Below are 71,625 nucleotides of genomic sequence, written 5' to 3'. Positions count from 1 at the left end.
TGTAATTGTAATAATAAGTAGTCCACAGGGCTCTCTGGTGGGGTGAGGGCCACTATATTAAATGGCTTTTTAAAAGGATTAGGCTGGGGTAGCCAAACGGTGGCTCAGGAGCCACATGTGGCTCTTTCACACAGATCGTGGCTCTCAAAGCCCCTATCAGTCAGCTTCGAGAAGGCATTTCTCTCTTTAAATCACTTCTCCAAGCCAAGACAGCTGGTGGCCTGGAGAATGCATTTAAAGTTAAAGTTGCTTTCTTTCCTCCTCTCCCTTCCTCCCATTTGCCTGCCTGCCTTCCTTCTCTCCTTCCTTCCTTCCTGCTCTCAAACATCTAACGTTCATGTCTTGCCAGTTTGGTGTAGTTTGGAGAGCCAGTTTGGTGTAGTGGTTAAGTGTGCGGACTCTTATCTGGGAGAACCGGGTTTGATTCCCCACTCCTCCACTTGCAGCTGCTGAGATGGCCTTGGGTCAGCCATAGCTCTGGCAGAGGTTGTCCTTGAAAGGGCAGCTGCTGTGAGAGCCCTCTCCAGCCCCACCCACCTCACAGGGTGTCTGTTGTGGGGGAGGAAGGTAAAGGAGATTGTAAGCCGCTCTGAGACTCTTCGGAGTGGAGGGCGGGATAGAAATCCAATATCTTCTTCTTGTAGCTCTCAAACATTTGGCTTTATTCTATGTGGCTCTTATGTTAAGCAAGTTTGGCCACCCCTGGATTAGGCCGACAGAGAGGAAAGGAAAGGTCCCCTGTGCAAGCACCAGTCGTTTCCGACTCTGGGGTGACATTGCTTTCACAACATTTTCATGGAAGACTTTTTACGGGGTGGTTTGCCATTGCCTTCCCCAGTCATCTACACTTTCCCCCCATTTTACCGACCTCGGAAGGATGGAAGGCTGAGTCAACCTCGAGCCGGCTACCTGAAAACCTAGCTTCCATGGGGGATCGAACTCAGGTTGTGAGCAGAGCTTAGGACTGCGATACTGCAGCTTTAACACTCTGCGCCATGGGGCTCTTATGGAGAGGCCTATTATGGTTCCTACATGGAGCCTCCCTATTCAGAGACTGTATACCTTTGAATAATAGGGACTGGGGACTCCCAGAGGCACTTGCACGGCTGCTGATGGAGACAAGATGCCAGGCAAGATGGCGCCTTGCTCTGACACAGCAGGGCAGTCCTTTCACTCTGCACAACAAGAAACTCGGCTGCATCGAAGGAAAATGGAATCCTTCCAGGGCTCTTGTGGGGGTTTTTTGGAAGGGCCAGCCTGCCTGACACCCAGCAAAGCATCTGCCTAGAAGCAGCTCCAGGCTGTGAAGATTAGTGTGACGTTTACAAGGTTAGCCGGCCGCTCCTGCCACGGGGAAAAGCTCATCAGAGTCCATTCCGTTGCCACAGTAGGGCACGGTGCCATTTTCCCTCCAATCACCTAAGGACCTCACTCTACAAAATGGACCTCCTTGCTCTCAAAGTGCTATATTTTTTTTAATGGAGCAGCCCCACCTCGATGATTCACCCAAATCAAATCCAGCTGGGCGAGTGTTTGTGACTCTCTGATTTCTCTCCCAACACACCCCTCCCAGGGAGTCAGGATTAGCTGCCGGACAAGCCTGGGGGGGGAAGGGAGGGTCCTCCCTCTTCCTCTCTCTTTCCCGTTCCCTCCCCCCAACACTCCTCACCAAGTCCCCACCCCTCCACCATCTCTTCCTTTGTCCTCCTTGCATCTTGGCATGCAAGAGAGACTCGAGGGCTCCCTTTGTTGTTGCACAGAGGCAGGCGGGTGTCCCCCCATGGGAACATTACACATTACACCACCCGGGTTTCCCCATGAGCCACGTCTAGACAATAATTGCACGCACCTTTCCTGCTTGGAGAATGGGAGGGAGAGGGGACATGGGCCAGGGAGGGGGCCGGCCAAGCCCTCTCCTTCCTTTTTCATCCAGGGTGTGGGTGTGCGCACGCACACCTTTGTTGCACAAGACCTTCCAAACACCTGTCTGTAACATATTGACCCTCTTAGCAGCTGGGCCTGAAAGGCTGGGGGTAGGGGGAGTTGGATTTATGCTAAGGAGGTAGGAGTTAATTGTTTCCCCTCGGCTCAGCCAGAATGCAGCAATGTTCCCTGCATTGTCAACCTCTTTGCCACTCCTTGCAAAGCCCCCCACCCCACCCCAAATTGTGCATCATATTATAAAACAAAACTTCAACCAGCATTTACAGGCATGATGACTTAATACACAAATGGGGGTAAGCTAAGTCTGTGACCGTTTCTGCAGTAGTGAAATTCCCCGCATTGACGTTTATAAAAACTGCGTGTTATGTGAAATTTTCCACTGAAGACATTTCCTCACCAAGCGCAGACACTTGGATTTTTCTCTTTCTTAACCCGCATTTTTCGAAACTCGCTAAAACTGGGAATTCCGAAAACGCAGGATAAGAAGGCAAAAACTTTGCGTTCACGCCTGATGAAGAAATATGTACTGCAGAAAATTTCACATAACTATCAGTGTGGGGCAGACAGAAACGGACTGTCTGTCAACTTAACATCATAGAATCATAGAGCTGGAAAGAACCTTCAGGGTCAACTAGTCCAACCCCCTGCACAATGCAGGAACTTCACAAATACCTCCCACACACACATACATCCCCAGTGACCCCTGCTCCATGCCCAAAAGATGGCAAAAACCTCCAGGATCCCTTGGCAAACTGGCCTGGAGAAAATTTGCTGCCTGACCTCAAAGTGGCAATCAGCATTTCCCTGGGTGCGTAAGAAAGGGCCACGAGAACTAAGCACTGATGCAACCCTTCCTGCCCTCCTTCTCATGATCTGCCCAAATGACAGAATCACCATCGCTGTCCGTCATGATCTGAGGCTTAGGCCTAGAGGGCAGGGAGAAGCCAGCCTAGGCATAGATACAGAGGCCTACATCTCCCAGGATTCCATCTGTCCCTCTGCTTGGGTAGCAGAGTTTTGGAGGGAAAAAACTAGCCCAGAGAGGGATGGGCCTGGGAGGAAAACATAAAATAGGCCTGGCTGGAAAGGGGTTCTCTCTGTTGAGGCTGCAGTCAGAAAGATGGTTCTATCCTCAGACTGTAGCAGGAAGGTGCCCTCACCCAAGGGTGATGTGTTTATTGAGTTAGAAGAAGGTTTAGTTAGATGCATCAGGGCTTTTATTTTAGGGTTGCCAAGTCCAATTCAAGAAATATCTGGGGACTTTGGGGGTGGAGCCAGGAGACATTAGGGGTGGAGCCAAGATCAAGGCTGTGACAAGTATAATTAAACTCCAAAGGAAGTTCTGGCCATCACATTTAAAGGGACAGCACACCTTTTCAAGTCCTTCCTTCCATAGGAAATAATGAAGGATAGGGGCACCTTCTTTTGGGGCTCATAGAATTGGACCCCCTGGTCCAATCTTTTTGAAATTTGGGGGGTATTTTGCGGGGGAGGCACTAGATGCTATACTGAAAATTTGGTGCCTCTACCTCAAAAAACGGGGGCCCCAGAGCCCCAGATACCCGCGGATCAATTCTCCATGATTTTCTATAAGAATAAATCTCCATAGGGAATAATAGTTCCCAGCAGACATTTCCCTCCCCTCCCCCCGCTTTCTGACGCCCCTGAAGCGGGGGGAGGGCCTCCAAACCGGGGGATCCCCTGCCCCCACCTGGGGATTGGCAACCCTATTTTATTTATTTACACCAACCTTTACTATTTCTTATTTCACTGTTGAACTAAATATTTTACTACCCACTTGATGTTCTAGAGCACTTATATTAAACTTCTTGTTAACTGCCTGGGTCCTCATGTCTCTTTGGTCAAGGTTAAAAGGTGCTTGCTAATAAGACATAGGGGTTGGGTGGGTGCTCTGGGCCCTCCCAGACAGACCCTTACCAGAGTGGTGGCAGCCAGTAAAAGGCCCTTCCTGGTCCCCTGCTGTGTGACACTGTCATATGGCCATCTAGCCTCTGCTTAAAAACCTCCAAGGAAGGAGAGCCTACCACCTCCCAAGGAAGCCTGTTCCACCAAGGAACTGCTCTAACTGTCAGGAAATTATTCCTAATGTTGAGCCAGAAACTCTTCTGATTTAATTTCAACCCATTGGTTCTCGTCTGAATTTCTGGGGCAACAGAACAATTCTGCATCATCCTCTATATGAGGATGTAGGTATTAGCCCTCAGCTATTTGTCCCGGATCCCCATACACCCAACAGCCTTTCAGTGAGAGCCCTGCCAACCCATCTTCCAGAAAGGACAGATATTTTGCCTAGAAAGACATAGTGTCAAACTAGTTTCAAATAACTTTGGTGTCAGTGTTGTATTTGTGTGCAAATGCTCTGCAATGAAGGAGAAAGGGGTGCAGACAAAAGTTTTAAAATCGCTAGCAACTGCCTTCATTTTAGGCCCAGTTCAGATAATTCTGGGTCATCAGCTTTGTTGACTCTATGGGTGCTAGATAATGGGTGGACTACACTGCCACAAAATGCCTGCCATGGGGTGCAGCCAATAGGGTCGCCAGGTTCCCCCCCACCCCAGCCACCAGTGGAGAATGGGGGAGTAGAGTTGCCAGATCCAGGTTGGGAAACACCTGGAGATTTGGGGGGGGTGCCTGAGGGATGACAGGGATCTCAGTGGTGTACAATGACATAGAGTCCAGTTTCCAAAGCATCCATTTTCTCCAGGGGAGCTGATCTCTGAGGTCTAGAGATGAGCAGTAATTCTGGGGAATCCTCAAGTCTCACCTGAAGGCTGACATCCCTAGTAGCCAATCAAAAAATTACTGGGGGCTACCAAGCCAAGCATCATCCTATTCCGGAGGCAGGTGCTTCTGAACAGGACGATCCTCTTGGCATCTTCAGAAGTGCCTCCTGCACCAGCAAAGCAGGGAAAGGGCAATATCAAATCGTTCTTTAAAGAAGACATGCTATTGGTTTCAATCTCCAAAGGAACCAGAAGGTTTTGCTCTCTATGTGGCCACAGGGAGAGACTGTCGAGGCCAGAGAAAGAAAAAAAACAGCTGTGACTCTGATTGAGAGGAGGGTGCATTGCACATGACACACCTGCCTGGGATGAGCTCAGCATTTCGTTCATTAGGACCAAACGACACAATATGTTTTTTTAACCAGACAGGTCAGCAAATAACACACACATACACACCCTGTGAGACAACTTCAGCTCAGGGAAATGGAAAGAGGGGGAAAGGAAAAGGCCCCTAGCTCTGCAGTCCTTACCTGAACTGTACCTAGTGCGTAGGGGCACAGCTGCCAACATCCAGGTGGGGCCTGGAGATCTCCTGAAATTCCAACTGATCCCCAGGTGACAGGTCAGTTCCCCTGGAGAAAATGGCTGCTTTGGAGGGCCAGCTCTGTAGTATTATATCCTACTGAGGTCCCTTTCCTCCTCTAACACCACAATCCCCCAAATCTTCAGGGATTTTCCAAACCAGAGTTGGCAATCCGGCGGGGGAGGTGTTCCATCCTTGCCACAGGGCTGTAGGGAATGCAAGTCCCCCAACCCAACTTATTTTTCAAAAAGCAATCCCGTAGCCATGTAGGAGGGAGCAACATGTATGTTTTCCTCTCTGTTCCATTCCGAGATATAAGGGGAAAGATCCAGGTGGGCCAGCTGTGTTAGTCTGAAGGAATAGAACAAAGTGTGAGTCCAGTGGTACCTTTAGGACCAATAAAGTTTTATTCAGTATGTAAGCTTTTGTGTGCATGCACACTTCATCAGACAATGAAATGAAATAGTACTGCTCACTTAAAGGTGCCACTGAACTTTCAGATTGTTCTATAAGGGGAGAAGTTAAGGTAGTCTAGTCTTTGTTATAATTGTCTAGAAACAAATGGGGAGGGGGAGTTATGCTTCCAGAGGGATGGAGGGATTTATTTTATTTTATTCTTAGCCCTTCCTTCCTGTAGAACAGGCTCAGGGCAGGTTACATCATACAAAGACAGTTAAAACCAATTAAAATATATAAGATCTAAAATTACAAAGTAACAGTGAAGACTAAAATGACAAATTCTGCCTCACAAACATGGCCTGTTGTCCAGGTCCAGCAGGTCCTACAGCATTGGGATGGAATGAAAAGGGGGAGGCCAGTAACAAGTTACTTCCGCTGCCTCAACTGAAAGCCTGGTGAAAGAACTCAGTCAGACGTCTCTGGAGCCAGGTATCACCAAAAGGTGTTGAGTCGCTGATTGTAATTGGGACTTATACAGGGAGAGGCGGTCCCGAAGATATGCTGGTCCCTGGTTGTATAGGGCTTTGAAGGTAAGTACCAGTATGTCAGTATCGTGCTGTAGCAATATAATGATGTATTGCCACTTATGTATTTAAAATTTTAATAGAACCATTATAGTACTTCAGCACATACATGAAATAAGGAACAACAACAAAGGAACTGGAAATGGCCATGGCAGCTGTGATGGCCATGCCCTCAAGAATCAATATGGAATCACTTTCCTGTGGGCACCTTTGAGAGTGCGGTAACTTGGACTCAGGACTCTTTTTTTTTTTAGATAAATCCCAGCAGAAAGTCATTTGCATATTAGGCCACACCTCCAGACATCACCATTGTTTCACACAGGGCTTTTTTGTGGGAAAAGCCCAGCAGGGGACTCATTTGCATATTAGGCCACACCCCCTGAAACCAAAGCAGCCGGAACTGCATTCCTGCTCAAAAAAAGCCCTGCTTGGACTCCTTGAATTCAATCCTCACCAAACGTGGGGGGCAGGTAGAGGAGAATCAGCTGGAGATCTCCTGCAAGTTTGGTGTCTCTAGCGTGCGGGGCGTGGGGGGCCGGATTCTACCACATCATGAACCAAACTGGTTTGTTTGGTGGTTAAACATTTGGGACAGATTCTGGTTCGCGAACCAGGCATGCAAACCACGAACCGAACCGAACCAAATTTTCCTGGTTCATGCCCATCCCTAGTTTCACACCCCTCACCCAAGTTCTTCATGTTTAATTTCAAAAACAGAGCTCCACACTTTCAGCTTTACATATGAATCGGAGGTCAGGTGGGCACTTGCTGCGCCCCCCCCCCCATGCTTCTCATGAAGAGTTAAGATCTTGGCCTACTAGAAAACTTCCAGTGAGCTCCTGATTTTTTCATAACTCCTCAGCACTGTGTCCTCATAAGTCCTCAGCACTGTGGAAGCAATTCAGATAGAAGATCAGAAAAAGTGGAGTCTACACCAGGATGTGGAGAAGACGAAAGGAAAAAGAGGAAGGTGCAGAGTAGAAAATTCATTTGGCTCTTGCAGATGCCAATGCATTCTGCAATTTCATCAGGGGATCTTCTACAGAAGTTTTCCTGTTCCCACCTTGAACAGTAGAAAGGTAGAAACTGGAAAACTTCAGTAGAAGATTCTCTGATGGAGCTTACTGTGAAACGCGTTGGGATCCACATGAGCCAAATAAATTTTCTACTCTACACCTTGCTCTCCATCTTCTTCAGACAGAAGATGACAGCCAATGATATAATTCATATTCCAGGGCTTTTTTTGTAGCAGGAACTCCTTTGCATATTAGGCCACACACACCCTTATGTAGCCAATCCTCCTGGAGCTTCCAGTAGGCCCTGTAAGAAGAGCCCTGTAAGCTCTTGGAGGATTTCCTACATCAGGGGTGTGTGGCCTAATATGCAAAGGAGTTCCTGCTACAAAAAAAGCCTTGCATATTACTCAAAATATCTTTTCAAAATGCTTGAATATATTTCCATTACACCAAGTGGGTTTTTTTCCAGGTCATCTTGTATAGAATTACTTCCGATATGCAATCTGCATGGTACTGTATTTGAAAAGTTCTGGGAGAGGGAGGGTTTTTAAAGCCTTAAACACCTGAGGAGTTGTTCCCACTTACATGAGCCTGCCCAAGAACACATACCCATGATCACACATAGCTGTCTCATACTGAGTCAGACAGCTGATCTACCAAGATCTATATTGTCTCCTCTGACTGGCAGTGGCCCTCCAGGGACTCAAGTAGAGATCTTGCACAGCATCTCCGATCTGAGCTGTTTAAAGAGTTGCCAGGTAAAGTGAAAGCCCACCATCGAAAGCCAGCACAGTGTAGTGGTTAAGAGTGGCGGACTCTACTCTGCAGTGCTGAGTTTGATTCCTCACTCCTCCACACAAAGCCTGCTGGGTGACCTTGAACCAGTCCCAGTGCTCTCAGAATTCCCTCAGCCCCACCTACCTCACAAACTGCCTGTGGTGGAGAGAGGAAGGGAAGGCGATTGGAAGCCACTCTGAGACTCCTTAGGGCAGAGAAAAGCAGAGTATAAAAACCAACCTCAAGGGAACCCTATGAACTGCGGCTTTCAGTTGAACTTCTGCTGCGTGTCCACTTTGATGGAGCTGAAATGGGGGAGGCACATGGGACACAGCCGCATAAACTTTAAGACCCTTATCTCCAAGAAGCCTGTTAATTTGGTCTCCTAAAGCAAGAGTCCTTTTTCCTATAGTTTCTTATCACCCCAGTGGGTATGCTGCTGTCAGGAGGAAGGCACAAGCTCCAAGGTGTTAATGATACGAATTAAGTGGGTTATTTGAAGGCACTACTGCACAATACACTACTGATACAGAATAACAAGGCCCACTTTGCCCCTAGGACTTTGTGAAGGCCTTTCTTCCTCATTTCAAAAGGCATCGAGGAGTGGGAAAAGCTGGATGCTTTAATTTTATTATGGTAGCTTTACTGCCTGACATGATATTCATACAATGATATCTTGCCTTACATATTGTAATTGTTGCATTGAGTGTGGTAAGGCAGAAAGGCGGATTATAAAACTGAAATAGTAAAATGCTAGTATGAATGTTTGCAGGCCTGCAGTAGCAAAAGAAAAGTATCTCAAGATTTTACTTTTTCTATTTTGTTGCCTGCCTGGGGGTTTTAAACCCAGGCAAAAATAGGGTTGCCACCCTCCAAGTGGGGTCCTGGAATTACAACTGACCTCCAGACTACAGAGCTCTGTTCCCCTGGAAAAAATGGCTGCTTTGGTGTTATGCTGAGGTCCATCCCCAAAGCCTGCCCTCTTTAGGTTCAACCATGAAATGTCCAGGAATTTGCCTGCCCAAAGATGGCAACCCTATGGGGTGACAATCACCTGACAGATCACCTACCATGGCGGGTGGGCCACATTCATCTTGGTGGGTCACATAGGCCCAGCCAGGAAGGTGGTAAGAACATAAGAAAAGCCATGATGGATCAGGCCAATAGCCAATCCAGTCCAACATTTTGTCACACAGTGCCCCCCCACACAAAAAAAATGTGCCATCAGGAGGTCCACCAGTGGGACCAGAGCACTAGAAGTCCTCCCACTGTTGTCCCCCCGCCCCCAGCATCAAGAATACAGAGCATCACTTGCTCCAGACACAGATGGACCTCTGCATACATTTATCCAATCCCTTCCTGAAGCCATCTATGCTTGCAGCTGCTACCACCTCCTGTGGCAGTGAATCCCATGTGTTAATCACTCTTTGGGTGAAAAAGTACTTCCTTTTATCCATTCTAACCTGACTGCTCACCAATTTCATTGAATGCCCATGAGTTCTTGTATTGTGAGAAAGGGAGAAAAGTACTTTTTTCTCTGCCTTCTCCATCCCATGCATAATCTTGTAAATCTCTATCATGTCACCCCGCAGTCAACGTTTCTCCAAGCTAAAGAGCCCCAAGTGCTTTAACCTTTCTTCATAGGGAAAGTGTTCCAACCCTTTAATCATTCTAGTTGCCCTTTTCTGGACTTTTTCCAATGCTGTAATATCTTCTTGGAGGTGTGGTGACCAGAATTGTGGTAGTTGGGAATTCTATGCTGCCCCCCTCCCATTTTTCTATTTCTATTTAAATCACATTTGACACTTCATAACATCCACAAATCATGCCTTTGGGGAATGTTTGCTCATATGCATGACTTCTTTTGAAGGTCCTTTTCTTTTCTATAAGAATCTAAAATTTGGTGTGAATTTCTTTTCCTTTGTGAGCAGTAGGGAAAACCAGTATGTAACGGGAAGAGAGCAGGTACACAGACAGGTAAATGGAGCCTGTGGTTCAGAGGGAATGGATGGCTTGCAGGCTTACTCATGCAACTCTTCTTTTCCAAAATCAGTAGCCCCAATTCTGTTAAAGCTAGTCACATTTATAGGTTGGGGGAGAGACTTATCTTGGCAGTAGTTTGTGTGAAAAGGATCTAGGGGTCTTAGTGAACCATTCACTGAACATGAGTCAGCAGTGGGATGCACTAGCTAAAAAGGCCAATGTGATTTTCGGCTGTATCAACAGAAGTATAGTGTCCAGATCACATAAAGTGATGGTATCACTTTACTCTGGTTAGAGGTCCTCAACTAGAGTATTTTGTTCAGTATTGGGCATCAGAGCCCCGTGGCGCAGAATGGTAAAGCTGCAGTACTGCAATCTGAGCTCTCTACTAATAACCTGAATTCGATCCCGGCGGAAGCTGGGTTCAGATAGCCGGCTCAAGGTTGACTCAGCCTTCCATCCTTACGAGGTCAGTAAAATGAGTACCCAGCTTGCTGGGGGGGAAGTGTAGATGACTGGGGCAAACCAGCCCGTAAAAAGTCTGCCGTGAAAACGTCATGATGCGATGTCACTCCAGAGTCAGAAACGATTGGTGCTTGCACAGGGGACTACCTTGACCTTTATTAGGCACCACAATTTAAGAGGGATATACACAAGCTGGAACATGTCCAGAAGAGGGCAACGAAGATGGTAAGGGATCTGGAGACCAAGACCTATGAGGAAAGGCTGAAGGAGCTGGGTATGTTTAGCCTGAAGAGGAGATAACTGAGGTGATATGATCACCATCAAGTACTTGAAGGGCTGTCATTCAGAGAGGATGGTGCGGAGTTCTCTGTTGCCCAAAAGGTCAGACCAGAACTAGTGGGTTGAACTTAATTCAAAAAAGTTCTCAAAAACATTAGGAAGAATTTCCTCACCACCTCAGGAGGTGGTCGGCTGTCCTTCTTTGGAGGTTTTTAAAGAGAGGCTAGATGGCCATTTGACAGCAATGCTGATTCTGTGAACTTATGCAGATCATGATAGGGAGGGCAGGAAGGGTTGCATCAGTGCTTAGTTCTTCTTGTGGTCCTTTCTTACACACCCAGGGAAATGCTGGTTACCACTTTGGGGTAAGGAAGCAATTTTTCTCCAGGCCAAGGATCCTGGAAGGTTTTTGTCATCTTCTGGGCATAGAGTGGGGGTCACTGGGGATGTATGTGTGTGGGGGAGGTATTTGTGAGTTTCCTACATTATGCAGGGGGTTGGACTAGATGACCCCGGAGGTCCCTTCCAGCTCTATGATTCTATAATTCTACGACTAAATCCCATTAAAACCAACAGAACATGAGACTCATAACTAATTCAAATTCAATTATACCTAACTCAAGCTGGACTAGAATCCAAGATTTAGTAGAACCTGGGCACAGAACTACATAACTGTTCTAGGAAGCCTCTCCGTAATGTGTGTGCCCATTCTTATCTCTGTGCCGCCCAGTTTGCAAAATTTTGAATTTAGCAGACATCAGTGACGTCTCCACTGCTCAGGTCCCCTTTGCAATACCAAAAGAAAAAGGTAAAGGTAGTCCCCTATGAAGCACCAGTCGTTTCTGACTCTGGGGTGACGTTGCTTTCACAACGTTTTCACAGCAGACTTTTTACGGGGTGGTTTGCCATTGCCTTCCCCAGTCATTTACACTTTCCCCCCACCCCCAAGCAAGCTGGGTACTCATTTTACCGACCATGGAAGGCTGAGTCAACCTGGAGCTGGCTACCTGAACCCAGCTTCTGCTGGGATCGAACTCCGGTCATGAGCAGAGAGCTCAGACTGCAGTACTGCAGCATTACCACTCTACGCCAGGGGGCTCTTTTTGCAATACTACTGAAAAGTAAACAGGCTACATGTTATAAGCAAGAACCAAGCCCCTCTGCTTCCAGAAAGCTGGTGCCTGCCATTTGTTTTCTCTGTTCCGATTCCACCTCGGCACCATCCAGCCCCCTAGGGCTCCTCTGGTGTCGTTCTCTTAATAAGCTGTCTCTAATCCAGACTCCCAGAAGGGCAAGCTCTGTCTGCGAACCCGTCAAGATGCTCCTGAGAAGCTCTGGCCTTCTGAGGCCGATTGGGAGTCTGCATGAAGTGCTCTGTATTCGATAAGTAGTCATTACCCACATCAACTTGTACAAAGAGCTCTACTATGAAAAGGAACTAGAGTTCCCATAGTCAAGGAACTATTTATTCCAAGGCTGCATCTAACTCAGAGAGGTATGAAAACGCATACCAGTTTGGTAATAGCAGCAAGGAGGGAAGAAGAAGACTGCAGATTTATACCCCGCCCTTCTCTCTGAATCAGAGCGGCTTACAATCTCTTATATCTTCTCCCCCCACAACAGACACCCTGTGAGGTGCGTGGGGCTGAGAGGGCTCTCACAGCAGCTGCCCTTTCAAGGACAACTCCTGCGAGAGCTATGGCTAACCCAAAGCCATTCCAGCAGCTGCAAGAAGGAAAGGGTGTTGCACATGCCCGTTCTCACTTCGCCTGCTGCTACTGTTGCTGCCATCGCCCCTGCTCCCCTCCATTCCTTTGCTGCACAAAACCACCCCACTACCTGAAACCCCTCCCCTGTTTCCCTTCAGAGCCAGTTTGGTGTAGTGGTTAAGTGTGCGGATTCTTATCTGGGAGAACCGGGTTTGATTGCCCACTCCTCCACTTGCAGCTGCTGGAATGGCCTTGGGCTAGCCATAGCTTTCATAGGAGTTGTCCTTGAAACGGCAGCTGCTGCTAGAGCTCTCTCAGCCCCACCTACCTCACAGGGTGTCTGTTGTAGGGGGAGAAGATATAAGAGATTGTAAGCCGTGTCTGTTGTGGAGGAGGAGGGAGGTAAAGGAGATTGTGATCACTCTGAGATTCAGAGTATAGGGCAGGATATAAATCCAATATCTTCTTCACTTTCCCTTTCACAGCCCAGTCGCAACATAAAGGCATAGCCAGTGCTAGAGTGCCAGTGCTAGGCTGACGGCCCAGGTAAGGGCACCCCACCCCACCCCCGACTTCCCACCCACCCTGTGCCCTTCCTCCGCCCCCCCCCCCCGAACATGGTGGCAGTGGGCCCCAGAAAGGCCAGGTGGCTTCTCTTGCTGCCAGGCTCCCTCAGTGGTGACAGTGGTGAAAAGAGGCTCCTCCGGCTGCCGATGCAGCCAAGGCAGACAGGAAGAGGTGGAGCAGCAGCAGGGAGAAGCTGAGAGCAATGAGGCCAGGCAGGTGAGGTGCTTCCTTCCCACCGTGCTGCCTCTTGCTGCCATCTGATTTTATTTACGAGCTTCCCTGGCACAGCTGGGGAAGCCACACTGGCAACTTGGCCTACCCTGAAGGCTGCATGGGCTGCCTGTGGGGAGAGGGGGGCACAAGGGGGCCTCCGGCACTCTTGTAGGCTGGGCAGCCACCCTAAGTGGCGGCCTACCTGGCCTACTTGGATGCACCAAGCCTAGGCATGGTTTAGCCAGCTGGGGGAAGCAACAGTGCCCTTTGAAAGGCTGGAAAAGGGCAAGAAGTGGCCCACACCATTTTGAAATTAGCTCCGCTTTCCCTTTAGTGGCAGCAAGGGACTGGTGTTCCCACTGCACCCACTCCAGAGTTCCTCCTTTGAACTGGATCACAGGAAATTTTACTTTAAGAACATAAGAGAAGCCATGTTGGATCATGCCAGTGGCCCATCAAGTCCAACACTCTCTCACACAGTGACTGGTTTGAAAGGGAAAGCACCCAGAAAGCCAACATTCATGTTCATGGCGTTGTGTGGATGTTCCTTTTAAAAGTGGAGGCTTCCTACTCTCCATTCAGGGAGGAAATTCCAACTTGGAAGCAGGAATTAGATAGCCAAATACCAGCCTTCCTAAGGTTACCACTCTTCAGGTGGTGGCTGGAGATCAACAGAGATCAACAGGCAACAGAGATCAATTCCCCTGGAGAAAATGGCTGCTTTGGAAGGTAGACTCTATGGAACTGTGCCCTGCTGAGGTCCCTCCCCTTCCCTTCCCAAACCCCACCCTCCTCAGGCTCCACCCACAAAATCTCCAGGTCTGTCCCAACACAGCTGCCAACCCCATTCATGCCTCTGGCTTCCTCTCTCTCTTCCCTCTTTTTGCCTGATTTTATTCTTCATTCCTCTGACCTCAGAGTGGCCATTGGGCCTAGACACAGGAAACTTCAGATCTGTGTTTTGCATCCTCATTTGACAAGCCACTCCCATTCTGTCAGGGGCCTTTGGGGTTAAAGCCAGGAACCTTCATCTTTGCGCTCTGGATGCTGTGCCAGACTGAGGACTCCCAAGCTCCAGACTGTGAGGCTCCCAAGCTCCTGTGCCCTACTAAAACTCTGTTCACAAAGCATCTTTTAGGATCAGATGTTACACAGCTATTATTTTCATCCAGGGGAATCGCATTCTGAGGTATGTGCACTGAAAGCAAAACTGCTAAGTTTGCATATCGACATTTCTGGAGAAGCCATTGTGCATGAGATGGAGAAAGTAGAGAAAAAAGTACTTTTCTCCCTTTCTCACAATACAAGAACTCATGGGCATTCAATGAAATTGCTGAGCAGTCAGGTTAAAACGGATAAAAGGAAGTACTTCTTCACCCAAAGGGTGATTAACATGTGGAATTCACTGCCACAGGAGGTGGTGGCAGCTACAAGCATAGCCAGCTTCAAGCCAGAGTTAGATAAAAATATGGAGCAGAGGTCCATCAGTGGCTATTAGCCACAGAGTGTGTGTGTGTATATATAATTTATTTTGGCCACTGTGTGACACAGAGTGTTAGACTGGATGAGCCATTGGCCTGTTCCAACATGGCTTCTCTTATGTTCTTAAGCCTCCGTTTAGACTCTTACTGCTGTGCAAAAATAAGGAACCAGGCCTAGCAAGTGCAGTCTTTCTCTCTCTCCCCCTTTCCTCCTCCCTTTTGTTTGCTCACACCAACATCATCGTAGGTATATGTTACATTGATGATGATTATGATGATATTGGATTTATATCTCGCCTTCCACTCTGAATCTCAGAGCAACTCACAATCTCCTGTATCTTCCTCCCCCATGACAGACATCCTGTGAAGTAGGTGGTGCTGAGACAGCTCTTTCAAGGACAACCTCTGTCAGAGCTATGGCTGACCCAAAGCCATTCCAGCAAGTGCAAGTGGAGGAGTGGGGAATCAAACCCGGTTCTCTCAGATAAGAGTCCGCACACTTAACCACTACACCAAACTGGTTGTAGTTTTTTTCAGCCAAAAAAGTTGCCTTCCTCTGGGTTAGTCTGTGCTGGGTGCTCCAAAGGCTACTGGGACAAAAATACAATACGACCTTCTACTACCCATTGGTGAGAGGGAAGACATGTTCCCTTTATCTAGTGCACCACCTCAAATTAATCTCCAGACCGCTAATATAAACACTGATGTGTTTTTCTTTTTTTGTGACTTATAAAAGAGCTGTAAGTACCAATTAATACAGATCTAAACAACTGCTAGCTTTTAGATTTACATAGAGAGAGCTGTAGTTTTTGCACCTTTGTTTCAGTATCCTTTGGTGCAACTTGAGAGAGGCAGACAGACAGAGATATTTTGCACCCCAAACAGTTTCACCTAATTAAGAAAGCAATCCCAGGCAGGTCAACTCAGACTCCTGCTCAAGTCTATTCAATGGGGCTTACTCACAGGAAAGTGTTTTTAGGACTGCAAGTTGCATCACACCAACTCTGATCCCTTAAGGCTGACAACCTGCAGATTTGGGTTGCCCTAAACCAGGGGTGTCGAACTCATTTGTTATGAGGGATGGATATTACATAAATGAAATTTTGTCAGGCTGGACCAGGCTGTGTTGGGTCAGGCCATGTGTGTAACTATTTAAGATTAGGCAGCAGAGATATAAACTTTTTCAGGACACAAACACAACAAAAGATTTAAAAAAACAAAAACAAAATAAAGCATGCTTAAAACATAAGCACTTGTTGGTCTTAAAGGTGCTTTCTTCATATTTCTCCCATGGGATCCAGGAAACTGGGCAAAGGAAGCTCTGGCTCTTTCCGTCCCTCCCCAGGGGACCAGGAGGGGGAGGAGCCTCAACTGATGAAGAAAATTGAGGTTTTGCTCTGTAGCTCCTGTGCGATTGAGCAAGCCTTGCAAAGTAAGCTGAGATGCAGAAGGAAGCAAGAGAGAGGGAGAAGGCAGAAGACAAGAGCCAGTTGCTCTGGGGCCTGATAGAAGCCATCTGGGGGCCTGATCCAGCCCCTGGGCCACATGTTTGACACCCCTGCCCTAACATATTTTCTCCTCTCCATTTTGTTTTGTTTCACCTTCACTTTGAAGGGAACTCAAAAAGCTTGGTTGCCACTTTTGATGTTCAAGTCAGTTCTAAGAAAACACATTTCTCCTATGAAGATAGATTCAGGTGGGGGAGGCGTGTTGGTCTGAGGCAGCAGAACCAAGTTTGAGTCCAGTGGTACCTTTAAGAGCAACAAAATTCTGTTTAAGGTATTTAAAGAAGTGTGCTTATACCCTGAATAAAACTTTGTTGGTCTTAAAGGTGCTGCTGGACTCAAACTTGGTTCTTATATTTCCCCTATATTGCTTTTGGATCGCTTCTATAGATCTGTGCAACTCTCTGCAATTGTGGTCTCCTTTGAAGAACCTACACAAGATATCTGGAATCTCCTGCTTTTCACAGGTGTGTCTTTGCCAACAGCTGCTCTTGCTTTCTACTGAAGATGCCCTCCCCCAAGATCTTTTTGTTTTGAGCCTTGAAATATGAGCTTACCTGAAAAACAAAGAGGATGGCATCTCCTGGGATCACCAAGTTGGCACTGCCTTGCCCGCCAACTTTGTTGTCTCGACACAGACTCTTCTCTCTTGTGGTCTGAGCAGCTGCTGGGTGTCTGGCTAACCCGTGGAGTGCCATCTCAACAAAGGTAAAAGGAGCATGAGCCATCAGGTAGCTGGGAGGAGACTGCGCCAGGCTTGCCCAGCTTGATGGCTGTTTGGTAACTTTCCTTCTCCTTCCCTCGGCTCCAGAGAGGTTCATATTCAGTGCTTCAAATCACAAGCCCAACAAAACTCTTGAGACAGACCGTGCATCCAGATCGTGCCTGGCCAGACAAAAAAATAAAAAAGGTGTATGTTTCTCACCTGCATATTAGGAGGCTTTGGAGGTGGGTAGGTTTTTTTAAATATGCAAGGATTAAAAGGAAAGCCAGTTTGACACAGCAGCTAGAATACTGGCCTTAAGCAGGGCTTTTTTGAAGCAGGAACTCCTTTGCCAATGTTCCCTCTAAGCTGTAGAGTCTTGTGAGCAAAAATTCTACTTTGTGAGCTACTGCATAAATTAGTGTGCTCTGGGGTCATCCTTCCTAAGACAAAAATGTGCGAGCTGGAGGCTAAAAATCTGTGAGCTAGCTCACACTAACTCAGCTTAGAGGGAGCACTGCATATTGAGCCACACACCCCTGATGTAGCCAATCCTCCAAGAGCTTACAGTAGGCCCTGTGACAAGAGCCCTGTAAGCTCTTGAAGGATTGGCTACATAAGAGGGGTGTGGCCTAATATGCAAAGGAGTTTCTGCTACAAAAAAAGCCCTGGCCTTAAGCATAGCCTATGGCAGAATGACACTTTAGATGAAGGAATCTCATTTTTGGATGCTTCTCTGTGCCAAAAACTCCCAATGCTATTCTCTGTAATGTGAAACAAGAGCATACCGCAATGTAGAATAGTATAAAAAGCAGCAAGACTGGGAAAAGCCCAGTAGGAATCATTTGCATATTAGGCCACACCCCCTGATGCCAAGCCAGCTGGAACTGCATTCCTGCTCAAAAAAAACCCCTGAGCAAGACAAAGACAATCCCTACAAATACGGCAGCAATAAAAAGCTCTGTTAAAAAGCCATTTAAAAGCAAGAAAACATACTTGTTATACAAGAGGGAGGAGGGGGGGGAAATTAAATGCTTGGTTAAATGACTGAACTTATGTAGATCAAGCACCAAGTGAATAGTCAAGGAGAGAACATTCCACAAATGGTAGCCCCCACCCCATCCCAAAAGGCATGCTCTTTGGTGGCTACCCAATTAGAGTTGCCAGTTGCAGGCAGGGGATCTCTTGGTTTGAAGGCCTTACCAGAAAGCTGGGGCGGGGCAGAATGTTTGCTGAGCACATCATTATACCTTATGGAGACTGGTCCCCTCAAGGTATAATAGAGAATCGATCCATGGGTATCTGGAGCTGGGGGGGCGGGGTTTGAGGTAAATTTTCAACTTAGCATCTGGTGCCTCTCCTAAACCCCCTTCCCCCCAAGTTTCAAAAATATTGGACCAGGGAGTCCAATTCTATGGGCCCCCAAAGATGGTGCCCCCATCATGTCCATGTATATACCATGTCATGTTAGCCGCCCTGAGCCTGCTTCGGCAGGGAGGGCAGGATATAAATAAAACTTATTATTATTATCCTCCGTTATTTCCAATGGAAGAAAGACATTTAAAAGAAATGCAGTCCCTTTAAATGTGATGGCGCGAACTCCCTTCAGAGTTCAATCGTGCTTGTCACAAGCTTGCTCCTGGCTCCACCCCCAAAGTCCCCAGATATTTCCTGAGTCAGACCTGGCAACCCTCTTCCCCACCAGAAAGCAGGAGCAAGACAAGATAGGCCTCAGCAAATGATCTGTGTTGACAAGCAGGCAAACAGGGGAGTATTTGGTCTCTTGGATACCTGGTCCCAAATAGTTTTAGGGGCTTTAAAAGTGCTAACCAGCACTCTGAATTGTGCTCAGAAGGATCCCCACCCAGCAACCAACCATGTAGACCAGAGTCCCCAACTTTTTTGATCCTGAGGTTAATTTAGGAATTCTGACACAGAGTGGTGGGAGCAATCACAAAATGGCTGCTACAATAGGTGGAGCCAGTCACAAATGGCTTCTACAGGCTGTGGAGCCAACCTCAAAATGTCAGGGATCATGGTTATATATAACTCTAACAGTAACTCTTCAACAGTTCAAGCAGAAGCTCTGTTTACCAGTATGCCTTTTAATCTGCACAGCCAATCAGAAGCCCTTCTAATCAGTAGTCCCACGTAGCCCCACCCACTTTCCTAAAAACATTTGGTGGGTGCCAGGAAAGGTGTTGGTGGATTCCATAGCGCCAATAGTCACCACATTGGGAACCCTAATGTAGATTTTCCATATATCCCTGGGAATATCCACTCCTGTTCATTTGCACCTGTCAGGAAATCAGCTGAAAACTTTTCAGCCAAATAAAGCTTCCAAACAGTCTCCAAAGGCAGCCCCACACTAAGTATGTTGCAGTGGTTCAACCTAAAATTATAGAACATAAATAAACATGACCAAATCTTGTCAATCATCAACAAGGAAGGACTGAAGACAAAAAAGGTCACTGTGTATTGCAGGGGACACTTTTATGAAGCTGCCTTATATTGAATCAGACCCTCGGTCCCTCAAAGTCAGTATTGTCTACTCAGACTGGCAGCAGCTCTCCAGAGTCTCAAGCTGAGGTTTTTCATGCCTATTTGCCTTGACTCAGGACCAATGCATGGGAGTAGGCGGGGTAGGTGGCTGCCTAGGGTGCTACCCCGCCTCAGGGCGCCCACCAGACACCTCCTTACTTCCCTTGCTCCTTCCCCGGCTGGAAGGCGCTGCTCCGCCGCCACGCTCCTTGGAGGCTTCCTTAGAAGCCTCCGAAGAGCGCAGTGTTTTAGCGCTGCCCGGCCGCTTTCAAGCCAAAAGCAGTCAGGCGGTGCAGGGGGAAAGTGGCAGCACTCATGCGCCACCCGTCGCTCTCTTCCCCATGTCGCCCTGCACGATGATGTCACTAGTGATGTCATTGTGATGCACGTGCGCTATACGTGTGCAAAAAAAATCCAAAAGGGGCTTGGGGGGGGCACGGAGTGGGGGTTTGCTGGAAGTGGCAGAACATCCAGCCCTGGGGCTGCCTGGACCCTTTTTAGTTGGAGATGCTGGGGATTGAACCTGGGACCTTCTGCTTACCAAGCAGATGCTCTACCACTGAGCCTCCTGTTTTGACTTCCATCTATTGCTCAGAGGGAATGCAGCCCTCCGGTGGCTTTTATGATGCAATCCCCAACAGTTACACCAAGGGCTTTTTTTTTTTTCCTCCTGGAAAAAGAGGTGCTGGAACTCTCAAGAAGGAAATGAAGGAGAAACACATGGGTGCCCCTCTTGAACTTTTAATATTTTTTTTGAGAATTTTGCTTCCGCTAAGAGGTTCTGTAACTCTGTTCTGCTGCATTCCCCCAGGAAAAAAGAGCCCTGGTTACACCTTTCAAAGCCCACTGACTTCAGTGCTGCTTAGGACTGCAGTTTGGTGGGTCCCTGAATGGGACAGGAGCCACGGTGCTGTGTGTTTGTTTCTCCCAGCTCAGTGCATGTTACCTGTTAGATCAGGGAAATGGTTCACAGGGAGCTTCAGAGCCAGTTTGGTGTAGTGGTTAAGTGTGCGGACTCTTATCTGGGAGAACCGGGTTTGATTCCCCACTCCTCCACTTGCACCTGCTGGAATGGCCTTGGGTCAGCCACAGCTCTGGCAGAGGTTGTCCTTGAAAGGGCAGCTGCTGTGAGAGCCCTCTCCAGCCCCACCCACCTCACAGGGTGTCTGTTGTGGGGGAGGAAGGTAAAGGAGATTGTGAGCCGCTCTGAGACTCTTCGGAGTGGAGGGTGGGATATAAATCCAATGTCTTCTTCTTCTTCACTATGGCCCTTGTTCGGAGTGGTGCTCACAGCACATTCTATTGCCTTGTATCCAATGAAATCCACCCATGCAGCAGGGCTTTTCTGCTTCCTCCTCCCACTGTAGCCCATGGAGCACCCCAAAATTTTGTTCCTGGGAGGGGTCAGCACAGGGGGCAAAATGGAGGTCTGCTGTGGGAGGAGGAAACATGGATATTGCCATCTGCTCTTCCAAAGTCAGAAGGGCTTTTAAGTCTTTTGGGGACTTTGGTTAGCTACAGGCTGTTAAATCATTTGTACCCTGCTCTGACCTGGATAGCCTAGACAAACCTGATCTTGTCGCGTCTTGGAAACGAAGCAGGGCTGGCCCTAGTACGCACTTGGATGGGAGGCCTCCTTGAAATACCAGGACCGGGAGGCAGAGGTAGGCTTTATTCAGCCACTTCTGAATATTCTCCAGTGGTCACCATGACTTCCAGGTGCGCACCCACACTCACATGTGAACACACACATGCCCATAAAAATACAAAAATACTAAAAAAAAGAGGTCATTTATATGTTGTACCCCATCCTCAGCTTATAATTCCCCCTTCTAGTTTATTTTTACAGCTACCCTGTGAGGTAGCCTAGATTCTGACAAGAAGAAGAAGAACGCAGATTTATACCCCGCCCTTCCCTCTGAATCAGAGTCTCAGAGTGCCATACAATCTCCTTTATCTCCTTCCCCTCACAACAGACACCATGCGAGGTGAGTGGGGCTGAGAGAGCTCTTAAGGTGGTTTGTCATTGCCTCCCTCTGCATAACCACCCTGTTCTTCATAGAAGGACTGCAGATTTATACCCTGCCCTTCTCTCTGAATCAGAGTCTCAGAGCAGCTTGCAATCTCCTTTATCTTCTTCCTCCACAACAGACACCCTGTAAGATGGGTGGGGCTGAGAGGGCTCTCACAGCAGCTGCCCTTTCAAGGACAACCTCTGTGAGAGTTATGGCTGACCTAGGGCCATTCCAGCAGGTGCAAGTAGAGGAGTGAAGAATCAAACCCAGTTCTCCCAGATAAGAGTCCGCACACTTAACCACTACACCAAACTGGCTCTCATTCAAGTACTAACACCAGGGCTGATTCTTCTTAGCATCCAAGATCTGACAAAATCGGGCTAGCCTGAACCAACCAAGTCAGGTTGGGGTGTGCCCTTCCTCAGCCACATAGTGCCTAGGGAGGGGCTCGATGATAGTGCATCTACTTGGCATGCAAAAGGTCCCAGGTACATTTCTTGGCATATCCAGATACAAAGATCAAGTGGTGCGAAAGACCTCAGCCTGAGACCCTGGAGAGCCACTGCCAGTCAGAGTAGACAGCATCTTGACAGAGCAAGCATCTGACAATGAAGCGTCACACGTTCCTCTATACGTTCATTTTTTAAAATTATTTATTTATTTAGATAATTTATAATCCGCCCTTTCCCAGATGGGCTCAGGGCGGATAACAATATTTCAAAACAGTAAAACAGCAATTAAAACCAATAAAAGTAGACAATACAATTTGGCGGCTCAGTTGGGCACATCATAATATACTGAACATCAGATAGTATAAAATTAGTATTTCAGCAGAGGTGGTATCGCAGCATAGGGTCAGCCAAAGGGATAGGATGCCTGCTGCCTCAACCGCATGCCTGGTGGAATAGCTCCATCTTACAGACCCTATGAAAAGGTAACAATTCAGTAAGGGCCCGGATCTCTGAGGGCAGCTGATTCCACCAGGCTGGGGCCAAGGTCAAAAAGGCCCCGGCCCTAGTCGAGGCTAGTTGGACATCCTTCGGGCTGGGGACGGTCAACAGATGTTGAGCGCCAAATCGTGGTGTTCTCCGGGGCATATAGGGAGAGGCAGTCCCGTAGATATGTCAGTCCCAGACTGTGTAAGGCTTTGAAAGTTAAAACTAATACCTTGAAACGGATCCAATACTCAATTGGTAGCCAGTGCAGTTTGCACAGCACTGGCTGGATGAGCGCCTGCAACCATTTCATATAACTGCAACCAGAGGTACACATGGCAGGGAGCTATGGACAATTCTGGATCCCTTGTGCAGATGCTCAAATGACGAATGCAGCCAGAAACATGCATTATTGTGTGTGCATACTTTACAGTTTTGCAGGAACACGAACAAACAATATTCTGTGCTCCCCTCCTGTCGTCTCCCTGACTGTCGACATTAACAAGGTAAACTCCTTGGGGTTAGAAGGACTTAAGACTTTTTGTTCATGTTCCTCTGTAAAGTGTAACATATTTTGATGATGCTGTCTCAATCATAGTCACGTTCATAATAATGCCTGTATTAAATTGTAGCATCGGAAGTCTGAATTAGATGTGTTTGCATCATGTGGTGGCCAGCCCTTTCCAGTAGAAGTCACATCATTATTGGCCTTTTTCAAGCCATTCTGCCCTGAAGATGTGTCACGTCAAGTAGCCACCTCTGATTTTGGCAAGCATCCCATCCTTGGGGACCCAAGCTTCTTTCCCTAGAAACGTAGCTGTATTCATTTGGTGCAAAACCAGCAAAAGAGTCCTGTGGCATCTTCTGCTAATCTGTTTCTACAAGACTCTTTAGCAACTTGCTGTTTTTTCTACAAAGATCCATGCAGTGGCCTGCTGGGAAACCTGCCCCCTAAACCTCTCAGGCAAAAAGTTCCACAGAGAGAGAGAAAGAAAGAGAGACAGAGATGTGCCTTGCCTTACCTTGCTTACCGACTTCTCAACCTCCGCCAAGCAAAGATCTTTGGGTGCAGGACCAGCAACGAGAAGGAAAGAGAAGATCTGTTGACGGACAAGAAAGGGGAAAGTGAGTGAAGCTCACACTGCTGGACTTGTACATTCTTCTTATTCAATAAAAACTCTTTTTCCTTCACCATCCAGAGAGAGAAGCAGGCAGAGTTACTCCAAACAGATCTGCAGGATACTGAGTCTCAATGGGAGTCTTACTTCCTCTCTCTCTCTCTCTCTGTCCGCATTGTCGCTCATTCTGTCTCTCGCTCCTCCATGAGCTCATACAATCTCATTTCATGGGAGAGACATCTGTTTTGGCTCAAAAAGGAGGGGGTGCAGCCTTCTAGCAGTAACAAAAAAAAAAAAGCCCTTCCCATCCCGAGTCACCCCCCTCGTTTCAATATGAAAAAAGCACAATGGCTTTCTTCCGTTTCTGATTTAGGGACAAGGGCAGCAGCTCAATGGTGCTGAACTCCCTCCATTCCCCTCCCCCCTCCTTCTTGCTCCTATTATGTAAGCCATTGGGGAGAAGGGGGGAGAAGCCGGGCCTGTATCAGGGGGTTTGCATTGTTGCACATCATATGGTAGACGTGTGTTGTCATCCCCCACCCCTTCAGTTTTGGGGGATTGTCCCTCATGACAATTTGCCCCTCAAGAAAGGGACATTGGATTTTTGTGGGGGGTGAGGGGGGGAGGACTTCAAAAAGCTTTGTGTGAGAGACGCAGGCTTGGCCCGACGGTATCGCAGAGAATGGGAGCAGCCAGATGAAGCAGGGCCGATCGCTACCATTGTTTGCTGTTCCTCGATTTAAAAGTTTCCTGTCCCACAATTCTTCCCAGTCGCAGGTTACCAAAACAACAACAACAAAATTACATTTAGTCAGATATAAGATAATTTACTTGTACAGTGACCAGTTCTTAAACAAAAGGTAAAGATAGTTCCCTGTGCAAGCACCAATCGTTTCTGACTCTGGGGTGACCGTCGCATCACAACGTTTTCATGGCAGACTTTTTTACGGGGTGGTTTGCCATTGCCTTACATCTCATCAAAACCTTGCATGCGTAAAATTGTAGCCTTAAAGGTTAGCGTTTCATAATTAGGGCATCACAACAAAGAAAGCCCCATCCTTCAGCCGCTCACCTTATTTCAGATGGGATCTCCAGGCTATAGAATGTAAGAAGAACCTGGGGTTGTTTTGTAGAAAAATAGGTAGCAAAGCTCATTAACATAACTCATTAGCATATGCCACCCCCCCCCCAGCCAAAAGCAACCCATGCAAGAAAGGAGAGCCCCGGGGGAGTGAGGCACAAGCAGGCCTCACTCACCTAGGGCTTTCCTGGGCCGCCATCCCCACTCCCCGTCAAAAGGTCAGCAAGCCACCCACTGCCCAAAATCACATATGAAATGGAGAAAGGGCAAACTGGGCTTCTCAAAGGATTAATGAGGGCTGCTGAGGGCATGGCTATGGCTGCCAAGCCCCTGATCCGGGCGGGGCTTTCCCCGCCCGGGGAACCTCCCCCTACATTGCTGGCACAATGACATCACCCGGAAGCGGTGTCATCACGCCAGCAACGTCGTGCAGCAGACATTCTAGGCGTTTCCAGGAAAACTATGGTTTTCCCAGTCGCTGTAGCCATTTGGGAGGGAAAACTCAATGGTACAATAGGTACCATAAAGTTTTCCCCTCCCCAATGGCTAGAACGTCTGGGAAAATCATAGAGTTTTCCTGGAACCGCCTAGAGCGGCTGTGTGCGACATCGCCAGCGTGATGATGTCACTTCCAGGTGACATCATTGCAGCGCTCACACACAAAAGTTCCCTGCTCCAGAATGCAGGGAACTTGGCAACCCTAGGCATGGCAAAGTCCCTGGTGGCTGGCTGGTTGCCTGCTCTCCTAATCCAGAGATTGTTATGCAGCTGCTCGTACTATTCAATGGACAGGGGAGGTGGAAAGGAGGGGGGGGGGGCATCAGAAAGGATCAGGAGCTATGCTCCTGTGAGATCCTGCTGTATCTGAGGCCTGAAAAGAGCCCTGCTGGATCAGACCAGTGGTCCATCACAGAGTGGCCAGCCTTTTCCTCTGCAGGACCAACAACAGGGCACAGAGGCCGAGGCCTTTCCTCATAAGAACATTATTAGAGCCCTGCTGGATCAAACCAGTGGTCCATCTAGTCCAACATCCTGTCTCACGCAGTGGCCAACCAGTTTTTCTGGACAACCAGCAACAGGGCACAGAGACCAAGGCCTTCTCCTGATGTTGCCTCCTGGCTCTGGGATTCAGAGGAATAGTGCCTCCGCACATGGAGGTTCCCCTCAGTCACCATTGCTAGTAGCCATTGATAGATGTATCACTCATGAATCTATCTAATTCTTTTAAAGCTATTTATTCTTATGGCCATCATTATGTCCTCTGGCAGCGAATTCCACATTTTAATCACTCTCTGTGTAAAGTATAATTTCTTTTTGTCTGTTCTGCATCTACAGTCCATCCGCTTTATTGGGATGCCCTAAAGTTCTAGTATTTTGGGAGATGGAAAATAATTTATCTTCGTCAACTCCCTCCACCACATGCATAATTTTAGGAACCTCTATCATGCCCCCCCTTAAGTTTTCTCTTTTCTAAACTGAAAAGTCACAGATTCCTCAGCCATTCCTTATAGGGAAGGTGCTCCAGCCCCCCGTAATCTTGGATGCCTTCCTCTGTACTTTTTCCAGTTCTGCAATGTCCTTTTGAAGATATGGTGACCAGAACTGCACACAGTATTCCAAATGAGATTGCACCACAGGAGCATTGCAAAATCAGTTCCCCTGGAAAACATGGCTGTTTTGGAAAGTGGACTCTACGACATTATACCCTGCTGAGGCCTCCTCCCCAAACTCCATCATCCCCGATTTCCACCCCCTAAATCTCCAGGAATTCCCCAGCCTGGACCTGACAACCCTGGGTGACTTCAACGTCCATGCCGAGGATGCAGCTTCCAGTCGGGCGACGGACCTAGTGCTTTCCATGGCAGCACTAGGACTCTCCCAATATATAACAGCGCCCACGCATCAGGCTGGGCACACACTAGACCTGATCTTTGCGGCGGGAGATGTAGTGGATCAGATTTCTGCCGAGGCAGTGCCATGGTCTGACCACCAGGCCTTGAAGGCTCGTGTGGATATGCCACCCCGTTCCCGTTTAGGCGGTGAGCAAGTTTTAGCTCACCCGCATAGCCAGATGGACCCTCTGCAGCTTCAATTGGCCATGCGGGATCCCTGGCCCTCTGGCGACTCGCTGGATGAGCTAGTGGAGATCTGGAATAGCCAACTCTCCACGGCCATCGACGAGATCGCTCCCCAACGTCCTCTTCATCCTCGTTCACGATCCGCTCCATGGTATACCATGGAGTTGCGATCAATGAAACAGCGATTAAGACGACTAGAGAGACGATGGTGACATACTTGCGACGAAGCTACAAGAACATCCTATAGGTCATTTATGCGGGCCTATGAGATGGCAGTTCAGGCTGCAAAAAAGACTTATTTTGCATCCAGAATTGTGTCTGCGACCTCGCGCCCAGCACAATTGTTTAGTATAATTCGGTCACTAACAACTCTATCACAGGTTAAACAAAATATTAGAGAATTGGAAATAGGCTGTGTGGCTTTTGTGAGTTTTTTTGCAGATAAGGTCCCGTCGCTCCGACGTGACCTTCCCGCCATAGTTGATACAGTGAAAGAACTTGGGGCACTGAGCGCATCTTCTGGTCCAATTCTGGATTCCTTCAGTCCACTCAGCCTGGAGGAAGTCGACAGGATCCTTTTGGCTGTACGCCCTACGACTTGTAGGTTGGATCCATGCCCATCCTGGCTTATAAAAGCTAGCCAGACGTGGCTACATGAACCACTACAAGGTATTGTCAACAGATCCCTGGTAGAAGGGATCTTTCCTACACCTCTTAAAGAGGCAGTGGTCTGTCCCCTCTTAAAAAAACCATCTGCAGATCCGGCCATATTGGCAAATTATCGGCCGGTATCAAACCTTGCCTTTTTGGGTAAGGTTATAGAGTGGGCGGTGGCAACTCAGCTACAGGGATTCCTGGAGGACACTTCCGCACTGGATCCATTCCAGTCCGGCTTTCGACCAGGTCACGGGACAGTGACGGTTCTGGTCACTCTCATAGATGACCTCATGCGACATCTGGACCAGGGCGGCTCAGCGGTGCTGTTGTTATTAGAACTGTCAGCTGCTTTTGATACGGTTGACCATCAGCTACTGACTAGCTGCCTTGCTGATGTGGGGATTCAGGGGTCCGCCTTACAGTGGTTGACCTCCTTTCTCCAAGATCGGGGACAAAGGGTGGTGATAGGGGAGGAAGTATCCCAGAGGCACTCTCTCAGCTGTGGGGTGCCACAGGGAGCGGTCCTATCCCCAATGCTATTTAACATCTATATGCTCCCCCTTGCCCAGATTGTCAGGAGGTATGGACTGGGTTGTCATCAATATGCAGATGACACCCAGTTCTATCTATTGATGGGAGGCCAGTCCGACTGTACCCCAGAAAATCTAGACCTGGCTCTTCAAGCCGTGGCTTCTTGGCTCAGGCTGAGCCGGCTGAATCTGAATCCGACGAAGACGGAGTTTCTCTATCTGAGTCGGGGTGACCCAGGGAGGGAGGTTTGTCTGCCGGCTCTTGACGGGGTGCCATTAAAACCGGCCCCTAAGGTCAAGAGCTTGGGCATGCTCCTTGAGTCCTCCCTCACAATGGAGGCCCAAGTAGCAGCCACTGTTACATCTGCCTTTTTTCACCTTCGGCGGGTGCGGCAGCTGGCCCCGTTCCTGGAGCACAACGACTTAGCAATGGTGATCCATGCCACAGTCACTTCAAGAATAGATCACTGTAACGCTCTCTACATGGGGCTACCCTTGACGCTAACCCGGAGACTACAGCTAGTGCAGAACGCTGCGGCACGGCTGTTAATGAGACTCCCTCGATGGGAGAACATTCAGCCGGTGCTGAAAGAGCTGCACTGACTTCCTGTTGTGTTCCGAGTTCGTTTCAAGGTGTTGGTACTGACCTTTAAAGCCCTTTATGGTCAGGGACCTGTCTATCTGCAGGACCGCCTTTCTCCATATATTCCCCAGAGAGCACTGCGTTCAGGGACGAAAAATCTACTGTCCATCCCAGGACCAAAAGAAGCCAGGTTGCGTATGACACGAACCAGGGCTTTCTCGGTGGCAGCGCCAGAACTCTGGAACGCTCTCCCGGAGGCCATAAGGGCCCTGCAGGATCTGCGTATGTTCCGCAGGGCCTATAAGACCGAATTGTTTCGACAGGCCTTCGATATCTAACTGAGAGGGAGCCACCGAATTTTCAGAACCGCCTATATTGTACTGTATTAACACAGCACCATGAAATGGTTTTAAATAATTTAAATATGTAATTATGTTTTATTGGTTTTAATGGTAGTAATGTAATGTTGTGAGCCGCCCTGAGTCCGCTTGCGGAGAGGGCGGGATATAAGCTTAATGTAATAAATAAATAATAAATAAATAAACCCAGAGCCAGACCTCAGATGGGGAAAAAAAAACTCAGTAAACCAGGGAACGAAAGGGAAATTATGTCCTCTCCTTGAATGACACTTGCTTCAGAGGTGTTCCCTTTTTATGTGCCTTTTGGTCATATGAACATATATGAACATAAGAACATATGAAGCTGCCTTCTACTGAATCAGACCTTTGGTCCATCAAAGTCAGTATTGTCTTCTCAGACTGGCAGCGGCTCTCCAGGGTCTCAAGCTGAGGTTTTTCACACCTCTTTGCCTGGACCCTTTTTTGGAGATGCCGGGGGTTGAACCTGGGACCTTCTGCTTCCCAAGCAGATGCTCTACCACTGAGCCACCGTCGAGCAATCCAAATTGTTATGTATGTCAATCGCTACTTTCCAACTAAAGTTGCTGGCCCAATATATAGTTCTTCTGTTCATTGACCTTTTTATCTTGTCCCCCTTTTCTTTTTCATTATAACTTGGGCTGTCTTTGGAATCGATTCCCAGTAGGCAGGCCAAAGGTGGCAAGAGAAAGCAGCACCAGGCGAAAGAGGGGTTAGAATAGGTCTTCAGAGGCAGAGATGGTTCAAGATATTTTAGTGCCCAGGGCGGAAAAGGGGAAAATCCCCTCTAATCCCCTACCTCCTAATCTACCCACTAATTTACCCCTGGGCACAATCCCATGTGTTCCAACAGTCTCTATCTGGAGAGGTCTGTTCTAGTTCCCTGATTTCCTTTGGAAATCACTGTATCTGTTTTTGCTTTTTTTGGGAAACAATTGGGTGCAATGCCATTAGTACTATTTGCTAGCATTGTCATTCATCAGTGCAGGGTGAGAAATTGCAGAGTAAATTAATACAGAATAGAACCTTCCGCGTTTTCAGTGTCAGGTGCAGACAACAATCCTTGGTATGTGAGTGTGGACATTCTGCAAGACAACCAGTGTGGGGTAGTGGTTAAAGCGTCTGACCTATGATGATGATGATGATGATATTGGATTTATATCCCGCCCTCCACTCCAAAGAGTCTCAGAGCGGCTCACAATCTCCTTTACCTTCCTCCCCCACAACAGACACCCTGTGAGGTGGGTGGGGCTGGAGAGGGCTCTCACAGCAGCTGCCCTTTCAAGGACAACCTCTGCCAGAGCTATGGCTGACCCAAGGCCATGTCAGCAGGTGCAAGCGGAGGAGTGGGGAATCAAACCCGGTTCTCCCAGATAAGAGTCCGCACACTTAACCACTACACCAAACTGGCTCTCCGAACCTAGAATCTGGGAGACCCCTGCTCTGCCATGGAAGCTCTCTGGGTGACCTTGGGCCAGTCATGCACTCTCAGCCTAACCTACCCTCACAGGGTTGTTGTGAGGATAAAATAGAGAAGAAAATGTAAGCCACTTTTGGTCCCCAGTGGAGAGAAAAGTAAGGTAAGGTAAGGTAAATTTATTTTTGTATCCCGCCCTCCCCCACCAAAGGCAGGCTCAGGGCGGCTCAAAGTGAGAGTATAAATAAAATAAATAATGAAATAAGAGGGACACTTTTTTAAAATCTGTGAAATTCTCCTGCTCAAGCCTCATTCCCATTCATTGTGTTCAACAGCCACCAACTTTCTGGTGGATTGTGCCACCTTTAAGGCCTTGAGCAGTCTGGGCCGACGTATCTACGAGACTGCCTCCTCCACTACTAGGCTTCCCAATCCCCAGGTCCCAGCGGGGGATCCCCCGGTTTTACAGGCTTCCCCCCTCCCCCAGCCAGCTGGCCGGCGGGGGAAGCCCCACCCCCACAGCCATTATGCACCTCCATGAACGATTCCCATAGGGAATGATGGGGAATTGAGCTGCGGGTATTGGGGGATCTGGGGGGACTGTTTTTTGAGGTAGAGGTGCCAAATTTTCAGTATAGCATCTAGTGCCTCTCCTCAAAATACCTCCCAAGTTTCAAAAGGATTGGACCAGGGGGTCCAATTCTATGAGCCCCCAAAGAAGGTGCCCCTATCCTTCATTATTTTCTATGGAAGAAAGGCATAGGTGTGCTGTCCCTTTAAATATGATGGCCAGAACTCCCTTGGAGTTCAATTATGCTTGTCACACCCTTGCTCCTGGCTCCGCCCTCATGTCTCCTGGCCCCACCCCCAAAGTCTCCTGGCTCCACCCCCAAAGTCCCCAGATATTTCTTGAATTGGACTTGGCAACCCTATCCACTACCTCCCTGGAAGAGCACTATGCTTTACTGGTGATCCCTGGCCCTAAAGAGGCCCGGCTGTCCTCAACGAGGGCCAGGACTTTCTCAGTCTGGGCTCCGACCTGGTGGGACTCTCTGCTGGAAGACACCAGGGCCCTGCGGGATCTTTTACAATTCCTCAGGGCCTGTAAAGCAGAGATGTTCCACCAGGTTTTTGCTTGAGGACAGCAACGGCTGCCGCGCTGGCACCCCCTTCCCCCCCCTCCACAAGGGAGGGACCGCCCCCAAAGCCTAGAAAGCAGAATTACAGCACATTATAAAGTATGTTCATTGGGTCGCAACTGTTTTAAATAATTGGTTTTATTGATTTTATATGTATTTCTTGTTGTACATTGCCTTGAGCCCAGCATTGGCTGGGATGAGGCGATTCAATAATAATAATAATAATAATAATAATAATAATAATAATAATAATAATAAAAGTAGTAGTAGTAGTAGTAGCAGTTGTATCTTTCCGCTGCCTCCTAGAATCATTGAGTTGGAAGGGACTTCCAGGATCATCCAATTCAACCCCTGCACAATGCAGAAAATTCACAAGTATCCCCCTACACACAATCACAGTGACCCCTGCTCCAAGCTCAGAAGATGACAAAAAATCCCCAACCAAACACTAAACACTGATGCAACCCTTCCTGCCCTCCTTCTCATGATCTGCCTAAGTTCATAGAATCAGCTCTGCTGTCAGTTGGCCATCTAGCCTCTGTTTGAAAACCTCCAAAAAAGGGGAGGCCACCAGCTCCCAAGGAAGCCTGTTCCACTGAGGAATTGCTGTTAGGAAGTTCTTCCTAATGTTTAGCCAGCAATTCTCTAGATTTAATTTCATCCTGTCGGTTCTGGTCTGACCTTCTGGAGCAACAGAACACAATTCTGCATCATCCTCTATATGACAATCCTTCAATAGGGCTAGGGCTGCCAAGTCCCCAGTCTGGGTGGGGATTCCCCCACCCAGGAGGTTCCCAACCCGCCGGCCCACATTGGGCTGGCGGGGGGAACCTCCCCCTATGCCACCAGCGCAATGATGTCATCTGGAAATGATGTCATTGTGCTGGTGCTGGCGCGTAGGGCCGCTCTAGGCGTTTCCGGCACTCTAGCCATTTTGGAGGGGAAACTCTATGGTACAGTAGGTACCATAGAGTTTTCCCCCTCCCACATGGCTAGAGTGTCCGGGAAAACCATAGAGTTTTCCTGGAAGTGCCTAGAGTGGCCGCATGTGGCATTGCTGGTGCAATGACATCACTTCTGAGTCCCCTGCTCCAGGATGAAGAGGACTTGGCAACCCTAAAAAGGACACACATTCACTGTTAGGGTTGCCAGCCTCCAGGTAGGGGCTGGAGATCTCCCGCTTTTACAATTGATCTCCAGCTGGCAGAGGTTAGGTCCCCCGGAGAAAATGGCTGCTTTGAAGGGTGGACTCTATGGCATTGTGCCCTGCTGAGGCCTCTCCCCTTCCCACATCCTGCCCTCTCCTGGATCCATCCCCAAAGTCTCCAGGTATTTTACAACACAGACTTGGCAACCCTATTCCCCATGCCTTGTGACCGGGCTGCCTCTCAGTAGAGAGAAAAGAATAAAGGGATGATGTGACTTTGTATGTGGACACCTTGTGAGTTAAGCCCTGAGACTAGGCTGGACAGGATTGCTCCTTTTTTTCTATGAGTGGAGCACCTCAAGGGGCACCAGTAAGCAGACTAAGTTTCTGGATGGAGTCCCACATCTAGAAGAAGAAGAGAAGAAATTGGATTTATATGCCGTCCTTCACTCAAAGTCCCAGAGCAGTTTACAATCTTCCCTTCCTCTCCCCATAACAGACATCCTTGTGAGGTAGGTGAGGCTGAGAGAACTGCTCTTAGAGAACTTGTGACTGACCCAAGGTCATCCAGTTGGCTGCATGTGGAGTGGGGGAAACCTGGTTCGCCAAGATCAGAGTCCATGCTCCTAACCATTACAATAAACTGGCTCTCTATCAGTGGCAATTGCAATACCTTTTTTAAAAAATGGTGATTCTACATTAAGTCATTATGCACTGACTTTGCAGCTGTACATGTGACTTTGTACGTGGACACCAATCTCTTTAATGTCAAAATCTCAATTTTGGGGAAGGGTGGTGGCTCAGTGGTAGAGCATCTGCTTGGTAAGCAGAAAGTCCCATGTTCAATCCCCGGCGTCTCCAACTAAAAAGGGTCCAGGCAAGTAGGTGTGAAAAACCTCAGCTTGAGACCCTGGAGAGCCGCTGCCAGTCTGAGTAGACAATAATGGACCGAGGATCTAATTCAGTACAAGGCAGTTTCATATGTCCCCAAAGTCTGTTTTTAATAGCATGGAGCCCATCATTCTCAAATGTTCACAATATTTGCTGCAATAAACTCTTCTTTCTCACCCACCCTGCCACTGCTGTGTGAGCTGGTGTACACCACTGCAGAAACATAAACATGGCACGTATGTGTGGTGCTTTGCTGAAAGGGGGAAAAAACCCTGTGTTTTGGATTTTTAAGATTTTTTTTTAAGTGAATGAAACATCACCAGTTCTTGAGAGGGGCATGGAATTGGGTTGCTCAGAAATGGCCTCCATGCTTTGCTCAGAGGGTACCAAAGAAAGACAGCTTCTTTCAGAAACGTGTCTAGCTTTCTCCATGACAGCCCCATGGCATCCACTCCTGCATTTCTTTGCCTCTTCCTCCTTTCTTTGCCTGTGGACACATCTTTCATAAAGGAACCTCTCCAAGGAACAGTTCCCAGACCAGAGCTCCTTCACAAGCTTCAACAGGATTAAGCTCCATTCTCTGTGGCTGCCAAGAGATGGCCTACTCTGACTTTGACCTGCTCTTCTTTTGACGCTGGATCCTCGTGCAGTGTTTCTCCCATTTTTTTGCATTTGGGATCACTGCATTTTCTACCTAGAGTGTCTTTTGTTTGCTCTCTCTTACTTCTCTCCATGGCCTAGCTCTACTAATTCATTCCTTTCCTCCAGCCACTGGTATGTTTTGTTTTCTTTCTTTTCCTTTTCTTTTCTTCAGCTGCCCTGGTATCCATCCAGGCACGTTCCTTGTTCTTATCTATTCCTCATCTCCTCTGCATCAGGCACCTGAGTTTTCCTTCTCTTTCCCCAGCGCCTTAGCTCTTCCTTCTTGTCTTCCTCAGTTTCCCTCCAAACGCCCTTCTGTCGCTTCCGCTTCCTTCTTTCCTTTCCCAGTTTCTCCAGATGGTATTCTTTTCTTTCCCTTTGTTCCATTCCTTCTTTCTTTTCCTATCCGTTTCTCTTGTTTTCACGGTGTTTCCTCCCCCCACCCCGCTCTCCCTCGAGCGCAATCAGCCAACAGCCGAAGCAAAAAGGGGGTGTGTGAGCTTCCCTGTGAAACTACAACCCCCATCAGCCTCCGGGCCTCTTCCTGAGTGTCAGTTTCACGCTGCAGCCAGGGAATTTAAAACAAAAGAGACTTTTCCCCCTCCTGCTGCTGGGGCTGCTGCGATCTTCTTTCTTTCTTTCTCCTCTTTGCCGCGGCTCTGGTCTTCCTCGCTGGGGCTCGGCTGATTTGGCGGCGGTGACTTGGTCGTCTTTCAATTCTTCCTCTCCCCCCCCCTCCTTCTGCTGCTGGCTTTTTTTTTTTTTTGTCTGTCTGTCTCTCCTTCTTTCTCTTCATCTCCACACCCCCTTCAGCAGCCAGGCGGGGTCTGCGAGAGCAGCAAGAGCATTAGAAAAAAAGGGGGAAAAAGAGCGAGAGAGAGAGGGGGGATCTTTGTGCGCCTAGATCCACATTGGACAGAAGGATCAGGTTACAGAAAAGGAACCGAGAGAGAAAGAGACAGATCGACAAGAAGACAGAAGGAGAGGGAAAGAGCGAGAGAGAGAGAGGAGGGGGGAAAGGGGGGCTTGGCCAGCAGGGGAAAGGGGGGAGGTGGGCGGGGGTCTCCCTCTCTTTCTCTTGCCTCGATCCCCCCCCCCACCTCTTTGTGCCTCGCCCCCTCCTCTTCGCCAGGCTCTTTGTTTCTCCCCCTCCTCTCCCACCCACCACCCCCAGCCCCCTCCCCATCCAAGCAGCGGCAGCAGCAGCAGCACCATCACCATCCCACCGCCGCCGCCGCGCCCCCCCCACCCCCCTCTCTCCTCAGCCTTTGTTAGCCATGCCTAGCTTGGTAGTGTCAGGGATAATGGAAAGGAACGGGGGCTTCGGGGATCTGGGCTGTTTCCCGGGGAGCAGCAAGGACAGGGCGCTGCTAGAGGATGACCGGGCGCTGCAGCTGGCCTTGGACCAGCTCTGCTTGCTGGGCTTGGGGGAGCCTTCCTCCGCCGCCGCCTCGGCCGCCCCCTCCTCCGCCTCGGCCTTGGGGGTCGGGGGGGCGGCGGAGGACAGCAACAACAACAACAACAACCAGCCGGCGCAGCCCCCGACGCCGCAGCAGCAGCAGCAGCAAACCCAGCAGCAAGCGCCGCCGCCGCCGCCTCCTCCGCCGCCGCCTCCGCCGCCAGCCTCAGCCCAGCAGCAGCAGCCCCCGACGCAGGCAGCCCCCAAAGGCTCCGCGGCGGCCGTGGCGGCCATCCCTCCTCCCGCTCCTCCGCCGCCACCGACGGGCGCCGAGGCCGGCAAGCTGTGCGTCCTCTACAAAGAAGCCGAGCTGCGCCTCAAGAGCAGCTCCAACACCACCGAGTGCGTCCCGGTGCCCAGCTCCGAGCACGTGGCCGAGATCGTGGGCCGGCAAGGTGAGCCGCAGCCGCCGCCAGCGGGACGGGACGGGCAGGGCAGGACGCGGCGCGCCGGGACAGGGGGCCGGCCCCGCAAGGCGCCCGCTCGCCCATTGTCTGCGCCGCGGCGCGCAGCGAGGAAGCCAGCACAGCGCGCCCGGCGGCACAGCCACCGCTGCCTTCCTGCCCCGGCGACCGCGCCGAGCCACCGGAGCTTCTGGCTCGCCTTGCCGCCCTTCGCCAAACACACCGCTCCGCCTTCTTTCTTTCTTTCTTTCTTTCTTTCTTTCTTTCTTTCTTTCTTTCTTTCTTTCTTTCTTTCTTTCTTTCTTTCTTTCTTTCTTTCTTTCTTTCTTTCTTTCTTTCTTTCTTTCTTTCTTTCTTTCTTTCTTTCTTTCCTTTGTCCCGGATCCCACCTTCCTGCCCCTCCGCTGTTCGTCTCCTCTCCCTCCCTCCTTTCTTTGTGCCTCACAGAAGTCCTTCTCTTCCTCCTCCACTTGTTTGTCTGCCTCCCCACCCCTCTCATCTCCCTTTCTTCCACCCCTGTTTCCCTTAGCTTTTACCACCCCCCACCCCACCTCTTCCTTCCCTGGCTTTCTGTATTCCAATCCCTGTACCCAAACACCCCACTTCTCTCCTCTTCCTCCATCTTTCCCTAACCCATTCTTCTGTTCCTGTTTCATTCTTTCTTTCTCTAGGCAGCTCCCAGCATTTCAGCTTACCTTCATGCTGGACAACCCCCCCCCCTCACACACCCTCTTCTTCCCCCCCTCCCCATCTTTCATGCTTCTCTTACATCACCCTCTTTCCATATAAAGCCTTTCTCCCATCCTTGTTTGGGGACTCTGTATCCACCCCCCCACACCACCACCCCAAACCTGCTGTATTAGCTATCACCAAGAAGCCACAGCTCTTGTTCCCTCTGAAACATTATCTCTCCCCCCCCCCCCCTTCACAATGCCTGCAGTGGAGATGGGAGAAGGAAGGGCCCGTGAATGCCAGGGGCTACCAAAGTTAAGCGGTATCCACAGGCGCCACTTTGTAGTTTCCTCTGCTTTGTACAAATAATTTCTAGGGCCACTTGCTAAATTCCCTGTCCCACAGTTAAAATGAATAATGGCCACTGCAGGGGGTGGAAATGGGGAGGGGGGGGTCCTTCTCCATCAAGCATCATTTCCTAGCAGTAGTCTACTGAATACGTTTTAAGAAGAGGTCAGAAATCCAGGCAGTTCGACTGGCTGCCCAGGGGGAGGAATTAAAAAAAAACAAAACACCAGTTAGAATTCCCATCCTCTAACTGGATTTTTAAAACACATTATTGTATAGAAGAGGGGGAAATGTTAGAAAGTTGCAGGGTTTTGTGTGAGTGTCTGTCTCTGTGTGTTTTCTTCCCCCAAATGGAAACAAAATGTGAGCGCCCAGGGCTGTTTGGAAACAGGCCTGTTACTTTTAATTGTGTCCAGACCTAGACTGCATACCTACAGTGGTGCAAAGATTACATTTTTTTAAGGGACTTGAGGATATGTGGGGCTCATTTATTCCCTGGCTCATGGCTATTATGGAAGAGACAGAAAATTCCCCCCATTTGTTGGGCTTGTTTCTGGGAGAGAAAGGGGGTGTGGTTCTACTCTGGACTGGAATAGTGGCTGGTGGGGGGCGGCGGCAAATGCTTTGAGCTTATAAAGGGTTCAAGCACAGATTAATGAAAGTTGAACTCGGTCATGTGACTTGGGGGGTTGGGGGGAGAAATGATCCCTGGGAGAGGTTGGATTATTAAATACCTGCTTTTGTCTCTATTTACGCATTCTTTTTCTTTCATGGGTTTTTAAAAGTGTAATGCTTTTGCCTCCTTGATGCATGATACACAATGGTTGAGGATCTTTTTTAAAAAAAATTAAATGCATCTCCTGTACATGTTTACCCTCAGATTAAATGTGTTGTGAAAGGGGGAGGCTGGATGAACTGGAGGAAGGCCCCCCCATATCCACCAAGGATGGTGGAAACAGCAAAAGTTGCCTTGTTTAAAAAGGACGGTGTTGCTAGGTAGAGTTGACGGTGTTATTATCATGATTTTCATCCCCCATGTTAAATATCTTGCACCCTCTTGGAGAGGAGGGTGAATTCTCATTTCATGTGGGCCATGTCAGATGAAATTTCACAATGCCTCTTTCGGGGATAAGGTGATAAAGGGTTCAAGTCCTAGGGACCATCATGCTGTTGAATTGTGGATTGGGGGGGTGGGGGCGTGGGAGTATCGGAGGAGATGAGTGAAAATGAGAATGATTCACCCGTTAAATCCTACAGCATGTTATAAGAACAATGGAACAGGCAGGGCTTCCTCCAGGAGCAAATGGTTGTAGGCTCTGGGGCCCACCAGCTGTGCTCCTGCTGCATAGATATGACCCCCACACACACAAACACAAACACACCAAAGGTGAACAGCACCTTTTGGAGAATGTATCCTGACCAGGGAGCATGCTCCCTCCTCTAGCAAGACCCTCTTCCACCGGTCCCAAAGTCACTTAGAGTTCATTCGCAGCTTCCGCGAAGAAACGGCGCATGGAAGGGGGGGGGGTGTGTGCGCTGCCGCCACAGAAGGCGCACACACCTCCCTTCCACCTTGTTCTCCATTGTCCACATCAGGCACACAAACGCAAGTCCTGTTTCGCCCAGGCACTAGTGCAGGCAAAGAATTTCAAGGTGCATTGCAGCGAAAGATGGGGCCTCTCTTTGTTTCATTCTGCTGAATTCTTAGATGGGGGGGGGCAAGGAGAGGGGGGGGCTTGTTTGTTAAAGAAAGCATTATTTTAAAGCTGGGATCAAAATGGAAGTGTTGCATGCTTGCGAAACAAGATGCTGCTGCTATTGTGTTCTCTAGGGCAACCCTGCTGACCCACACTTGATAGGCAAAAGGGGGTGTGTTGGAGTCTGTATGGCTATAGCCGTGCACTTAGAGAACACAGGCTGAGGGGAGGGGGGGGAAACATTGCTTTTCTTCAAGATGGGAGGCAAATGTCCTACTAAACCCTGCTAAAGACGCCAAGGCTGGTGCCTCTGAAATCGGCACTGCTTCCTCTCTTGTTCGCTCTCTTTTTAATTTCTCTTGGAGTAGAACCCCCTTTGTGTTCCCCAAAGACCTGGAACCCAAGGGAGATTGATTTTCAAGGCCCAGGATGGAAGTGGAAGTGTATGCGGCAGTTGGGAAAGGTTAGGTTCCTGGGGGCTGGCTCTGAAACAGACGCCACCATATCCCGTAGCCCCTTGCCTCAACAAAGAAAGGGTTCTGAGCCCCATTGTTCTCCATGGGGCCTGCTGTTGGATCTCCTTGGAAAATCCAGTCAGTTCATTTTGCCAAATGGGTGGCTGGTTCGTCCACAATACAAAGGATTTCAAAAGCATCCGCTGGCTTGGAGTATTTGAGGAAGAATACATACACATATATATTTAAAAGGGAAAAAAAGTTCTTTATAAAAGGAAGTAGGGGCAGGGGAGACAGGATGGATCTGACAGAGAATGGAGGCCATTTAAAAACACTTGAGGAGAATAAAAATGTAAACATTTGGCTTATTCTAAATGAATGTTTGGCTTTTATTTAACCAACTCCCAGGTTTTAAATATAGTGGTTTGTTTTCCCTCTGATTTCAATATTTAGCAATATCTAAATATGGTTAAAAGATATGATATTGAAATGGCTTGCAACATTAAAGGAGGGAATTTAGTGTTGGCAAGAGCCTTTGTAGTCAATGGGGGAACTGCACCAGCTGAATGCCCATTGATTCACCTCCTCCGAGTTCCTCTCCTCCCATTCCCACATCCCTTTGAAACAGATTTTTAATGTAGCTGACACACACACCCCTCCCCAAACTTATGTTGGACTGCAGGAATAAAGTCACAGAGCTTTCCCCCAGTATAAAAATTAAATCCAGTTTCAAATCAGAGTTGCAGTATGGCATGCAAAAAAAAAAAATGTTTTGTTTAATACATTATTTGGAGGGGTGATATGCAAGAATAGATCAATTTTGCATGAAAAAAGCAATAAAACTAGAAGTTGCACTCTGAGTTTATGCACGCTCTGTGGGAACAATGTTTTAAAAAGAGACACTTATTGTTGCAGAGCAACTCTGGCTCTCCCTGTTATGGAGTTGTTGTTTTTAAAGAGGGAAGGTTAAGTTCACTTCATGTAGACTTGGAGGTGACAGAATCTGACCGGACTTCTTTATTTAATTATTATTTGATTGTACATCTTGACCTGCTGTCTCAACCACTCAGGGGCAGGTAGCAACCCATAACAAAAAGTGCATCCTACAAAAAGCAATGCGACAGACAGATAAAACATACACAACACCACATGTGTGTGAAACAACAACAACAAAATTCAACTGACCCAACACGCACTTACAATAAGGTATCCTGAAGAAGATTTTACAGCATTTTAGGGGAATTTCCCAGGTCAGTTCTTTTGGGGCCTCCAGATCCAGTTATGGGTCTGCCCTCCACAGATCTTTGAGTTTTGGATTTGGTGCACAGATGGGAGATGCTCCAGGGTTATCTTAAACTTTGTGGCAGAATGGAACAGAGAAGGTTATTCCCAAGGGCTGAGCTCTATCTTTAAGAGAATGATATAGCTCTAGTAGGGCTATAACATTTCAGAATGCAGATTGAGGCACTGTTGCCGGAGTGGTACCTAATATAAAAATTCACTGCCTCATGAAAGCTAGCATGTAATACAGGAAGGTTCTTGTCTTGCCTTCTCCTTGACGTACTAGTTTTCTTCATGCAGGGAGCCCATATCCAAGAATTCAGATTGTGAGATTCATCCATCTCCCTCCAGCATTGTGAAGCAGAACAGATCTAAGAGGGTCGTACCACATGATTCCCACCCCCCACCCCGAACATGTAGATCGTCTTTCAGATTCTGTGAGATCAGATGCCTCAATTATCTCCCAAGAAGGACCACAGTATCCTTTGGAGCCATCATGAGTTGGGACTTGGGTGCAAGGAGCCAGAGAAAATTAGAGTGGAGATCACACCATAGTGAAATTGTCTATGCCTCCATTTAGAGTAGGTAAATAAAAGGTAAGTGGGACTTTGCACAAAGTAGGAGGAATTATCATAGCTTCACCCTTCAGGGCCACAAAGTCACATCTGCTCTGGAGTATGAGAACCCAATTAGACATGATGGGCCGTCAATCATGTGCCTGCCTTTATCACTTAGAACAGTGGTCCCCAACCCCCAGTCCGTGGACTGGTACCAGTCCGTGGCCTGTTAGCAACCGGGCTGTGAGTTGTATAATTATTTCATTATATATTACAATGTAGTAGTAATAATAATAATAATAATGATAATACATTGGATTTATATCCTGCCTTTCTCTTCAAATCTCAGAGTGGTTCACAATCTCCTTTATCCTCCTCCCCCACAACAGACACCCTGTGAGGTGGGTCGGGCTGAGAGAGCTCTTACAGCAGCTGCCCTTTCAAGGACAACTGCTGTGAGAGCTATGGCTGTCCCAAGACCATTCCAGCAGCTGCAAGTGGAGGAGTGGGGAATCAAACCTGGTTCTCCCAGATAAGCGTCTGCACACTTAACCACCACACCAAAATAAAGTGTACAATTATATCATCCCAAAACCATCCCCCCCTCCCATCTGTGGAAAAATTGTCTTCCACAAAACCAGTCCCTGGTGCCAAAAAGGTTGGGGACCGCTGACTTAGAAAGCTGGGATGGAGGTCAGTAAAAGGGTGTGCTGGAGAGGAGTAAAGCCCCTTAACTGTGCCTTGGCAGGTACATTAGAGTGTATCTGAGGGTCAGCAGACCCTTAGATACACCGTAACAGGGAAAGGGGGTTATGCAGTGGGCAGGGAGAATCAGCAGAAATTGCCAAACCCTCTTTCAGAAATGGAAAAGCCATTCCTTGGACTAATTGCATGTTTAGATCCACAGCTGGTTGCTCCAAGCATTTTTCTCCTTTCCTGGCTCTGAGCAGGGATGGGAGAAAAGTGTCTGGAACAGCAGACTGTGACGATGTAAAGGATGTGTATCTTCCTGCTCAGCTAGGGTTATCAGCTTTGGGTTAGTAAACTCCTGGATTTCTTGGGAGTGGAGCCTGGGGAGGACAGGGACCTCAGTGGGGTACGATACCATAGAGTCCACCCTCCAGAACAGCCATTTTCTCCAGGGAAACTGACCTCTGTTAGCTGAAGACCAATGGTAGTTCTAGGAGATCTCCAGCCGCCTCCTGCAGGTTGGCAACCCTACTTCAGCTGGTCTATGACGCTGTCTGCCAACTTTTGGCTCTTCCTCCAATAAAAGAGGCACTTAAAATGCAGGAAGGTTTCTTAAGATGGAGGACGTCCCTCCACCCTAAGACAGGATATTTGCCAAAGTATGGGAGTGGTTAGCATCCCTCTCCTACATGACCCTCCTATTGGTAAAGCAAGACCACTGTATTCCTGCTTTTTATATGAAAACAGCAGATACATGTCACCTTCATGTCTTGTACATATTGTGAACAGAACTGTAGAGTTGGAATAACTATCACAAATCCCTGTACATGTGGCTTATGTGCTACTTCCTTTGTGGGATAGGGCCACATTTTGAGTTCTATAAATCCCCTTGGCTGTGGTTGTGCCACAAATCATAGAATATGGCTCTTTCTAGCATAAAGCCTGCTGATTTCCTGAGAGGAAGTCCCACAATATGTAGAACTTAGCTTCTGAGGGAAAATGTATCAACAGGGGGATATTTTCGTAAGGCCAAGTTTGTAGGCTTCATAGTTACAGTCGAATTTTGGCTGTGGGGTAGGGTTGCCAATCTGCAGATGGGGGCAGGGGTTCTCCTGGTTTAGAGTCCTTCCCCTGTAGGTTTCAGGGTTGTCAGAAAGCAGGAGGGGGGGAAATGTCCACTTAGCAATCCATTATACCCTATGGAGATCGGTCCCCATAGGATATAATAGATAGAGAATTGATCTGTGGGGGATCTGAGGCTGGGAGGGGACTGTTTTTTGAGGTAGAAGCACCAAATTTTCAGCATACCATCTGGTGCCTCTCCTCAAACCCCCCTCCCTCAAGTTTAAAAAAGATAGAACCAGTAATGTGATGTTGTGAGCCACCCTGAGTCCGCTTGTGGAGAGGGCGAGATATAAGCTTAACGTAATAAATAATACATAAATAAGTAATAAATAAATAGATCCAATTCTATGAGCCCCGAAAGAGGGTGCCCCATCCTCCATTGTTTCCAAAGGAAGGAGGGCATTTAAAAGGAACACAGTCTCTTTAAATGTCATGGCCAGAACTCAGTTGTGCTTGTTACACCCTTGCTCCTGGCTCCACCCCCAAACTCTCCTGGCTCCACCTCCAGAGTCCTCAGATATTTCCTGAGTCAGACGTGGCAGGCCAACTGTGGGGACTGCTTTCTTCTTCATAATAATATTTAGCATCTACTTTGAAGTGTTCCAAAGTGCTTCACATGTTATCTTGGAAATTCTTACCAAAACCTTGTAGAGCAGACTAGAGTTTTATCTTGCAGATAAGAGGCTGAGGCAGAGAGAGAATGGCTGGCTTGAGGCTACCAGGTAAATTCAAAGCAGAGGGGAGATTTAAATCAGAGACTTCATGTTCATGTTTGTTGGGCCAAGCCAATCATTATGCACAAGATCTGATCCCATGTGCTCCACCATTCAGGTGTTGCTTGCCACCTACATAGTAACTCAAGAAATTCTGGAGAATGGAAGAGGAAAAAGTTCTAGAAAAACTTCCAAACATTTCAGCTCAAGAGAAAACCACACAGAAAGGCGGTAGGATCTCCTTGCTCACAAACCAGGCTTAATTTTACATTCAGGTTTGGCCATGGCATCTGTTTCCAATGCTGAGGCCCAACCCTGGAACATATGCAGCTAGAAGAGAGGAAAATGTTGTTGCTGACTAGTGAATTTCAAACCTGGTGTAACTGCAGAGAGTCCCTACACATCAGGGATCAGAGAGGGATGGCTTGCCTAAACCAAATGGTGATGATTCCAGGAAGATCTGAGCTCCAGCATCCTTTTTTCTGGAAATTAAACCCTCTCTTGTGAGAAAAAGGTTGAATCGATGAGAGGAACAGATGGCCAGCTGAAAATCCTATGAACTATGGTCTGATTCACACATTAATTTGTTTTAAGTGTACACTTCAGGGTCAAACTACATGATACATTACTCCTCAAATTGTACAAATCCACCCAACCTGATTTTTCAGTCAATCAGTCGCACATCAGCAGCAGGTTCCCTGCTGAGAACTTAATTCCCAAGCGTTCTGAGACCTGATTTTAATCGGGACCCTGGCATGTGTGGAGAAGTGGCTTCAGCTTTTCCACAGGTCATTTTCTGTGCCCAAAATGGTTGGGGGTGGGGTCTATTTATCCCACTGGGGGTTGCATGTGTCCTAATGGGCTACATATGCAGCCCCCTGATGGGGTAAATATTGACTCCCGGAGTTATTTTTGTTCAGAAAAGTGGAAGCCCCTTCTCCCTGCGTGTTGTAGTCCCAATCTGAATTAGGCCCCCATGTGTTTAGGCACTGAGCTTTGCAGAGAACTCACAGCTGTGATGTGACTGAAATTCAAGTGGGTGGGTAGCCCAGATACAATCCACAGAAAATAGCAGTGGTGGCTTGGCCTTAAGAGTGTCTTAAGGGTATACCTAGAAATGTAAAGTCACAGGGCCCCTTAAATACCCCCTAGAAAGAAAGGGGTATGATTCTGTTTTGAGAGAGAATTCTGAGAGAAGACTAGTTGTAATTTGACTGCCAGCTCTGAATTGGAAACTACCTGGAGATTTGGGAGGGTGCAGCCTGGACAGGGCAGTGTATGGGGAGGGGAAGGACTTAAATGGAATATAATGCCATAGAGTCCACCTTCCAGAGCACCCATTTTCTCCAGGGGAACTGATCTCTGTCACCTGGAGATCAGTTGTAATCTGAGGTGATTTCCAGCCACCACCTGGAGACTGGCAACCCCACTGGTTGTCCCCCTCTTCAGAGAGATCTGCTACAACATGGGACTTTAAATTCCCTCTTTTGGGAATCCGTCTTTTATATACTCATCCTCAGTATTTTGCAACACATTTCCCCAGTGTACCCTGTTGCCCTATTAAGTTAAATAGTCTGGTTATAAACAAGAGTCCTGAGACCCTACACATTTTTACCTCACAAATCCCCAGAGGGACTTGTGTCAGGTTGAGGGGCTGCCATGCTTGAAGCTAGCTCAAGCTTCTGTCAGGAACATCATGGTTAACTCCTTCCAGAAGATTCCAAAGGGTCAAACTTGCCTTTCCTCAGCCTTCCCCTAAGAACATGATGGCAGAGCCTTAGAGATTCCGCTTGGTTCTCAAGAACATCAGTATCAGAGAGTTTGACACAAACCAGCTTTCCCTGGCTTGTCATCCTCAAAAGCACTTATATCTCTTTATAGGTCTAAGTGTGAACTTAAGAAAAACTGGCTGTTCACCTAACATGCACAGATTCTTTTTTAAATAAGTGTACGCCTAAAAACGAAATCTTTAAAAAGACTGTGTGCAGCAAAGTTGTCTCACAAAAAGGTTTATTAGGTTATTTGAAGGGGATCCCCAAATGCTGGCTTGTGGTACCTCTTACAAAAATGATAAAAGTAGGGTTGGGGTTAACGCCCTTAGCAACCACTGACTTGCAGGCAGTGACTCCTCCATGCCACAAAATTAGCCTCTTCATTCCCCTTGGGAAATTCTTAGAAAATTGGGGGAGGGTAGAGTTTGGGGATGAGAGGGAGCTCAGCAGCGATGTGGTACCATTGAGTCTACCCTCCAATTTTCCATTTCCTTGGGGGTCTCTGTTGTGTGGAGACCAATTGTAATTCTAAGGAAACTCCAGGCCCTACTGGAGGATGGCAACTCTGCATTTCCTAGACAGCAGCAGCTATGAACCTTGTGTGTGACTAGGACAAAATAAGCTGGTTCCAGTTTTTTTGGGGGGAGAGGGGGGTAAGAAAGATATTTATTTATACTCTGCATCCCCAGTGCAGACCCAAAGCAATTCTTCCATTTTATCCTCACAACAAGAGCTCTGTGAGGTATAATTAGGCTGAGAGGGTGTGTGACTCGTCCAAGGTAACTCAAATGAGCTTTTATTGGCACAGTGAGGATTTGAACCTAAATCCCACCCCCATCTTAGTCTGACAATCTGACCCCTACAAAATGAGCCTCTTCATTTCCACTGGGAAATTCTTCAAGAATCTGAGGAGGGTAGAGTTTGGGGAAGAGAGGGAGTTCAGCAATCATGCAGCACCATTGAGCCTCATCTGCTTCCTTGCTCAAAGTTAGAGAAACAAAAAGGGCAGTGCCAACTGTTTGCTCATCTGCCCTGGGCCCTCCAGGTGTTAGGGCAAAACTAGACATAACAATAGCCATGGGTTCCACCTATGGCTACAGATGCCATTTTGGGGAAGAGTGATCATTTAAGAAACGCCTGAAGGCATGTGTGAGGGGACCATACTGGCTTGTTCCTCCCCTCATGCCTTTTCAAGTACCAGGGTGGCTATTTTGACATTTGAAAAAGCACAGGGGTTGGACAAGTCCCTCCCCGCACCATACTTCTTGTTCTTCTGGCCACTTGCCCAATAGTTAACCTACCCACCTCCCATTTCTGGGCCATTTTACCCCCTGGTAAACTGGCTACCATGAATGGAGATGAAGTTGTGCTGATAGAAGCTATGTTTTGGGTGAAAGTAACAGGTGTGGCTGAGAGATGAGGAGTTTGGCCTCTCCTTTGACTTGGACTTGTCTAGGTTCTAGATCAAGATGAGTAGCCATGTTAGTCTGTTTGTAGCAGTAGAAAAGAGCAAGAGTCCGGTAGCCCTTTAAAGACTAACAAAATTTGTGTCAGGATGAGCTTTTGTGAGGTATCTGAAGAAGTGAGCAGTGACTCATGAAAGCTCGTACCTTGCCACAAATTTTGTTGGTCTTTAAGGCAGCCTGTATAGCACACTGAAGCCCTACTCTCTGACTCCTGAAAATGTTCCTCCAACGCTGGTTTTCCCCCCACAATATGAGCTAGAAACTTGGTTTGATTTTTTTTTTAAAAAGGTAGCTCTGAATCTTAGGAAGAGTCTTCACCAGTGTTCCCTCTAAGCTGAGTTAGTGTGAGCTAGCTCACAGGTTTTTTTTAACCTGGCTCACACGTGTTTGACTTAACTCAGAAAAAAATGGCCCTAGAGCAAACTAATTTATGCAGCAGCTCACAACTTTAATATCAGTAGCTCAAAAAATATAATTTTTGCTCACATGACTCTATGGCTTAGAGGGAACACTGGTCTTCACCCTTTTTTGGTTTTTGTTTTGCAGAATTGTTCTTTCGCCACAGGTCTGGTTAAGTTCCTTGGCAATCCTAGCCACCCCCAGATTATCAGACATTTGGTGAGACTTTAAAAAGGTGGAAAGAGCGTGAGGAAAGCTTCTTCCCCACTGAGGCAGCGCAAGCTGTCAGTCTTCTGATATGTCAAGGTGGATCGAGAGCTAGCTCTGCACTGCCAGTTGGGGTAGCTTTTAGCGATATGACCCTAGTTATATGTCAAATGAGAATGGAGAAAGACTAGTGGAGAAGAGAGCCACTGAAAGAAAACAGGACATTTCTAGGAAATCCACCAGCTCAGCGCTGTTCCTGTCTGAATGAACCTTGCCGTTCAGAGCTCAGCCGGCTGGAAATCTAGGGCAGTAGGAAATTGTGTCACGGGCTCTACATAACTTCCTTCATTCCCTTCTTCCCTCCCTCCCCCTTTGCCATCGGCTCTTGTCTTGCTCCCCCTTTTGCACCTGCCCAAAGCCCCCTTCCCTATTTGCCTCCCTCCTCCCCCTCCCTGAGAATGGCAAAAACACGTGTCTGATGGGCGTGCACCTTACAGGACAGAATGTGACACACCCACCCCTGCGCTGTTACTGTTGTCTGCCGCCGTTCAAGATCCGTGCCTTGTTGCTGCCGCAACTACTAGCTGTGCTGTTTTCGATCTAGCAACAGTTTACGTTGGCAATGCGACGAGCCACAGATAACAAATGGGGGGCTAGCTCTTGATGGTATATGCTTTTAAAAAAAAATCTCTTTAAATAAAACCTGAGAAAAGCACAGAAATGTATGATCTCATTCTCCACATAGTCAGTAACCTATGGGGCTTGATGCAATTGCTTTAAAAAAAATTGGAGCTTTATGCAATTTTATTTTTTTTTAAATGTCTGTGATGGCCTTAAAAGGCTTTTCTTTTTCTTTTTTCTTTTGCACAGGTATATCTGGTAGGTAATTTTACAGACATGCCTTATGGTGGTTGTTATTCAGTCTTTGTGGCAGACTAGCATTTTTATTTATTTATTTAGTTGTCAAGTCATAGCCGACCCTGTGGTGTTTTCAAAGCAAGAGATGTTCAGGGGTGGTTTGCCATTGTCTGCCTCTGCATCACAATTCTGGTATTTCTCGGAGGTCTCCTACCCAAATACTAGCCAGGGCCGACCCTGCTTAGCTTCTGAGATCTGATGAGATTGGGATAGCCTGGACTATTCCGGTCAGGGCAAAAAATAGCTTTAGGACCTCTTATTATGCTTTTTAAACCAGATGTGATTTTTTTTGAGAAATATAAACAGGACAAAAGGGTGCTTGAAGACCCATGGATCATGCAGCTGAATCCCTCAGCTACAGTTCTGTTTTAGGTATATGAAGTGCTGTCAAGTTGCAACAGACCTATGATGATCCCAGCAAGTGGTTTTCAAGGCAAGGGAGAAACAGAGGTGGTTTGCCTCTTCAGTCTTTCTTGATGATCCTCTATCCAAGATGGGACAAAACTGGGCTATACCATCCTGCCTTACTGTTTAGGGTACGTAAGGCATCAGTCTTTGTTAAGGAGCTATCCGAAGCAGAGTAACTCCCATCTAACTTCATTAAAGCCAAAGACATTTGAAGGGTGTAACTCTGCTTAGGATGGCACTGTTAATGTGTGAAATAGTCAATAACATTATTTTTAAAATGCAAAAAAAAAAGAAGAAGCAACCCCAAAATACCTTTGTGGAAGACTTCCTGACAAGCAAATGTTGCAGGGAATTTAAAGCAATTATCCCTGACTGTTGTAAAAATATTTATATCTCAGCCTGAAGATACCTGAAAGAAAATTCCTGTTGCAGATTTTTAAAAACTATATGTGCCTATGAATACCTTGACCTGGATGGCACAAGCTAGCCCTGGGGTAGCCAAACTGTGGCTTGGGAGCCACATGTGACTCTTTTACACATATGTGTGGCTCTTAAAGCCAGCTTGAGAAGGCATTGTCAACCGGCAGCTTGGAGAATGCATTTAAAATTAAAGTTTCCTCCCTCCCTTCCCTCCCCCCTCCCTCCCTCTCCCCCTTCCTTCCTTCCTTCCTTCCTTCCTTCCTTCCTTCCTTCCTTCCTTCCTTCCTTCCTTCCTTCCTTCCTTCTCTCAAACATCTTATGTCCATGTCTTGCAGCTCTTAAACATTTGATGTTTATTCTATGTGGCTCTTACATTAAGCAGGTTTGGTCACCCCAAGCTAGACCAGTCTTGTATCTCAGAAGCTAAACAGGGTTGACCATGGTTAGTACTTGGATGGGAGACCACCAAGGAAGTCCAGGCTTGCTAAACAGATGCAGGCAATGGCCAGCCACCTCAGTATCTCTTGCCTTGAAAACCCTACAGGGATGCCATGTAGGAAGTGAAGTGACTTGATGGAAGTTTCCGCCATGCCTATGTATAAAGACAATGATGTAGGAAAAGCTGAAGGCAGCAGGAAAAGAAGAAAACATGAGATGGATTGACTCAATAAAGCAAGCCATGGCCTTTAGTTTTGAAGATCTTTGTGAATCTGTTAACAATAGAGCATTTTGGAGGTCATTATTTCATAGGGTTGCCCTAAATTGGAGGCCCGTTGACAGCACACCACACATGTCTATGACTATATGAAGCTGTATATTATAGAGCATAGGTCAAAGTGGATGTGCAGTGGCTTTTCTATAGTCCAGATAGCAGTTCTGTCTGTCTTTTGCATCAGCAGGCCTGGTGCTAGGGGTTCTGTCACTCCCAGCAGACCCCTGCACCATGCCTCCCCCCCCCACTCTAGTGATTTTGCGTGCGTGCCACGATGACATCAAAAAGTGATGTCATTGTGCAGGTGATCTGGCTCTTCAGAGGCGTCCTTCGAAGCCTCTGACGAGCAAGGCATTTTAGCAGTGCCCCAACACTTTCAGGATGAAAGCGACCAAGCAGCGCCTTCATGGAAAGGCACCACTCGGCTGCTTTCAACCCAAAAGTGGCGGGGCACTGCTAAAACACTGCACTCTCCAAAGGGCATGGCGTTTTAGTGGCACCCGGCCGCTTTTGGGATGAAAGCGGCCAAGTGGCACCGTTCCGTGAGGGTGCCGCTTGACCGCTTTCAATCCGAAAGTGGCCGGGCGCCACTAAAATGCCACGCTCGTCAGAGGCTTCCATGGACGCCTCCAAAGAGTGTAGGGGAGTAAGGGAGTGCCTCTTGGCGTCCCCAGCTGGGGTAGCACCCTAGGCAACAGTCTACCCCGCCTACTTCCATGCGCTGGCCCTGTATGATCCCTGGACCATCTTTGGAATGCATATCTCAGAACATAAGAGAAGCCATGTTAGATCAGGCCAATGGCCCATCCAGTCCAACACTCTGTGTCACACAGTGGCCCAAAAAAATGATATATATATAATTATATATATATATACACACACACAAATATACACACTGTGGCTAATAGCCACTGATGGACCTGTGCTCCATATTTTTATCTAACCCCCTCTTGAAGGTGGCTATGCTTGTGGCCGCCACCACCTCCTGTGGCAGTGAATTCCACATGTTAATCACCCTTTGGGTGAAGATGTTTAAGTGTAGGTATTTTGATTGCTGGGAATGGCATGGTATAGCCCGATTGTTGTGGGGCAGCCTGGACACCGATCGTGTCAGATCTTGGAAGTTAAGCAGGGTTGGTATTTGGAAGGGAGGCCACCAAAGAAGACTCTGTAGAGCAGGATTGGCCAAACTGTGGCTTGGGGGCCACATGTGGCTCTTTCACACATATTGTGTGGCTCTCAAACCACCCCCGTCACTGCCCCATCAGTCAACTTGGAGAATCACTTCTCCAAGCCAAGCCAGTCAGCAGTCAGGTTCTACTATGGTCCACCTAGCTCAGTATTCTGACTTGAAACAACTCTCCAGGGCCTCAAACACTGAAAGGCCTTTTCCAGTACCTGTTACCTGTGATCCTTTTAACTGCAGATATCAAGAACCAAACCAGGACTTTCTGCATGCAAAGGAAGACTCTGTCACTGAGCCACAGCTTACGAGTATAGGGGCGGATCCTATCCCTGTCCTACCACTCCACAGCAAAAATTCTGGAACATTCATCCAACATGTAGAGCCAGGGTGGCCAAGCTTGCTTAACTTAAGAGCTATATAGAATAAATGCCAGATGTTTGAGAGCTGCAAGACATGAACGTTAGATGTTTGAGAGAAGGAAGGAAGGAAGGAAGGAAGGAAGGAAGGAAGGAAGGAAGGAAGGAAGGAAGGAAGGAAGGAAGGAAGGAAGGAAGGAAAATAGATGGGGAGGGAGGTGGAAAGAAAGCAACTTTAAATGCATTCTGCAAGCCACTGACTGGCTTGGTGATGTGATTTAAAGAGACAAATGCCTTTTTCAAGCCAGCTGATGGGGCGATTGGGGCTTTGAGAGCCATGCAATATTTGTGAAAGAGCCACATGTAGCTCCTGAGCCGCAGTTTGGCCACCCCTGCATTAGAGAAAGCCTCCTTAGGCTGAAGGATCCTTGGAAGATGGTTGGAGTCATCCCACTTTCTCTTCTGATCAGCAGTGGCTCCCCATGATCTCAGACTGGAAGTCTATTCCAGCCCTGCTGCCTAAGGTTCTTTAAAAGGAGATGCCCTGGGATGTATCTGTGGGCTTCTGCATGAAATGTGTATGCTCAGTCACTAAGCTATGGAGGTCTTGGTTTTAGATGACGTATTTTTAATAATATGTTCCATATATAACTGTTTTAAAGACATTTTTTATACAGCATTCCTTGTGTATGCCATTTTGAGTTCTGAAAAGCAAGTAATTAGTTTATAAAGCTGGGCTCACTTTCATGAGTCAACTTGAGTCACTTGTAGCTGTGGTTTGAATTGAGGGTATCGATCTGTGGAGCACCACCATGCATACAGTGTTGACTTTGGGGCTAGAAGAATCTCAGAGAATCTAGCTCTTCTGCAGTTTCAAGCGAAAAAAGTCCCCCCCCCCCATTGGCAATACACCTGGGTCTTCAGGACCCTGAACAAGGAAGAACAGGGAGGGGCTGCAGCCTAGTGATAGAGCATCTGCTTGGCATGCAGAAGGTTCCAAGTTCAATCCCCACCATCCTCAGTTAAAGGACCTGGCAGCAGGTGATACGAAAGACCTCAGCCTGAGACCCTGAAGAGCCACTGCCAGTTTGAATAGACCAGGTGGTCAAACTGCAGCTCAAGAGCCACATGTGGCTCTTTCACACATACTATGTAGCTCTTGTAGCCTCCACTACCCTGTCGGCCAGCTTGGAGAAGGCATTTGTCTCTTTAAATCACTTCACAAAACCAGCTGACAGCTTGAAGAATTCATTTAAAGTTGCTTTCTTTCCATAGAACCATAGAGTTGGAAGGGACCTCCAGGGTCATCTAGTCCAACCCCCTGCACAATGCAAGAAACTCACAAACACCTCCCCCTAAATTCACAGGATCTTCATTGCTGTCCGATGGCCATCTAGCCTCTTTTTAAAAATCTCAAAGGAAGGAAAGCCTACCACCTCCCAAGACAGCCTGTTCCACTGAGGAATTGCTCTAACGGTCAGGAAGTTCTTCCTAATGTTGAGCCGGAAACTCTTTTGATTTAATTTCAACCCATTGGTTCTGGTCCTACCTTCTGGGGCCACAGAAAACAATTCCACCTCTCCTTCCCCATCTATTCTCCTTCCTTCCTGCTCTTAAATGTCTGATGTTCATGTCTTGCAGCTCACAAACATCTGACATTTATTCTATGTAGCTCTTACGTTAAGCAAGTTTGGTCACCTCTGGAGTAGACAATACTGACTTTGATGGACCTGAGGTCTGATGTATAAGACAGCTTCATGTGTTCATGAATTCCAAGCAAGCGCATTCCCCATTAAAGACATTTAACAGGAATTAGGTAAAGAATCACAAGACTCATCTGGCAGTTGGGGGTGGGGGTTGTTTACAAATATTTGTGGTCATCAGGACACTGCTTCTCCCCTTTGAGGAATGGACAAGGTCTTGTTGACATCACATTTTGCTTCCCGGGCACCAGAACTGTTACTCCTGCTCTCAATCAGTCATATTGCATTGCACCTCTGAGGCACAAGATGCCGTGAAACAAGACTACATGACCATGGAATGCAGGGCCTGCTCTGTAACGAGGCGACCTGAGGCAGTTGTCTCAGGTGGTATATTTTAGGGGGTGGCAACCTCCTATCCACCAGCTGCCAGTCTCTCCTTGCCTGCCTGCCTACTACTGCTCCTGCCCAAGCAGTCCTTGCTCTTCAGGGCCTCTTCAAAAATAGTATGTCAGGTTACATGTATTAGCTTCCAGATTCTTACAAGAGTTCCCTTCTTGTGAGAGTCTGGTTACCAAAATGGTTGCCAAACAGTTCTCGTCAGAGTTTGGTAATCAAAATGGCGGCCAGACTCTCATGATAGGAAGCAATCTCTGAGAGTCCGGGATGCCCCAATAGGGCAAGTATGACTTTATGTTCCCAGATATCTTTTTCTAATATCTTGTGAGAGTTTGGTATCATTAAAGGCAGCCAAGCTCTTGTGACAGGAAGCAACCTCATGAGAGTCCAGAATGCTCTACAGGGCATGCACTGCTTGGTGTGCTATTTTAGAAGAAGGCTGGAGCAGCAATGAGGTAAAGAGTATAAAGAGTATTCTTTTTATGCAGGTGACAGAAGTAGTCAGCTGGGTGGGTGGGCAGGAAGTGACATCAGCTTCTACTACTACCATGATGTGGTGGACAGTAGCAGTAAGGTCAGTGGGGTGGCAGTGAACTGATCTTGAGCTACCATTGGTGGGGTAATTTCCTCCTCCCTTTGCAGCTTCCAGTGTGGAAGCACTGGTGAAACTCCTCATACTTCTCAGAAGTAATGTTTGCCCTGGTGAGCAAATTTGTTGAGCAACCTCTTTGCCAGTTGACAGAATCCTTGTTCTCAGTGCAGTAGTTCAGCCAGTGCATGTGGACTGAACTTTAGGACACAACTGGTTACCTCATGTGAGTGAATGTTCCTCCATATGAGAAATGGCCATCCATATAGAAATCTAGCATGCTAGGGAACGTGCCACAATAGAGTTGTCAGCTGAGAGTTGGCATTTCCTGGGAACTTCTGAGGGTAGCTCTGTGTTTCACACAGCATCCTGCGATGCTACAGCCTCACCTCTAGTCCTGGGAACACATGTCATCAGTTCTGGTTATGTGGATGGAAAATGTGCCTTGGTGTTACTTTTTTGGCTAAATTTCTCCTGTTGGCAGCAGTGGGGACCTGGGGCAGGAGATCTTCCACAACAGTGGGAGACCTGGTGCCTGTATCATTGATCAGAACCCTCCTCCCTGTCTTCTAGTTTTTTGTGTGGGAAATGGTGGAAATTCCATGTATCTAAAAAGACTGAGCTGCCCCAGTCATATAGTTACAACAAAACAAAAAAGGTTTACAAGTGAAGGAAGATGATCTCTTGCCTCTCTCCTGCTGCTTAAAGTTCTGCAGACTCTCTCCCCGAGCACTTTTCTTTCAGGCACATTCATGTTCTGGAATGTTCTAGAACATTCAGGGAACTTCAGCTAAGGAAAAAGTGGCTAGAGAGAGATTCTATGAGGAGATAAGCTGCAGAAGGGAAGAGGGTTCAGCACCCCTCCTTCACTTGCCTCTTTTCCTTAAAACAAAAGACCTTACAGTCTACTTTCTGTGTGACTGGAGCAGTTTCAAGTTTCAGCACCAAGAACTGTTGCTGTCATGTCTAGAATGGCCCAGAGGAACAGGTATCAGTATTACAAGTCCTGTGGTCACCTGCTTGCTTCTGATCTCTGGGATTCTTTTCTAATACCCTTCAAATCAAATGTAGTTTGAGGGAATTCTCTGCTAGAGATCATGGGGTGCTGGCCAGGAATCACGTACCTGTTGTCCAAGTTTTAAGCACATTACAATGATACTTTCAATTTACCTCATTTCAGAAATAAAATTACTTTTTTAAACTTTCAATTTGTAGAATTGCTCATATGGGATGAGATTGTGTATACAGTTGCACCCTGAGCCTCCTCCTCACGAGTTTCCTGGGGAGTGGAAATTACTTTTGACAGCACTCTGACAGTGGCGGGAGACGACAGACCTGGAAATATTTTAAATAAACTGAATGCAATTTTTTCAGCTGCTTTAAGTGGGTATTTTAGATATGCTCTAGGGATAGGAGGAAAAGGTCAGCAATATATCTCTTTCACCCACCCCAAGAAATACACAGTGAAGAAAAACAAGCCAGAACTCCAGTGCATTAGTAAAATCCAGTTATATTGTAAGGGAGACTTGTGCTTCTTTGGCTGTATTGGAAATGACGAGCCTATGATCAGATCTTTTGATGCGTCACTCCAAAAACAGGCACCAGAGGATGGGGAATTATAGATGGGGGCTATGGAAAGGGAGTTAACTCTCCTCCACCCCGTGCCATTTCTCCAATTCAAAATGAGCCCCTCAGATGCTTTAAGCCTTAATGGGGGGGGGGACACGTCTCTTGTGCTTGTCCCCCTCCCTTCCAGGGCTTAAACTGGCCCTGAGCTGCCACTTTTGATCAGTTAGGTGTCATGGGGGGGGAGACCTATCCTTCCTCAGTGCTGCAGCCCTGATCTGTATCAGCTTCTTGCAGCTGAATTGAAATTTCAGGAAAAAATTTGTCATGATGATCTTGTTCTGCTGGGCGCTCCACCTCTGCGGCTCCTCCCTTTACCCAGTCAGAGAGAGTTTCCTGGGGCTGCCAGGTCCAAGTCAAGAAATATCTGAGGACTTTGGGGGTGGAGCCAGAAGCAAGGTTGTGACAAGCATAATTGAACTCCAAAGGGGGAATTCTGGCCATCACCTTTTAAATGCCTTCCCTCCATTGGAAATAATGAAGGATAGGGGCACCTTCTTATGAGGCTCATAGAATTGGACCTCCTGGTTCAATCTTTTTGAAACTTGCAGGGTGTTTTGAGGAGAGGCATCAGATACTATGCTGAAAATTTGGTGCCTCTATCTAAAAAAAAAAAAACAGCCCCCGCCCCCGAACTCTAGATACCCACAGATCAATTCTCCATTATACCCTATGGGAATCAGTCTCCATAGGAAATAATAGAGTGCCCAGCAGACATTTCCCCCCACACACACTTTCTGATGATCCTGAAGCAGGGGGAGGGCTTCCAAATTGGGGGATTCCCTGCCCCCAACTGGGAATTGGCAACCCTAGAGTTTCCCAGAACATGGCGAGTCATGATCCTGACTCTTCAGGCATTTATTTTGCAAGACCAACCAACCAACACAAAATACAAAAGTTAAGTCCATCTCCACATGTTACCACCACATATAAAATGGGTGAAAGGAATCCACGTTCGGTTCACTGCAGCGCAAAGATGCGCTTGTCAAAACGGCAAGAACGGGTTGGACTCTGCATTGGCGCACGCCTCCTGTTCCCTGCCTATGAGTGCATAATTCTTCTCAACCCCCCCACCTAGTTCAGCTTAAGTCAAGGAATCTGTCAGTCTGTGTGGCACTCTGTCCTGTTGATAGGCCTCTTGTAGACCATGCCGCCTACCCCCTTCAGTCTTCCCTCCCCCTTCCCTCCTCTGTTGTCCCCTTGTTTAGGGTCCTTTTTGCCTTTCTGTATCTTTGCAGCCCCATTTTTATCCTCCAATCTTCCCTCCTCCATCCCTGATCATTCTTTTTCTCCCCACCCCCCAGACGAGTCTTATACAACATTTATCCCGTTACATCTCTTGACTTGTCCGCTTTCCTTCTATCTGCACTCAGCATGGATTTCCCCTTCCTTTGTCTCTCCGTCTACATGACCCCTTTGTTTCACCTTTCCTATTACGTTAGGCTCTGTTTCTTCCCTTCCACTCCCCACCCCCTTCCCCGCCACCACATCCCAAGTCCTATCTACTGTCTGCATTAAAACAGGGAGAACCTTCATGTCCTTCTTAGTTAGACGCATGATCTGGGAAGAGGAGTCAGATGGTCATGGGGGGTGGGGGAGAAGCAGAGTTGTTTTGTCTCGTAAATGGGCCCTGGACAACAGGAGGTTTTCACAGTGCACATTCTTGGCCCCAGTGCAATTGATCCCTTCTGCGCAGGGTTTCCTGAGAGAGAGGGAGAGAGAGTGCAGTCCATTAGGGGCAGTATTATTATTTTTTTAAAGCTATACTGCGGTTGTATGCTCCAGAGCGCAAGCCAGCAATGAGCTTGGCCTGCTGGCTTTCTGCCCGTTCTTGCCATGTAGACTGGAATTTCCAAGAATTGCCAGAAGCCTCTCTTGGGGTGAATCATTTCTCCGGCCTCCATAAATTCGGCAGATAGTGCGGGAGAGCAAACAATGGGTTTTGTTTCTAAGACATTCCGCCTCTTACACACACACACATAGCCTTTTAAAAATCTGGCTATTCATCACCAGGATATAGTTTATTTTCAAGATATTATTTATTAGATTTTTTTAAAAAGTTGCTGCTCACCCAGGGGTCTCACAGTGACTTACAACACTTAAATCAGTCTGGCACCCTCTGCTTTAAACATTTGTACCTGTCCCACTGATGTTCATCAAACCTCTCATGTATAAGTTAAGTCTGTAAAGAGCCACTTGCCTGAATAGGGTTGCCAGCCTCCAGGTGGGGCCTGGAGATTTCACGCTTTTACAACCGATCTCCAGCCGGCAGAGATCAGCTCCCCTGGAGAAAATGGCTGCTTTGAGAGGTGGACTCTATGGCATTGTACTATGCTGAGGCCCCTCCTCTCCCCAAACCCCTCCTTCTCCCAGATCTATTCCCAAAATCTCCAGGCATTTTCCAATCCAGACCTGTCAACCCTATGCCTGAATGAAGAATTCTACGGAGCTGACTAGCTAGGGAGATTTTTTTTTTAAGTTTTCTTGTTCAGACTATAGATGACCAATCCAAGCATGCAGGGTAGGATGATAATAAATAGAATTCGAGGAAGGAAAAGGCTAGTAACTGTCATGGACTTATTTCCAAATACGTAGCTCTTTGCGCTTGGCATTACACATGTTGAAATCAATGCGTATACAGATGGTTGTGAGATTTTGGGGCAGAGCCTGAGGAAGGTGAGGTTTGGGTAGGGGAGGAATTTCATTGGAGTATAATGGCATAGAGTCCACCCTCCAAAACAGCTGTTTTCTTCAGGGGAACTGATCTCTGTCACCTAGAGATGAGTTGTAATAGCAGGAGATCTCCAGCTACCACCTGGAGGTTGGCAACTCCAGCTGAGTGCCATGGGCTCTGCTCCCACCTATGTGTGATTGCCTGCCTATGAACATAGAGTGCATAGAGAGTGTTTTTAGAAACATTCCTGATCTTGGGGATGAAGCCTGTGGAAGCACACTTTTCTGCTTTTGTGGACTGTAGGCCTTGTAACACTAGGGCTGCCAGATATGACTCTGGGGACTTTGGGGGTGAAGCCAGGAACAAGAATGTGACAAGCATGACTGAACGCCAAAGGGAGTTCTGGCAATCACATTTAAACGAACCACACACGTTTTAAATGCCTCCCCTCCAATTGGAAATAATGAAGTATAGTAGCATCATCTTTGGGGGCTTATATAGGATTGGACCCCCCGGTCCAATATTTTTGAAACTTGGAGGGTGTTTTGAGGAGAGGCACCAGATGCTATGCTGAAAATTTGGTGCCTCTACCTCAAAAAACAGCCCCCCCCGAGCCTCAGATATCCATGGGTTGATTATCCATTATACCCTATGGGAACCGTTCTCCATTGGGAATAATGATGTGCCCAGCAGCCATCTTCCCTCCCTGCTTTCTGATAACCCTGAAGTGGGGGAAGGGCCTCCAAATTGGAGGATCCCCTGCCCCCACCTTGGGATTGGCCCCCACCTTGGGATTGGCAACCCAATATAACATGTAGGGTTCTGGTACATGTCTACTGGTACAGAAATAACACTCATTGTGCCTTTCAGACAAAATGGCCTGTGTATATCAGGAGGATGGCATGTAGTGTGGTCACCACCCCATAGAGGTGGTAGAGAATAATGAATGAAAAACGTTACTGTGCTTATGAGCTGCAGATTGCAGTAGGTGAAAAGGGAGCCAATACCTTGTGCTATGCTTGCCAACCTCCAGGTGGGGCCCAGGGATCTCCTGGAATTATAACTGATCTCCAGACTGCAGATATAAATCCCCTGGAGAAAATGGCTGCTTTAGAAGGTTGACTCTATGGCAGGGGTGGCCAACGGTAGCTCTCCAGATGTTTTTTTGCCTTCAACTCCCATCAGCCCCAGCCAGCATGGTTAATGGCTGGGGCTGATGGGAGTTTTAGGCAAAAAGCATCTGGAGAGCTACCGTTGGCCACCCCTGCTCTATGGTATTATATCCTGCTGAGGGCCAAACTCTGCCCTCCTCATCAGGCTCCATCCCCAACTCTTCAGGATTTTCCCATCCTGGAGTTTGCAACCCTATCCAATCCCCTTCTAGCATACTGATTTCAACTAGGCTTGCCAACAGGCCTGGAGAAAAATGTCCCATCCCTTTAAGAGGCTTAATGGGATGATGTTATTTACCTCCATGCCAAGGAAAGCTCCAGCTGTCCATTCCCACACATTAAATATCTATGAAAAGGACAAGACATTTTTTTCCAGGCCTGTTGGCAAACCAAATTTAAACATGCATAATGTCATGTGTGTTTTATGTATATTAAATTTATCACTTAACTGTTGGGTGACGGGAGACAAAGATAAATAGATCCTTCATGAGGAGGGAGTGTAAAGCAAGCCAGGAACCTTTTGGCCGCATCCAGAGGGAAAAGGGTTTCATTCAAGTCAGCTACATTTCTTCCTGGCTTCCTTTCCGGCCAAGGAGAGCCCCAAAGCTGCTTCTTCCTTAGCCCTTTACATAAGTCTCTCCTCCTCACATAGGGTTGCCAATCCCCAGGTGGGGGCACGGGTAGGGTTGCCAAATCCAATTCAAGAAATATCTGAGGACTTTGAAGGTGGAGCCAAGAGACTTTGGGGGTGGAGCAAGGAGCAAGGGTGTGACAAGCATAATTAAACTCCAAAGGGAGTTCTAGCCATCACGGGACCACACTCCTTTTTAAATGCCTTCCTTCCATAGGAAATAATGAAGGATAGGGGCACCTTTTGGGGGGCTCATATAATTGCACCCTCTGGTCCAATCTTTTTGCAACTTGGGGGATATTTTGGGAAGAGGCTCCGGATGCTATGCTGAAAATTTGGTGCCTCTACCTCAAAAAACACCACCACCACCCCCGAGCCCCAGATACCCACAGATCAATTCTCCATTATTTCCTATGGGAATAACTCTCCATAAGGGAATTGATCTGTGGGTATCTGGGGCACTGTGGCGGGGGGCTGTTTTTTTTTTAGTTAGAGGCATAGCTTTTTGAGTTAGAGTTGAGTTCAGCATAGTGTCTGGTGTCTCTCCTCAAAACACCCCCTAAGTTTCAAAAAAATTGGACCAAGGGGTCCAATTCTATGACCCCCAAAAGAAGGTCCCCCAGTCCTTCATTATTTCCAAGTGAAGCATTTAAAAGGCATGTGGTTCCTTTAAATGTGATGATCAAAACTCCCTTTGGAGTTCAATCATGCTTGGCTCCACCTCTAAAGTCCCCTGATATTTCTTGTGTTGGATCTGACAACCCTATCCTCACACTATTTCCAGTCATGAGTAGGCCGTTGTTAACACAGCATCCTTCCTCTGTGAAGAGGCCTCCCGAAGAGCCTCACTTGTGAATAGGACTTCACAAGTAGCTTGTTATTTGTTAGTTGTGAGGAAACCTAAGGGTTGAGGGAACTGGCTGGGAGTCAGCTGACTGCCCACTGCCTCCACAGTTAGGGTTGCCAGCCCCCAGGAAGGGCCTAGAGTTCTCCCAGAATTACAACTGATTTTAGGGTTGCTGCTGCCAGGCAGTGCCTGGCAAATGGCAAGAGGTTTGGGGGTGGGCACATGAGGGGAAGGGGCTTTGCAACATTCTATGCATCACTGTGTCACTTCTGAGAAAAACCTGGAGGTGACATGGGGTAGCTCTAGAAATCACCGGAAACTCTGGTTTCACCACAGAACTTCCAGGAATTCCATGTCTATCCTATGTCACTTACAGGTTATCCCCTGAAGTGGTGTTGTGGCACACAGAACACCGGTAAAATTTTCTTGTCACTGATCTCCAGATTATAAGCATCAGTTCCAGTGGCGAAAATAGTAGCTTTGGAAGGCAGACTATGGTATATGATCCTTCCTAGCAGCCAGTGGTGGGATCCTTGGTTGTCTCTGGGATCTTCTGTTTGCACAAAGCGCACGGAGTGCAATGACATCACCGGTGCAAGTGGCATCATTATGTTGCTGACATTGGGGGGTGACGCGCAAGTTTTTGAGCAAAACTCTATGGTTTGTAGCTGATTTTACCATAGAGTTTTGCCCCAAAACGAAAGTGTCGCCACACAATATTAGCAATGTGATGATATCACTTCTGGGTGACATAATTATGTGACCTTTGGAGCTAGTTGGGGGTGTATTTCCCCCCTGCCGGCCAGCTGGCTGGTGGTGGGGAAGCATCCCAGAAAAGCAGGGTTTCCCTCATCCCCAGCAGGAATCTGGCAGCCCTAGGTGTATCATAGATATGAGGTGAAATCTCTCCCCAGACTCTCTCCTCCATAGGTCCCACCCCTACTCTAATAATTTCCTAGGCCAGTGCTGGCAACCTTATCCACTGTAGGATTGTTGCTTCTCCCAGTCTCCTTATCTTATTTATTTATTTCATTAGTTAGTTAAACATCTTTATCCCACAGCTTTCTGCCCTAAAATGCTCCCATGGCAGCTTCCAGTATATAAAAAGACACTGTTAAAACACAATAAAACCATCAATAAGTTAATAATAGAACCTCCATAAACCCAGCTGATAATAAAAAAAACAGTTTAAAAGCAGCAGTCAGCAATCTGAAAGAGAATAAAACAATTACAGCGATGATAGTATCATAACAGTAATACTTCAGCATTTGTGTAGCACTTCTGATGCTTTAAGTACATTATCTAGTAATCCTTACAACAGCCCTGTTCATAGGCCAGTTTTATTATCCCTCTATTACAGTTAGAAATTGAGAGTGTTAAAGCTGCAGTACTGCAGTCCTAAGCTCTGCTCACGACCTGAGTTCGATTCCCGGTGGAAGCTGGATTTTCAGGTAGCCAGCTCGAGGTTGACTCAGCCTTCCATCCTTCCAAGGTCGGTAAAATGAGTACCCAGCTTGCTGGGGGGAAAGTGTAGATGACTGGGGAAGGCAATGGCAAACCATCCCATAAAAAGTCTGCCATGAAAACGTGAAAGCAATGTCACCCCAGAGTTGGAAACGACTGGTGCTTGCACAGGGGACCTTTCCTTTCCTGCTCAACTAAAGTCAAAATGAATTACTGGCAGCATGGGATAGTAAGTTGTATGATGATCTGGAAGACCCAGGTTCACATCTGCACTCTGCCATGGAAACTTGCTGGGTGACCTTGGGCCATTCACATATTCTCAGCCTCACGTGGTTGGTATGAAGATCAAATGGAGGAGGGGAGAATGTTGTAAGCCACTTTGGGTCCCCTCTGGGGAGAAAAGAGCAGCATAAATGAAGTTAATAAATAATTTCTACTGAGGACCTTAGGGTTGCCAATCTCCAGGCAGGGGCAGGGGATCCCCCGGTTTGGAGGCCCTCCCCTCACTTGAGGATTATCAGAAAGGGGGTGGGTGGGAAATGTCTCCTGAGCACTCCGTTATACACTATGGAGATAGATTCCCATAGGGTATAGTGGAGAATTGATCTGTGGGTATCTGGGGCTTTATGAGGGGCTGTTTTTTGAGGTAGAGGCACCAAATTTTTAGCATAACATATGATGCCTCCCCTCAAAACATCCCCCAAATTTAAAAAAAAGATTGGACTGGAGGTCCAATTCTATGAGCCCCAGAAGAAGGTGCCCCTATCCTTCATTATTTTCAAAGGGAGGGAAGGCATTAAGAACATAAGAGAAGCCATGTTGGATCAGGCCAATGGCCCATCCAGTCCAACTCTCCGTGTCACACAGTGGCCAAAAAAACCAGGTGCCATCAGGAGGTCCATCAGTGGAGCCAGGACACTAGAAGCCCTCCCACTGTTGCCCCTCCCAAGCACCAAGAATACAGAACATCTCTTGCCCCAGACATAAGAACATAAGAGAAGCCATGTTGGATCAGGCCAATGGCCCATCCTGTCCAACTCTCCGTGTCACACAGTGGCCAAAAAAACCAGGCACCATCAGGAGGTCCATCAGTGGAGCCTGGACACTACAAGCCCCCCCCCCACTTTTGCCCCTCCCCAAGCACCAAGAATACAGAGCATCACTGCCCCAGACAGAGTGTTCCAACAATACACTGTGGCTAATAGCCACCGATGGTCCTCTGCTCCAGATGTTTATCCAATCCCCTCTTGAAGCTGGCTATGCTTGTAGTCGCCGCCATCTCCTGTGGCAGTGAAAAAAGTGGCCATCAGAGTCTTCTGGAAGAGTTCTGTGTCATCCCAAAGACTAAAGCAGCCTTTATCCTGTTAGTGCAACAAGTGTGTGGTCCCTTTAAATATAATTGCTAGAACTCTCTTCAGAGTTCAGTTGTGCTTGTCACATCCTGGCTCCTGGCTCCACTTCCATAGTCTCCTGGCTCCACCTCCAAAGTTCCGGGACCTGGCAACCCTAGAGAACCCACATCACAGCTCAGTCTTTTATTTATTTCCCTGCCTTTCTGACCTCATGGGGCCACACGGGCAGCTAGCAACTTAAAACACAAATAATAAGATTTCATCTTAAAAACCATTAAAGCCAACAAACACATCTTTAAATCTATCAAAAACAGAGCTAAAATACATGTAAAACATAGAAACAACAATTAAAACATTGGGGGGGGGGGAGAGGAAAGACCACTGAGGGAACGCTAAACTGAACAAAAAAGTCTTCAATTGCTGGTGGAAGATGGTAATGGAAGTGGACAGGCAAATCTCCCTGGGGCTAGAGTTTCAGATAGGGCGATCAGGCAGGGGATGGGGGTGCAGGAAGGGAAAGGAAGGAAGAAAAAACAGGAAATAGATGTGATTGTGCCTATGTTGCTTCCTGGTGATGTAAACATGTCAGGGTCCTGGGGGCTGACCACTCTGGTTTGGGGGCAAACAGCAATGTAGAATTAGCTTCAAACCATAGAGTTTTGCCCAAACAAAAATAGTGTCCCCCACCCATGTCACCGTCATGCCTATGTCACTTCTGGATAATGTAAGCACTATACTTTTGGGTTTTTGCCTGTTTGGGGTATGTGTGTAATTTCCCCCAGTTTCTGATAGCCCTGAATCAGCAGGGGGAAGCTACAAACCAGGAGATCCCACACCCCAACTAGGGACTGGCAATCTGAGTTCCAGAGTTTTGGTGGTACACTGAGAAGTCCCTCTCCTTGGTTGTCACCTGCCAATCTGTCACCTGTCAATCTCAGACTCGCCTTACATAGGGCACCCTCATGTGAGGCAGGCAGGAGCTGCCACAGCAAGTCAACAACTCTTGCCACATGTAAGCTTCTGGCACAAGTCAGCAGTCTTCATCATGTGCAAGGCAGGTGTAAGGTGCCAGTGGAAATTGATGCTCGCCACTTCACATGAGACAGAAGGGTGTGAAGCAGCAGCCCTCCCCCTGTGCAGGGCAAGTGGCCCGCTCTTACTCCTTCCTCTATCTTTGGCTTGTCAACTGCCCGCTTAAGAAGGGCAGTCTTCTGGAAAGGCTGCACCAGTGCAAAAAATGTCCTAACAGAAATGTAGCCACTGTGGGACACTCTTGCAACTCCATTTGCAGTTTGGTGTAGTGGTTAAGTGTGTGGACTCTTATCTGGGAGAACCGGGTTTGATTCCCCACTCTTCCACTTGCACCTGCTGGAATGGCCTTGGGTCAGCCATAGCCCTGGCAGAGGTTGTCCTTGAAAGGGCAGCTGCTGTAAGAGCTCTCTTAGCCCCACCCACCTCACAGGGTTCTGTTGTGGGGGAGGAAGGTAAAGGAGATTGTGAGCCGCTCTGAGACTCTTCGGAGTGGAGGGCGGGATATAAATCCAATATCTTCTTCTTCTTCATTTGAAATACAACAGAAGTGCATTATCATGCGGTAGAAGACATGGTACTGGGGATGGTAAAGCAGCCAAGGGAGCCAGGAAATTTATTTAATTCATGTATTTTAAAACATGTGTGTGTGTCATCCAATCAGGGACCTCAAGGCTGTGGCCAATTAAAAAAAAACATTTAAAAGCTCTGTAATACATGAAGTATCCAAGGAGGTTTTAAAAAATTCTTCAGCGATAGCGACACGCTTCCTGGGTATCTCGGCATGTTTCGGTAGCAGCCTGCGTCTGGCACACTTATTTCAAATATCTGGAACCGATGCTTAATTAATTACAATGCATTAGTCAGTTTGTCAATTTCCTTAGCCGCATTAAGGTCAGTATTGTCTACTCAGACTGGCAGCAGCTCTCTAGAGCCTCAGGTAGTCTTTCACATCACCTACGGCTTGGTTCTTTTAACTGGAGATGCTGGGGACAGAACCTGGGAGTCCCAGGACTCTTTTTTCTTTTGCAGGAACGTAGTTCCGGCTGGCTTGGCATCAGGGGGTGCGGCCTAATATACAAATGAGTTCTTGCTGGGCCATCTCTACCAAAAAAAAACCCTGTGTGAAACAATGGTGATGTCAGGAGGTATGGCCTAATATGCAAATAAGTTCCTGCTGGGCTTTTTCTTAAAAAAAAGTCCCTGCCTGGGACCATCTGCCTGCCACACAGAGGCACTGCCATTAAATTACAGCGCTTACCCTGAGGGATCCACAGACGTTCTTGGCAGCCCTCAGTCGTTCCAGGTTCAATAAAGGCAAACACACACCCTCTAAACAAGGACTTGCTTCACACATCCATATTTTAAGGGAAAAGAGGCTGAGAGATCCGTGCAGGGGAAGGAGAGTTAATCCCCTTCTCTCCTATGTAATACCCGTAATCCAGATTGGTCCCTGATACAGCTGCTATTGACCTTCTAAAAAGACTGGGAAGATCTGATCGCGGGATCCCTCTCACAGAACCTTATCTAGTGAGCCACTCAAACCAAGGATAGCTTAATGAGCCACACCCCTTTCACTATTATATATTGCTGAGGGCTCTGCCGCACTTACTGTATTAATTCACTCCACGGTGTCCTGTCTTCCAATGATTTAAAAGCCAAAGGAGTGTTTGTTATTTGGGTTGAAGCTTATAGCAGTTATAGAAACCCAGAGGGGCAGCCTAGTTGCTCCCCTTAGCAATCAAAGTGCTGAGATCGAGGGAACCAGGCAGCTGACCTTGGATCTCGGCAGAGGAATGGCTCCCTAGGATCTTTCTGGATCTTCCTAACTCCTAAGGATGAAAGCAACCTCATCTGTGGTGTATTTTCCTGCACATCAGGGCTTTTTTGTAGCAGGAACTTCTTTGCATATTAGGCTACACGCCCCTGATGTAACCAATCCTCCGCAAGCTTACAGGACTCTTCATACAGGGCCTGCTGTAAACTTTTGGAGGATTGGCTACATCAGGGGGGTGTAGCCTAATATGCAAAGGCGTTTCTGCTGCATAAAAAGCCCTGCTGCACAGTAATGCCTGCAGTTCTGACAAGAACACCCTGGTGCTGCATGAAGAAGGTACTTGATAGGCATGCAGAAGGTTCCAGGTTCAGTTCCTAGTATTGCAAGTTAAATGGACCAAGCAGTAGGTGATGTGAAAGATCTCTGCCTGCACTATGGCCCAATGGAAGAGCATATATTTTGCATGCATAATATCCCAGGTTCAATCCCTGATGTCTCCAATACTCAGGGAACCAGGAGAACCCCAACTCTGCTTGAGCTTCTGGAGAACTGCTGTCTACTAGATAAGACAATGTGGAGCTAGATCAGTCAACGATCTGACTCAGAATGATGCAACTTTCTATGGCCAGATCCTCAATGAATGAAGATGCATCCTTTTCAAGATCAGGAGGCTGACATATACACATGACTATACAAAGCTGCCTTATACTGAATCTGACCCTTGGTCCATCAAGGTCAGCATTGTTTACTCAGTGAGTCTCCAGGGGTGCAGGCAGAGTCTTTCTCATCACTTCTTGGTCCTTTTAACTTGCAATGCTAGGGATTAAACCTGGAATCTTCTGCATGCCAAACAGATGCTCTACCACTAAGCCATAGTCCTCCTGTCTTTGTTTGTTGGGGAGGAGGGTGATTCATTTTGAAATTAATGAGAACCTTAAAGAGAAAAAGATTTGTTCCTTCCTCGCCACATACATCATCCTCAACATATTTCATACCTGGGAATTGGAAAAGTGAGGGAAATCAGTTCTTGTTTGATTATCCCCAAAGTAGTCAGGGAATGAGATTTTGAGAGGGGGGGGGAGAGGGAAACCAAAGCAAGCCAAGAAGGACACTTAATCCATCTCCTCTTTTTCCTTTACTGTCTTTAAAGGTTGCAAAATCAAAGCTCTGAGGGCAAAGACCAATACCTACATCAAGACTCCGGTACGTGGTGAAGAGCCTGTGTTCATGGTGACTGGGCGGCGGGAGGACGTTGCTATGGCAAGGAGAGAGATCATTTCTGCAGCTGAGCACTTCTCCATGATCCGGGCCTCTCGTAACAAGGCTGGCACGACTTTTGGTAGCGCCCCAACCTTGCCAGGACAAGTTACCATCCGGGTTCGGGTCCCATACCGTGTAGTGGGCTTGGTGGTAGGGCCCAAGGGAGCCACCATCAAGAGGATCCAGCAGCAGACCAACACCTATATCATCACACCCAGTCGAGACCGGGACCCTGTCTTTGAGATCACAGGAGCACCAGGCAACGTGGAGCGAGCCCGAGAGGAAATTGAAACTCACATTGCAGTCCGGACAGGCAAGATTCTCGAATACAACAACGAAAATGACTTCCTGTCCAGCAGTCCTGATTCAGGCATGGAAAATCGTTACTCAGAGGCCTGGCGGGTCCACACTCCAGCTCCTGGCTGCAAGCCTCTCTCCACCTTCCGTCAAAACAGCCTCGGGTGCATCGGCGACTGCTCTGTGGACCCAGCTTATGAGACTCCCCGGCTGAATGACCAAAATGATTTCAATTACAGTTACCTCTTTCCCAACTATGGTGTCAACAAACAAGATCTCTACTATGGGGTTCCAGAGTCTGGTGCTCCCTTGTGGGCTGGGCAGGAAAATACCAACCCGGTTTCTGTCCTCTTCTCTAAGCAGCAACGATCTAGCAATACTGGCGCTATCCACCCAAACTCACATCGTTCCCCATCCTCTTCTATACAAGAGCCTACCCTCTCTGGGCTTCCTAGAAGGTCTCAGGGGGAGCCCTTACAAGGGTTTTCCAAACTGGGTGCTTCCGCCACCACCCGGACGTCCATCTCCAGCAGCCGGGAGTGCATGGTGTGCTTTGAAAGTGAGGTAACGGCAGCCCTAGTTCCATGCGGCCATAATCTCTTCTGCATGGAGTGTGCCGTGCGGATCTGTGAGAGAACTGACCCAGAATGTCCAGTGTGCCACGCAACAGCCACTCAGGCCATTAGAATATTTTCTTAAAAAGAGACATCATTAGGGGCATTGGAGTGGGTGAAGGGAAGGGAGGGAGGGAAGAGCAGAGAGCAAGAGCGAGCAAGAGAAAAATCCAGACATCAGAAGAATGAACAAACGAATCAGAAAGAAAAAGTTAATTTAAAGAAGAAGAAGAAGAAATTATTTTAGGAGCAATGTATGTTATTTTTTAAGAAAAATAATAAGAATAATAAAAATAATAATAAAAGGTGATGATACAATTAAGATGGAGAAGCTAGAAATACTGGGAATGGCAATTGCTACATAACAGCCCATGGTGTCGTTTTGAAACTGAGAACTCTCAACACACATGAGCAATTTGCAAGCAACACAGGAAGTGATGCGGTGGAAGTAGGGTGGGGCCTGTGGCCTGCTAGCACCATTACTGGAGGGGGGAAAGGGGGCATTTTCTCATCTAGCAAACCCAGCCCTGATCTTGGTCTGATGATGTTGGGCTTTCAACTTGCCTGGCGGGTCAAAAACTCAGAAAGTAACTTAAAGCTATTAGGAAGGGAAACAGGAAAGAAAAAGAGAAAAAACATCAACCTCTGGGAACCTGATCAAACGAGGGCACAACTGTATTACCTCAAACATTTAAAAGAAAAAGAAGCAGCTAAAGAGCTTTATATTCTTTTTCCTCTATTTTTTTCCTAAGAAGAAAAAAAAAGAAAAGAAATTAAAATGAAAAAATAACATTAAAGCCAGTGAAATGGGAGAAGAATAAAAAAGGGTTTGGAAGAACCCCGCCGAGAATCCTCCTGGCCACTTTTCAATTTTAGTTTTGAGTCTTCTGAGCCACTGCAAAAGTTTTTTGAACTTTGAGTTTGCTTTTCCTATTTGAGCAGGGATTTGTTCATCAAATATGAAATCAGGAGTCACTAACAGGGTATTTCCAAAAACAAAACAAAACCAAGCTACCAACGCTTCCGAATTCCCAGTTAAAGGGATGGAGGGGGCTTGACCACCATGTATCTACATCTCACCCTTCACACTTGCCAAGTGATGCAGCCACTAACGTAGACACACAAAAAGAGAAAAAAACACATTTTTTCTTCCTTTCTTTCTCTCTTTTGATTTTTAAGAACAACAACAATTTCTCACTAAAACCTAAGAAAGATGTTCACGCAATACCGGCAACAAAGCCCACTTACAACCAACATGCATCTCGACGGAAAGCAAAAAAAATCAAATAAAATGAATAATAAATAAAAAATGAAATAACATGTTTATATATAATTTTCTCGTCTTTTTAAACTGGACCAAAACTTTTGTTACTCAAAACCAAGTAAAGAGAAAAAAAGAGTATTTACTTATGGACCAAAACCTCTTTCGCTGTCCTCATCTGGATCTTCCGGAGGTTGCTAACTTTTATATATTATATTTTTTTCAGAATGAAGCAAACTGACACATGCGCAAAAAACACAAAAAATAGAAAAAATAATTTTGAATTGCCTTGTTGAACATCCTTAATCATTTCAAGACAAAGTCATTTGACTCCTGGTTTTGTTACATCAGATACTTTTTGAAAGTGTTGGGAATAGGAGAGTCGGGCTATTCAAACTCGTCTCCCCGCCAATTTGCAGCCCAGCAACCTAATGTAGTCAGGTTTCTTGAACTTGCTACCTGGATGCCAAATTGCCAAGATGGTCATATGTTAAAAGGGGGTGAATTAGAACAACCCAGTACCACTATAGATGCATATATATGAATGTTTTCATTTTCTTCCCATTCCCTATCTTTACTTTTTGCTTACAATTCTTGGACGCTTATTTAGGAAGGAACTATTGAACCAAGAACCTTTGCTATTTGTTAAAGATGGTTCTGAGAAAAAGAAAGAAAGAAAAGGGAAAAAAAGGATTCAGGAGCCCAAGAGTTTCTGGGATTCATGTTTTTAAAATCCTTGAATGCTATACAGGAGACTTTCATTTAATCATTGCATGCTTCTTGGGAATATGTTTTCTTTCTCTGCCCTTTTGTCCCACCTAAATACCATCTCTTGACCTCTGCTGATTTGTTTTAGATAGTCCTCAGTCACCTACTGACAGGGCTGTGTGTACTTTTGTGCTTTAAAAAAATAATATCTTAAATTCTACACCAAGAAAAGCCAGATTGTACAAATTATGGAAATTAAATGTGTTTCTTTTGCATGGTTTAAGCCACCGCCTTCAGGTGTGGGAGTGTCACAAATTTTCATGTCTCCCTTCATACCAGGAGCTGCTTCTGTGGCAGTATATACTCATGTCTGGCTTCTGAGATTTCAGCAGGTAATGACTACCATTTTGGGGGATCCATCTTTTTGGTCAGGTAGAGTTACTTTTTAAAAAGTCAGGTGGGGATTTTCAGGATGAGGGATTCCATCACCAATCTGCAAGTCCACACTCGCATAGCATAATTGAATTATTGCGGAGTACATGCAGCCCTGTCCAATAAATTTATTGTGGGGAGGGGGAGAAATGACTGGTGTTCTGCCAAACTTGGCAACTGATTGTGATCTAAGGGAGGAGGTGGGGGACACAGGTGTGTTTTCCTCCCCAGCAAAGACAAAATATGTATTATCCAGGAACTGAAAGAATTTGGGGGAGGAGGACTGAGATGAAAGGTGATCATGTCCTAAATTCTGCACTATAATACTGAAAAGACTGTAGTCTGCTAAAGGGGACACTGTCAGCCTATCATGGGGTTTGCCTTCCCATCCTGAGCTCTGGAAGCTAAAGTGGCTTAATCCTGCAACACGTTTTGGGTACAGGAA

General features: G+C 47.3%; 1 protein-coding gene across 1 annotated transcript; it reads left to right on the top strand.

The window, feature by feature from the left end:
* Positions 1-35,287: 35,287 nt before the first annotated feature.
* MEX3A (mex-3 RNA binding family member A) lies at positions 35,288-70,707 on the top strand. Its single transcript, XM_060253815.1, has 2 exons — positions 35,288-35,957; positions 67,759-70,707. The coding sequence occupies exons 1-2, from the start codon at positions 35,381-35,383 to the stop codon at positions 68,862-68,864; spliced, it is 1,683 nt and encodes a 560-aa protein (XP_060109798.1). The 5' UTR covers positions 35,288-35,380; the 3' UTR covers positions 68,865-70,707.
* Positions 70,708-71,625: the final 918 nt, after the last annotated feature.

Source organism: Heteronotia binoei, chromosome 1 (genome assembly GCF_032191835.1).
Source record: "Heteronotia binoei isolate CCM8104 ecotype False Entrance Well chromosome 1, APGP_CSIRO_Hbin_v1, whole genome shotgun sequence".
NCBI classification, from domain to species: Eukaryota; Metazoa; Chordata; class Lepidosauria; order Squamata; family Gekkonidae; genus Heteronotia; species Heteronotia binoei.
The sequence above is the reverse complement of the archived record's forward strand: the minus strand, read 5'-3'. Positions and strand labels throughout refer to the sequence as shown.

Excerpts from the sequence above, each read along its gene's own strand:
- MEX3A (XM_060253815.1), top strand. The coding sequence starts at position 35,381 with ATGCCTAGCTTGGTAGTGTCAGGGATAATGGAAAGGAACGGGGGCTTC. Across the intron at positions 35,958-67,758 it reads CGAGATCGTGGGCCGGCAAG|GTTGCAAAATCAAAGCTCTG; the intron begins GTGAGCCGCAGC and ends CTGTCTTTAAAG.